Consider the following 72,089-nt stretch of genomic DNA (forward strand, 5'->3'; position numbering starts at 1 on the left):
ATGCTCCTCCTATTTTTCAGACCGTTTCATGCTCCTCATATTTCTGACACTTTTTGAAGCTCCACATATTTTTCACACATTGTGAAGCTCTTCATATATTTCACACCATTTCAGGATCTTCATGTTTTTCAACACCACTTCATGCTCCTCCTATTTTTCAGACCATTTCATGCTCATCTCATTTTGACACCTTTTGAAGCTCTTCATATATTTCACACCCTATGAAGCTCTTCATATTTTTCATACCTTTTCAGACTCTTCATGATTTTCAACACCGCTTCATGCTCCTCGTATTTTTCAGACTTTTTCATGCTCATCTCTTTTTTGACACCTTTTGAAGCTCTTCATATTTTTCACACCTGTTGAACCTCTTCATATTTTTCACATTTTTGAAGCTCTTCATAATTTTCACACGTTTTCAGACTATTCATGTTTTTCAACACCGCTTCATGCTCCTCGTATTTTTCAGAATTTTTCATGCTCATCTCTTTTTTGACACCTTTTGAAGCTCTTCATATTTTTCACACCTGTTGAACCTCTTCATATTTTTCACATTTTTGAAGCTCTTCATAATTTTCACACGTTTTCAGACTCTTCATGTTTTTCAACACCACTTCATGCTCCTGCTATTTTTCCGACCGTTTCATACTCCTCATATTTTTGACACGTATTGAGTCTCTTCATATATTTCACACCTTTTCAGGCTCTTCATGTTTTTGAACACCACTTCATCCTCCTCCTATTTTTCAGATCTTTTCATGCTCCTCTTGTATTTCACACATTTTGAAGCTCTTCATATTTTTCACACCTTTTCAGGCTCTTCTTGTTTTTGAACACTGCTTCATGCTCCTCTTATTTTTCAGACGGTTTCATGCTCCTCATGTATTTAATACCTTTTGAAGCTACACATATTTTCCACACCTTTTCAGGCTGTACATGTTTTTGAACACCGCTTCAATCTCCTCCTATTTTTCAGACCGTATCTTGCTCCTCATATTTTTCACACCTTTTGAAGCGCTTCATATTTTTCACACCTTTTCAGGCTCTTCATGTTTTTCAACACCACTTCATGCTCCTTCTATTTTTCAGACCGTTTCCTGCTCATCGATTTTTGACACCTTTTGAAGCTCTTCATATTTTTCACACCTTTTGAAGCTCTTAATATTTTTCACACCTTTTCAGGCTCTTCATGTTTTTGAACACCGCTTCATGCTCCTCCTATTTTTCAGACCCTTTCATGCTAATCTAATTTTTGACACCTTTTGAAGGCCTCATATTTTTCACACCTTTTGAAGCTCTTCATATTTTTCACACCTTTTCAGGCTCTTCATGTTTTTCCACACCACTTCATGCTCCTCCTATTTTTCAGAGAGTTTCATGCTCGTCATGTTTTTCACACCTTTTGAATCTCTTCATACTTTTCACACCTTTTCAGGCTCTTCATGTTTTTAAACACCGCTTCATTCTACGCCTATGTTTCAGACTGTTTAATCCTCCTCATGTATTCCACACCTTTTGAATCTCTTCATATTTTTCACACCTTTTCAGGCTTTTCATGTTTTTGAACACTGCTTCATGCTCCTCCTATTTTCATACGGTTTCATGCTCCTCATATTTTTGACACCTTTTGAAGCTCTTCATATTTTTCACACCTTTTCAGGCTCTTCATGTTTTTCAAAACCGCTTCATGATCCTCCTATATTTCAGAGCGTTTCATGCTCCTCATATTTTGACAATTTTATAAGCTCTTCATATTTTTCACACTTTTTCAGGCTCTTCATGTTTTTGAACACCGCTTCATGCTCCTCCTATTTTCAGACGGTTTCAGGCTGCTCGTATTTTTCAGACCGTTTCATGCTCCTCATATTTTTGACACCTTTTGAAGCTCTTCACATTTATCACACCTTTTCAGGCTCTTCATGTTTTTCAACACCGCTTCATGATCCTCCTATATTTCAGAGCGTTTCATGCTCCTTATATTTTTGACACCTTTTGAAGTTCTTCATTTTTTTCACACCTTACAGGCTCTTCATGGTTTTCAACACCACTTCATGCTCCTCCTTTTTTTCAGACCGTTTTATGCTCCTCATATATTTGACACCTTTTGAAGCTCTTCATAATTTCCACACCTTTTCAGGCTCTTCATGTTTTTCAACACCATTTCATGCTCCTCCTTTTTTTCAGACCCTTTTATGCTCCTCATATATTTGACACCTTTTGAAGCTCTTCATAATTTCCACACCTTTTCAGGCTCTTCATGTTTTTGAACACCGTTTCATGCTCCTCTTATTTTTTTTTTATTGTTATTTTTTTTAATTTTTTTTATTATTTTTATTTTTTTTCCAGTTGGTTTTGTCATACTGTGATATGAATCAGCCATGGATTTACATGCATTCCCTGTCCCGATTCCCCCTCCCACCTCCCTCTCCACACGATTCCTCTGGGTCTTCCCAGTGCACCAAGCCGGAGCACTTGTCTCGTGCATCCTACCTGGGCTGGTGATCTGTTTCACCATAGATAGCATACATGCTGTTCTTTTGAAATATCCCACCCTCACATTCTCCCACAAAGTTTAAAAGTCTATTCTGTATTTCTGTGTCTCTTTTTCTGTTCTGCATATAGGGTTATCGTTGTCACCTTTCTAAATTCCATATACATGTGTCAGTATTCTGTAATGTTCTTTATCTTTCTGGCTTACTTCACTCTGTAAAATGGGCTCCAGCTTCATCCATCTCATTAGGACTGATTCAAATGAATTCTTTTTAATGGCTGAGTAATATTCCATGGTGTATATGTACCACAGCTTTCTTATCCATTCATCTGCTGACGGGCATCTAGGTTGCTTCCATGTCCTGGCTATTATAAACAGTGCTGCGATGAACATTGGGGTGCACGTGTCTCTTTCAGACGAACCTATGGACACCTTATCTTTGACAAAGGAGGCAAGGATATACAATGGAAAAAAGACAACCTCTTTAACAAGTGGTGCTGGGAAAACTGGTCAACCACTTGTAAAAGAATGAAAATAGAACACTTTCTAACACCATACACAAAAATAAACTCAAAATGGATTAAAGATCTAAATGTAAGACCAGAAACTATAAAACTCCTAGAGGAGAACATAGGCAAAACACTCTCCGACATAAATCAAAGCAAGATCCTCTATGACCCACCTCCCAGAATATTGGAAATAAAAGCAAAACTAAACAAATGGGACCTAATGAAACTTAAAAGCTTTTGCACTACAAAGGAAACTATAAGTAAGGTGAAAAGACAGCCCTCAGATTGGGAGAAAATAATAGCAAATGAAGAAACAGACAAAGGATTAATCTCAAAAATATACAAGCAAATCCTGCAGCTCAATTCCAGAAAAATAAATGACCCAATAAAAAATGAGCCAAAGAACTAAACAGACATTTCTCCAAAGAAGACATACAGATGGATAACAAACACATGAAAAGATGCTCAACATCACTCATTATTAGAGAAATGCAAATGAAAACCACAATGAGGTACCATTACACGCCAGTCAGGATGGCTGCTATCCAAAAGTCTACAAGCAATAAATGCTGGAGAGGGAGTGGAGAAAAGGGAACCCTCTTATACTGTTGGTGGGAATGCACACTAGTACAGCCGCTATGGAAAACGGTGTAGAGATTTCTTAAAAAACTGGAAAGAGAACTGCCATATGACCCAGCAATTCCACTTCTGGGCATACACACTGAGGAAACCAGATCCTCTTATTTTTCAGACCGTTTCAAACTCCTCATATTTTTTACACATTTTGAAGCTCTTCATATATTTCACACCTTTTCAGGCTCTTCATGTTTTTGAACACCGCTTCATGCTCCTCCTATTTTTCAGACCGTTTCATGGTCCTCATATTTTTGACACGTTTTGAAGCTCTTCATATATTTCACACCTTTTCAGGCTGTTCATGTTTTTCTACACCGCTTCCTGCTCCTCCTATTTTTGATATCTTTTGAAGCTCTTCATATATTTCACACCTTTTCAGGGTTTTCTTGATTTTGAACACCGTTTCATGCTCCTCATATTTTTCAGACCGTTTCATGCTCCTCATATTTTTGACACCTTTTGAAGCTCTTCATATTTTTCCACACCTTTTCATGCTCTTCATATTTTTCAACAAGGTTTCAAGCTCCTCCTATTTTTCATACCGTTTAATGCTCCCCATAATTTTGACACCATTTGAAGTGCTTCATAATTATCACACCATTTCAGGCTCTTCATGTTTTTCAAATCCGCTTCTCCTCCTCCTATTTTTCAGACTGTTTCATGCTCCTCATATTTTTGACAACTTTTCAAGCTCTTCATATTTTTCAGACATTTTCAGGCTCTTCATGTTTTTCAACACCGCTTTATTCTCCTCCTATTTTTCACACCGTTTCATGCTCCTCATATTTTTGACACCTTTTGAAGCTCTTCATATTTTTCACACTTTTTCAGGATCTTCATGTTTTTCAACACCGTTTCATGCTCCTCCTATTTTTCAGACCATTTCATGCTCCTCATATTTTGACAATCTTGATGCTCTTCATATTTTTCACAGCTTTTCAGGCTCTTCATGTTTTTGAACACCGATTCATGCTCCTCATATTTTACAGACCGTTTCATGCTCCTCATATTATTGACACCTTTTGAATCTCTTCATATTTTTCACACCTTTTCAGGCTCTTCATGTTTTTGAACACCACCTCATGCTCCTCCTAATTTTCAGACCGTTACATGCTCCTCATATTTTGATATTTTTTGAAGCTCTTCATATTTTTCACACATTTTTATGCACTTCATGTTTTCAACACCACATCATGCTCCTTGTATTTTTCAAACCGTTTCATGCTCCTCATATTTTTTATATCTTTTGAAGCTCGTCATATTTTTCACACCTTTTCTGGCTCTTCAGGTTTTCAACACAGTTTCATGCTCATTCTCTTTTTCAGACCGTTTCATGCCCCTCATATTTTTGACACCTTTTCAAGCTCTTCACATTTTTCAAACCTTTTCAGGCTCTTCATGTTTTTGAACAACGTTTCATGCTCCTCCTATTTTTCAGACAGTTTCATGCTCCTCATATTTTTGACAACTTTTGAAGTTTTTCATATTTTTCACACCTTTTCAGGCTCTTCACGATTTGAACACCGTTTCATGCTCCTCCTATTTTTCAGACCGTTTCATGCCCCTCATATTTTTGACACCTTTTCAAGCTCTTCACATTTTTCAAACCTTTTCAGGCTCTTTAGAATTTTGAACACCGCTTCATGCTCCTCCAAATTTAAGAAGGTTTCATGCTCCTCATATTTTTGACACGTTTAGAAGCTCTTCATATTTTTCACACCTTTTCAGGCTCTTCTTGTTTTTGAACACCGCTTCATGCTCCTTCTATTTTCAGACCGTTTCATGCTCCTCATGTTTTTGAGACATTTTGACGCTCTTCATATTTTTCACACCTTTTCTGGATATTCATGTTTTTGAACACAGTTTATGCTCCTCATATTTTTCACACATTTTCATGCTCTTCATATTTTTCACACCTTTTCACGCTCTTCATGTTTTTCAACACCGCTTCATGCTCCTCCTAATTTTCAGACCGTTTCATGCCCATCTCATTTTTGACACCTTTAGAAGCTTTTCATATTTTTCACACCTTTTGAAGCTCTTCATATTTTTCACACGTTTTCATGCTCTTCATATTTTTCAACACCGCTTCAATGTCCTCTTATTTTTCAGACCGTTTCATGCTCCTCATGATTTGACAACTTCTGAAGTTCTTCATATTTTTCAAACCTTTTCAGGCTTTTCATGTTTATGTTTTTCAACACCGCTTCATGATCCTCCTATATTTCAGAGCGTTTCATGCTCCTCATATTTTGACAATTTTATAAGCTCTTCATATTTTTCACACTTTTTCAGGCTCTTCATGTTTTTGAACACCGCTTCACGCTCCTCCTATTTTTCAGACGGTTTCAGGCTGCTCGTATTTTTCAGACCGTTTCATGCTCCTCATATTTTGACAATTTTATAAGCTCTTCATATTTTTCACACTTTTTCAGGCTCTTCATGTTTTTGAACACCGCTTCATGCTCCTCCTATTTTTCAAACCTTTTATAGCTCTTCATGTTTTTCACACCTTAATACCCTCTTCATGTTTTTGAACATCTCTTCTTGCTCCTCATATTTTTGACAATTTTTTAAGCTCTTCATATTTTTCACACTTTTTCAGGCTCTTCATGTTTTTGAACACCGCTTCATGCTCCTCCTATTTTTCAGACCGTTTCATGCTCCTCATATTTTTGACACCTTTTGAAGCTCTTCACATTTATCACACCTTTTCAGGCTCTTCATGTTTCTCAACACCGCTTCATGATCCTCCTATATTTCAGAGCGTTTCATGCTCCTTATATTTTTGACACCTTTTGAAGTTCTTCATTTTTTTCACACCTTACATGCTCTTCATGGTTTTCAACACCACTTCATGCTCCTCCTTTTTTTCAGACCGTTTTATGCTCCTCATATATTTGACACCTTTTGAAGCTCTTCATAATTTCCACACCTTTTCAGGCTCTTCATGTTTTTCAACACCATTTCATGCTCCTCCTTTTTTTCAGACCCTTTTATGCTCCTCATATATTTGACACCTTTTGAAGCTCTTCATAATTTCCACACCTTTTCAGGCTCTTCATGTTTTTGAACACCGTTTCATGCTCCTCTTATTTTTTTTTTATTGTTATTTTTTTTAATTTTTTTTATTATTTTTATTTTTTTTCCAGTTGGTTTTGTCATACTGTGATATGAATCAGCCATGGATTTACATGCATTCCCTGTCCCGATTCCCCCTCCCACCTCCCTCTCCACACGATTCCTCTGGGTCTTCCCAGTGCACCAAGCCGGAGCACTTGTCTCGTGCATCCTACCTGGGCTGGTGATCTGTTTCACCATAGATAGCATACATGCTGTTCTTTTGAAATATCCCACCCTCACATTCTCCCACAAAGTTTAAAAGTCTATTCTGTATTTCTGTGTCTCTTTTTCTGTTCTGCATATAGGGTTATCGTTGTCACCTTTCTAAATTCCATATACATGTGTCAGTATTCTGTAATGTTCTTTATCTTTCTGGCTTACTTCACTCTGTAAAATGGGCTCCAGCTTCATCCATCTCATTAGGACTGATTCAAATGAATTCTTTTTAATGGCTGAGTAATATTCCATGGTGTATATGTACCACAGCTTTCTTATCCATTCATCTGCTGACGGGCATCTAGGTTGCTTCCATGTCCTGGCTATTATAAACAGTGCTGCGATGAACATTGGGGTGCACGTGTCTCTTTCAGACGAACCTATGGACACCTTATCTTTGACAAAGGAGGCAAGGATATACAATGGAAAAAAGACAACCTCTTTAACAAGTGGTGCTGGGAAAACTGGTCAACCACTTGTAAAAGAATGAAAATAGAACACTTTCTAACACCATACACAAAAATAAACTCAAAATGGATTAAAGATCTAAATGTAAGACCAGAAACTATAAAACTCCTAGAGGAGAACATAGGCAAAACACTCTCCGACATAAATCAAAGCAAGATCCTCTATGACCCACCTCCCAGAATATTGGAAATAAAAGCAAAACTAAACAAATGGGACCTAATGAAACTTAAAAGCTTTTGCACTACAAAGGAAACTATAAGTAAGGTGAAAAGACAGCCCTCAGATTGGGAGAAAATAATAGCAAATGAAGAAACAGACAAAGGATTAATCTCAAAAATATACAAGCAAATCCTGCAGCTCAATTCCAGAAAAATAAATGACCCAATAAAAAATGAGCCAAAGAACTAAACAGACATTTCTCCAAAGAAGACATACAGATGGATAACAAACACATGAAAAGATGCTCAACATCACTCATTATTAGAGAAATGCAAATGAAAACCACAATGAGGTACCATTACACGCCAGTCAGGATGGCTGCTATCCAAAAGTCTACAAGCAATAAATGCTGGAGAGGGAGTGGAGAAAAGGGAACCCTCTTATACTGTTGGTGGGAATGCACACTAGTACAGCCGCTATGGAAAACGGTGTAGAGATTTCTTAAAAAACTGGAAAGAGAACTGCCATATGACCCAGCAATTCCACTTCTGGGCATACACACTGAGGAAACCAGATCCTCTTATTTTTCAGACCGTTTCAAACTCCTCATATTTTTTACACATTTTGAAGCTCTTCATATATTTCACACCTTTTCAGGCTCTTCATGTTTTTGAACACCGCTTCATGCTCCTCCTATTTTTCAGACCGTTTCATGGTCCTCATATTTTTGACACGTTTTGAAGCTCTTCATATATTTCACACCTTTTCAGGCTGTTCATGTTTTTCTACACCGCTTCCTGCTCCTCCTATTTTTGATATCTTTTGAAGCTCTTCATATATTTCACACCTTTTCAGGGTTTTCTTGATTTTGAACACCGTTTCATGCTCCTCATATTTTTCAGACCGTTTCATGCTCCTCATATTTTTGACACCTTTTGAAGCTCTTCATATTTTTCCACACCTTTTCATGCTCTTCATATTTTTCAACAAGGTTTCAAGCTCCTCCTATTTTTCATACCGTTTAATGCTCCCCATAATTTTGACACCATTTGAAGTGCTTCATAATTATCACACCATTTCAGGCTCTTCATGTTTTTCAAATCCGCTTCTCCTCCTCCTATTTTTCAGACTGTTTCATGCTCCTCATATTTTTGACAACTTTTCAAGCTCTTCATATTTTTCAGACCTTTTCAGGCTCTTCATGTTTTTCAACACCGCTTTATTCTCCTCCTATTTTTCACACCGTTTCATGCTCCTCATATTTTTGACACCTTTTGAAGCTCTTCATATTTTTCACACTTTTTCAGGATCTTCATGTTTTTCAACACCGTTTCATGCTCCTCCTATTTTTCAGACCATTTCATGCTCCTCATATTTTGACAATCTTGATGCTCTTCATATTTTTCACAGCTTTTCAGGCTCTTCATGTTTTTGAACACCGATTCATGCTCCTCATATTTTACAGACCGTTTCATGCTCCTCATATTATTGACACCTTTTGAATCTCTTCATATTTTTCACACCTTTTCAGGCTCTTCATGTTTTTGAACACCACCTCATGCTCCTCCTAATTTTCAGACCGTTACATGCTCCTCATATTTTGATATTTTTTGAAGCTCTTCATATTTTTCACACATTTTTATGCACTTCATGTTTTCAACACCACATCATGCTCCTTGTATTTTTCAAACCGTTTCATGCTCCTCATATTTTTTATATCTTTTGAAGCTCGTCATATTTTTCACACCTTTTCTGGCTCTTCAGGTTTTCAACACAGTTTCATGCTCATTCTCTTTTTCAGACCGTTTCATGCCCCTCATATTTTTGACACCTTTTCAAGCTCTTCACATTTTTCAAACCTTTTCAGGCTCTTCATGTTTTTGAACAACGTTTCATGCTCCTCCTATTTTTCAGACAGTTTCATGCTCCTCATATTTTTGACAACTTTTGAAGTTTTTCATATTTTTCACACCTTTTCAGGCTCTTCACGATTTGAACACCGTTTCATGCTCCTCCTATTTTTCAGACCGTTTCATGCCCCTCATATTTTTGACACCTTTTCAAGCTCTTCACATTTTTCAAACCTTTTCAGGCTCTTTAGAATTTTGAACACCGCTTCATGCTCCTCCAAATTTAAGAAGGTTTCATGCTCCTCATATTTTTGACACGTTTAGAAGCTCTTCATATTTTTCACACCTTTTCAGGCTCTTCATGTTTTTGAACACCGCTTCATGCTCCTTCTATTTTCAGACCGTTTCATGCTCCTCATGTTTTTGAGACATTTTGACGCTCTTCATATTTTTCACACCTTTTCTGGATATTCATGTTTTTGAACACAGTTTATGCTCCTCATATTTTTCACACATTTTCATGCTCTTCATATTTTTCACACCTTTTCACGCTCTTCATGTTTTTCAACACCGCTTCATGCTCCTCCTAATTTTCAGACCGTTTCATGCCCATCTCATTTTTGACACCTTTAGAAGCTTTTCATATTTTTCACACCTTTTGAAGCTCTTCATATTTTTCACACGTTTTCATGCTCTTCATATTTTTCAACACCGCTTCAATGTCCTCTTATTTTTCAGACCGTTTCATGCTCCTCATGATTTGACAACTTCTGAAGTTCTTCATATTTTTCAAACCTTTTCAGGCTTTTCATGTTTTTCAACACCGCTTCATGATCCTCCTATATTTCAGAGCGTTTCATGCTCCTCATATTTTGACAATTTTATAAGCTCTTCATATTTTTCACACTTTTTCAGGCTCTTCATGTTTTTGAACACCGCTTCACGCTCCTCCTATTTTTCAGACGGTTTCAGGCTGCTCGTATTTTTCAGACCGTTTCATGCTCCTCATATTTTGACAATTTTATAAGCTCTTCATATTTTTCACACTTTTTCAGGCTCTTCATGTTTTTGAACACCGCTTCATGCTCCTCCTATTTTTCAAACCTTTTATAGCTCTTCATGTTTTTCACACCTTAATACCCTCTTCATGTTTTTGAACATCTCTTCATGCTCCTCATATTTTTGACAATTTTTTAAGCTCTTCATATTTTTCACACTTTTTCAGGCTCTTCATGTTTTTGAACACCGCTTCATGCTCCTCCTATTTTTCAGACCGTTTCATGCTCCTCATATTTTTGACACCTTTTGAAGCTCTTCACATTTATCACACCTTTTCAGGCTCTTCATGTTTCTCAACACCGCTTCATGATCCTCCTATATTTCAGAGCGTTTCATGCTCCTTATATTTTTGACACCTTTTGAAGTTCTTCATTTTTTTCACACCTTACATGCTCTTCATGGTTTTCAACACCACTTCATGCTCCTCCTTTTTTTCAGACCGTTTTATGCTCCTCATATATTTGACACCTTTTGAAGCTCTTCATAATTTCCACACCTTTTCAGGCTCTTCATGTTTTTCAACACCATTTCATGCTCCTCCTTTTTTTCAGACCCTTTTATGCTCCTCATATATTTGACACCTTTTGAAGCTCTTCATAATTTCCACACCTTTTCAGGCTCTTCATGTTTTTGAACACCGTTTCATGCTCCTCTTATTTTTTTTTTATTGTTATTTTTTTTAATTTTTTTTATTATTTTTATTTTTTTTCCAGTTGGTTTTGTCATACTGTGATATGAATCAGCCATGGATTTACATGCATTCCCTGTCCCGATTCCCCCTCCCACCTCCCTCTCCACACGATTCCTCTGGGTCTTCCCAGTGCACCAAGCCGGAGCACTTGTCTCGTGCATCCTACCTGGGCTGGTGATCTGTTTCACCATAGATAGCATACATGCTGTTCTTTTGAAATATCCCACCCTCACATTCTCCCACAAAGTTTAAAAGTCTATTCTGTATTTCTGTGTCTCTTTTTCTGTTCTGCATATAGGGTTATCATTGTCACCTTTCTAAATTCCATATACATGTTGCAGTATTCTGTAATGTTCTTTATCTTTCTGGCTTACTTCACTCTGTAAAATGGGCTCCAGCTTCATCCATCTCATTAGGACTGATTCAAATGAATTCTTTTTAATGGCTGAGTAATATTCCATGGTGTATATGTACCACAGCTTTCTTATCCATTCATCTGCTGACGGGCATCTAGGTTGCTTCCATGTCCTGGCTATTATAAACAGTGCTGCGATGAACATTGGGGTGCACGTGTCTCTTTCAGACGAACCTATGGACACCTTATCTTTGACAAAGGAGGCAAGGATATACAATGGAAAAAAGACAACCTCTTTAACAAGTGGTGCTGGGAAAACTGGTCAACCACTTGTAAAAGAATGAAAATAGAACACTTTCTAACACCATACACAAAAATAAACTCAAAATGGATTAAAGATCTAAATGTAAGACCAGAAACTATAAAACTCCTAGAGGAGAACATAGGCAAAACACTCTCCGACATAAATCAAAGCAAGATCCTCTATGACCCACCTCCCAGAATATTGGAAATAAAAGCAAAACTAAACAAATGGGACCTAATGAAACTTAAAAGCTTTTGCACTACAAAGGAAACTATAAGTAAGGTGAAAAGACAGCCCTCAGATTGGGAGAAAATAATAGCAAATGAAGAAACAGACAAAGGATTAATCTCAAAAATATACAAGCAAATCCTGCAGCTCAATTCCAGAAAAATAAATGACCCAATAAAAAATGAGCCAAAGAACTAAACAGACATTTCTCCAAAGAAGACATACAGATGGATAACAAACACATGAAAAGATGCTCAACATCACTCATTATTAGAGAAATGCAAATGAAAACCACAATGAGGTACCATTACACGCCAGTCAGGATGGCTGCTATCCAAAAGTCTACAAGCAATAAATGCTGGAGAGGGAGTGGAGAAAAGGGAACCCTCTTATACTGTTGGTGGGAATGCACACTAGTACAGCCGCTATGGAAAACGGTGTAGAGATTTCTTAAAAAACTGGAAAGAGAACTGCCATATGACCCAGCAATTCCACTTCTGGGCATACACACTGAGGAAACCAGATCCTCTTATTTTTCAGACCGTTTCAAACTCCTCATATTTTTTACACATTTTGAAGCTCTTCATATATTTCACACCTTTTCAGGCTCTTCATGTTTTTGAACACCGCTTCATGCTCCTCCTATTTTTCAGACCGTTTCATGGTCCTCATATTTTTGACACGTTTTGAAGCTCTTCATATATTTCACACCTTTTCAGGCTGTTCATGTTTTTCTACACCGCTTCCTGCTCCTCCTATTTTTGATATCTTTTGAAGCTCTTCATATATTTCACACCTTTTCAGGGTTTTCTTGATTTTGAACACCGTTTCATGCTCCTCATATTTTTCAGACCGTTTCATGCTCCTCATATTTTTGACACCTTTTGAAGCTCTTCATATTTTTCCACACCTTTTCATGCTCTTCATATTTTTCAACAAGGTTTCAAGCTCCTCCTATTTTTCATACCGTTTAATGCTCCCCATAATTTTGACACCATTTGAAGTGCTTCATAATTATCACACCATTTCAGGCTCTTCATGTTTTTCAAATCCGCTTCTCCTCCTCCTATTTTTCAGACTGTTTCATGCTCCTCATATTTTTGACAACTTTTCAAGCTCTTCATATTTTTCAGACCTTTTCAGGCTCTTCATGTTTTTCAACACCGCTTTATTCTCCTCCTATTTTTCACACCGTTTCATGCTCCTCATATTTTTGACACCTTTTGAAGCTCTTCATATTTTTCACACTTTTTCAGGATCTTCATGTTTTTCAACACCGTTTCATGCTCCTCCTATTTTTCAGACCATTTCATGCTCCTCATATTTTGACAATCTTGATGCTCTTCATATTTTTCACAGCTTTTCAGGCTCTTCATGTTTTTGAACACCGATTCATGCTCCTCATATTTTACAGACCGTTTCATGCTCCTCATATTATTGACACCTTTTGAATCTCTTCATATTTTTCACACCTTTTCAGGCTCTTCATGTTTTTGAACACCACCTCATGCTCCTCCTAATTTTCAGACCGTTACATGCTCCTCATATTTTGATATTTTTTGAAGCTCTTCATATTTTTCACACATTTTTATGCACTTCATGTTTTCAACACCACATCATGCTCCTTGTATTTTTCAAACCGTTTCATGCTCCTCATATTTTTTATATCTTTTGAAGCTCGTCATATTTTTCACACCTTTTCTGGCTCTTCAGGTTTTCAACACAGTTTCATGCTCATTCTCTTTTTCAGACCGTTTCATGCCCCTCATATTTTTGACACCTTTTCAAGCTCTTCACATTTTTCAAACCTTTTCAGGCTCTTCATGTTTTTGAACAACGTTTCATGCTCCTCCTATTTTTCAGACAGTTTCATGCTCCTCATATTTTTGACAACTTTTGAAGTTTTTCATATTTTTCACACCTTTTCAGGCTCTTCACGATTTGAACACCGTTTCATGCTCCTCCTATTTTTCAGACCGTTTCATGCCCCTCATATTTTTGACACCTTTTCAAGCTCTTCACATTTTTCAAACCTTTTCAGGCTCTTTAGAATTTTGAACACCGCTTCATGCTCCTCCAAATTTAAGAAGGTTTCATGCTCCTCATATTTTTGACACGTTTAGAAGCTCTTCATATTTTTCACACCTTTTCAGGCTCTTCATGTTTTTGAACACCGCTTCATGCTCCTTCTATTTTCAGACCGTTTCATGCTCCTCATGTTTTTGAGACATTTTGACGCTCTTCATATTTTTCACACCTTTTCTGGATATTCATGTTTTTGAACACAGTTTATGCTCCTCATATTTTTCACACATTTTCATGCTCTTCATATTTTTCACACCTTTTCACGCTCTTCATGTTTTTCAACACCGCTTCATGCTCCTCCTAATTTTCAGACCGTTTCATGCCCATCTCATTTTTGACACCTTTAGAAGCTTTTCATATTTTTCACACCTTTTGAAGCTCTTCATATTTTTCACACGTTTTCATGCTCTTCATATTTTTCAACACCGCTTCAATGTCCTCTTATTTTTCAGACCGTTTCATGCTCCTCATGATTTGACAACTTCTGAAGTTCTTCATATTTTTCAAACCTTTTCAGGCTTTTCATGTTTTTCAACACCGCTTAATGCTCTCTCCTATTTTTTGAGACCGATTCATGCTCCTCATATTTTTGACAACTTTGGAAGCTCTTCATATTTTTCACACCTTTTGAAGCCATTCATATTTTTCACACGTTTTCAGACTCTTCATGTTTGTCAACACCACTTCATGCTCCTCCTACTTTTCAGACCGTTTCATGCTCATCTCATTTTTGACACCTTTTGAAGCTCTTCATATATTTCACACCTTTTCAGGCTCTTCATGTTTTTGAACACCGCTTCATGCTCCTCCTATTTTTCAGACCGTTTCATTCTCCTCATATTTTTCACACCGTTTGAAGCTCTTCATATTTTTCACACCTTTTCAGGCTCTTCATGTTTTTCATCACGACTTCATGCTCCTCCTATTTTTCAGACCGTTTCATGCTACTCATATTTTTGACACCTTTTCAAGATCTTCCTATTTTTCACACCTTTTCAGGCTCTTCATGTTTTTCAACACCGCTTAATGCTCCTCCTACTTTTCAGACGGTTTCATGCTCCTCATATTTTGACACCTTTTGAAGCTCTTCATATTTTTCACACCTTTTCAGGCTCTTCTTCTTTTTGAACACCGTTTCATTCTCTTCCTATTTTTCAGACCGTTTCATGCTCCTCATATTTTTGACACCTTTTGAAGATCTTCCTATTCTTCACAACTTTTCAGGCTCTTCATATTTTTCAACACCGCTTCATGCTCCTCCTATTTTTCAGACCGGTTCATGCTCCTCATATATTTGACACCTTTTGAAGCTCTTCATATTTTTGACACCTTCTCAGGCTCGTCATTTTTTTCAACACGACTTCATGCTCCTCCTATTTTTCAGACCGTTTCCTGCTCATCTCATTTTTGACACCTTTTCAAGCTCTTCACATTTTTCACACCTTTTGAAGTTCTTCATATTTTTCACACGTTTTCAAGCTCTTCATATTTTTCAACACCGCTTCATGCTCCTCCTATTTTTCAGACCGTTTCATTCTCCTAATATTTTTGAACACCTTTAGAAGCTTTTCACATTTTTCACACATTTTCAGGCTCTTCATGTTTTTCAACACCGCTTCATCCTCCTCCTATTGTGCAGACCGTTTCATGCTCATCTCATTTTGACACCTTTTGAAGCTCTTCATGTTTTTCACATCTTTTGAAGCTCTTCATATTTTTCACACCTTTTCAGGCTCTTCATGATTTTCAACACCGCTTTATGCTCCTCCTATTTTTCAGACAGTTTCATGCTCATCTCATTTTTGACACCTTTTGAAGCTCTTCATATTTTTCACACCTTTTTAAGTTCTTCATATTTTTCACATTTTTGAAGCTCTTCATATTTTTCACTTACTTTCAGGCTCTTCATGTTTTTCAACACCGCTTCATGCTCCTCCTATTTTTCAGACTGTTTCATACTCCTCATATTTTTGATATTTTTTGAGAGTCTTCATATTTTTCACACCTTTCCAGTCTCTTCATGTTTTTGAACACCGTTTCATGGTCCTCCTATTTTTCAGAACGTTTCATGCTCCTCATATTTTTCACACATTTTAAATCTCTTCATATTTTTCACATCTTTTCAGGCTCTTCATGTTTTTGAACATCGCTTCATCCTCCTCCTATTTGTCAGACCATTTCATGCTCCTCATATTATTGACACCTTTTGAAGCTCTTCATATTTCTCACACCTATTCAAGCTCTTCATGTTTTTGAACACCGCTTCATGCTCCTCCTATTTTTTAGACCGTTTCATGCTCCTCATATTTTTGACAGCTTTTGAAGCTCTTCATATTTTTCACACCTTTTCACGCTCTTCATTTGTTTGAACACCGTTTATTGCTCCTCCTATTTTTCAGACCGTTTCATGGTAATCTCATTTTTGACACCTTTTGAAGCTCTTCCTATTTTTCACACCTTTTGAAGCTCTTCATATTTTTCACATTTTTGAAGCTCTTCATATTTTTCACACATTTTCAGGCTCTTCATGTTTTTGAACACAGTTTCATGGTCCTCCTATTTTTCAGACCGTTCAGGCTCATCTCTTTTTGACACCTTTTGAAGCTGTTCATGTTTTTCACACCTTTTGAAACTCTTCATATTTTTCACAACTTTTCAGGCTCTTCATGATTTTCAACACCGCTTCATGCTCCTCCTATTTTTCAGAACGTTTCATGCTCCTCATATTTTGACACCTTTTAAAGCTCTTCATATTTTTCACACCTTTTCAGGCTCTTCATGTTTTTGATCACCGTTTCATGCTACTCGGATTTTCCAGACCGTTTCATGCTCCTCATATTTTTGACACCATTTGAAGCTCTTCATATTTCTCACACCTTTTCAGGCGCTTCATGTTTTTCAACACCGCTTCATGCTCCTCCTATTTTTCAGACCGTTTCATGCTCCTCATGTATTTCACATCTTTTGAAGCTCTTCATATTTTTCACACTTTTTCAGGCTCTTCATCTTTTTCCACACCACTTCATGCTTCTCCTATTTTTCAGACTGTTTCATGCTCCTCATGTATTTCACACCTTTTGAAGCTCTTCATATTTTTCACATTTTTGAAGTTCTTCATATTTCTCACACCTTTTCAGGCTCTTCATGTTTTTGAACACCGCTTCATGCTCCTCCTATTTTTCAGACCGTTTCATGCTCCTCATGTATTTCACATCTTTTGAAGCTCTTCATATTTTTCACACTTTTTCAGGCTCTTCATCTTTTTCCACACCACTTCATGCTTCTCCTATTTTTCAGACTGTTTCATGCTCCTCATGTATTTCACACCTTTTGAAGCTCTTCATATTTTTCACACCTTTTCAGGCTCTTCATGTTTTTCAACACCGCTTCATGCTCCTCCTATTTTTCAGACCATTTCATGCTCTTCATATTTTTGACACCTTTTGAAGCTCCACATATTTTTCACACCTTTTCAGGCTCTTCATGTTTTTGAACACCGCTTCATGCTCCTCCTATTTTTCAGACCGTTTCATGCTTCTCATGTATTTCACACCTTTTGAAGCTCTTCATATTTTTCACACCTTTGGAACCTCTTCATATTTTTCACACATTTTCAGGCTCCTCACGTTTTTCAACACTACTTCATGCTCCTCCTATTTTTCAGTCCGTTTCATGCTCCTCATATTTTTGAGACGTTTTGAAGCTCTTCATATTCTTCACACCTTTTCAGGCTCTTCATGTTTTTGAACACCGCTTCATGCTCCTCCTATTTTTCAGACCGTTTCATGCTCCTCATGTATTTCACACCTTTTGAAGCTCTTAATATTTTTCACATCTTTTCAGGCTCTTCATGTTTTTCAACACTGCTTCAGGCTCCTCACATTTTTCAGACCGTTTCATGCTCCTCATATTTTTGACACCTTTTGAAGCTCTTCATATTTTTATCAGCTTTTCAGGCTCTTCATATTTTTGAACACCGGTTCAAGCTCCTTCTATTTTTCAGACCGTTGCATGCTCCTCATATTTTTCACACCTTTTGAATCTCTTCATATTTTTCACCCCTTTTCAGTCTCTGCATGTTTTTGAACACCGCTTCATGCCCCTCCTCTTTTTCAGACCGTTTCATCTCCTCATGAATTTCACACTTTTGAAGCTCTTCATATTTTGCACACCTTTTCAGGCTCTTGAACTTTTTCACAACCACTTCATGCTCCTCCTACTTTTCAGACCATTTCATGCTCCTCATATTTTTGACACCTTTTGAAGCTCTTCATATTTTTCACACCTTTTCAAGCTCTTCATTTTTTTCAACACCTCTTCATGCTCCTCGTATTTTTCAACACCGCTTCATGCTCCTCCTATTTTTCAGACCGTTTCATGCTCATCTATTTTTGACACCTTTTGAAGCTCTTCATATTTTTCACACCTCTTCAGGTTCTTCATGTTTTTGAACACCGCTTCAAGCTTCTCCTATTTTTCAGACCGTTTCATGCTCCTCATATTTTTCACACTTTTTGAAGCTCTTCATATTTTTCAAAACTTTTCAGGCTTTCATGTTTTTCAGCACCAGTTCATGCTCCTCCTGTTTTTCAGACCGTTTCATGCTCCTCATATTCTTGACACCTTTTGAAGCTCTTCATATTTTGCACACCTTTTCAGGCTCTTCATGTTTTTCAGCTCCACTTCATGCTCCTCCTATTTTTTAGACCGTTTCATGCTGCTCTCATTTTTACACCTTTTGAAGCTCTTCATATTTTGCACACCTTTTCAGGCTCTTCATGTTTTTCAGCACCAGTTCATGCTCCTCCTATTTTTGAGACCGTTTCATGCTCATCTCATTTTTTACACCTTTTGAAGCTCTTCATAATTTGCACACCTTTTCAGGCTCTTCATGTTTTTCAGCTCCACTTCATGCTCCTCCTATTTTTCAGACCGTTTCATGCTCCTCATATTTTTCACAGCTTTTGAAGGTCTTCATATTTTTCAAACCTTTTCAGGCTCTTCATGTTTTTCAGCACCAGTTCATGCTCCTCCTTTTTTTCAGACCGTTACATGCTCATCTCATTTTTTACACCTTTTGAAGCTCTTCATATTTTGCACACCTTTTCAGGCTCTTCATGTTTTTCAGCTCCACTTCATGCTCCTCCTATTTTCAGACCGTTACTTGCTCCTCATATTTTTGACACTGTTTGAATCTCTTCATATTTTTCACCCCTTTTCAGTCTCTGCATGTTTTTGAACACCGCTTCATGCCCCTCCTCTTTTTCAGACCGTTTCATCTCCTCATGAATTTCACACTTTTGAAGCTCTTCATATTTTGCACACCTTTTCAGGCTCTTGAACTTTTTCACAACCACTTCATGCTCCTCCTACTTTTCAGACCATTTCATGCTCCTCATATTTTTGACACCTTTTGAAGCTCTTCATATTTTTCACACCTTTTCAAGCTCTTCATTTTTTTCAACACCTCTTCATGCTCCTCGTATTTTTCAACACCGCTTCATGCTCCTCCTATTTTTCAGACCGTTTCATGCTCATCTATTTTTGACACCTTTTGAAGCTCTTCATATTTTTCACACCTCTTCAGGTTCTTCATGTTTTTGAACACCGCTTCAAGCTTCTCCTATTTTTCAGACCGTTTCATGCTCCTCATATTTTTCCAACTTTTTGAAGCTCTTCATATTTTTCAAACCTTTTCAGGCTTTCATGTTTTTCAGCACCAGTTCATGCTCCTCCTGTTTTTCAGACCGTTTCATGCTCCTCATATTCTTGACACCTTTTGAAGCTCTTCATATTTTGCACACCTTTTCAGGCTCTTCATGTTTTTCAGCACCAGTTCATGCTCCTCCTATTTTTGAGACCGTTTCATGCTCATCTCATTTTTTACACCTTTTGAAGCTCTTCATAATTTGCACACCTTTTCAGGCTCTTCATGTTTTTCAGCTCCACTTCATGCTCCTCCTATTTTTCAGACCGTTTCATGCTCCTCATATTTTTCACAGCTTTTGAAGGTCTTCATATTTTTCAAACCTTTTCAGGCTCTTCATGTTTTTCAGCACCAGTTCATGCTCCTCCTTTTTTTCAGACCGTTACATGCTCATCTCATTTTTTACACCTTTTGAAGCTCTTCATATTTTGCACACCTTTTCAGGCTCTTCATGTTTTTCAGCTCCACTTCATGCTCCTCCTATTTTCAGACCGTTACTTGCTCCTCATATTTTTGACACTGTTTGAAGCTCTTCATATTTTTCACACCTTTTCTGGCTCTTCATATTTTTGAGCACAGCTTCAAGCTCCTCCTATTTTTCAGACCGTTTCATTCTCCTCATGTTTTTGACAACTGTTGAAGCTCTTCACATTTTTCACACCTTTTCAGGCTCTTCACGATTTTCAACACCGCTTCATGATCCTCCTATGTTTCAGACCGTTTCATGCTCTTCCTATTTTTGAGACTGTTTCAGGCTCCTCATATTTTTGACAGGTTTTGAAGCTCTTCATATTTTTCACACCTTTTCAGGCTCTTCATGTTTTTCAACACCGCTTCATGCTCCTCCTATTTTACAGACCGTTTCATGCTCCTCTCATTATTCACACCTTTTGAAGCTCTTCATATTTTTCACACCTTTTCAGGGTCTTCATGTTTTTGAACACCGCTTCATGCTCCTCCTATTTATCAGACCGTTTCATGTTACTCTTATTTTTCAGACCGTTTCAAGCTCCTCATATATTTGACACCTTTTGAAGCTCTTCATATTTTTCACAGCTTTTCAGGCTCTTCATGTTTTTCAACACTGTTTCATGCTCCTCCTATTTATCAGACCGTTTCATGCTCCTCATATTTTGACACCTTTTGAAGCTCTTCATATTTTTCACACGTTTTGAAGCTCTTCATGTTTTTTAACACCTTTTCATGCTCCTCCTATATTTCAGACAGTTTCATGCTCCTCATATTTTGACACCTTTTGAAGTTCTTCATATTTTTCACAACTTTTCAGGGTCTTCATGTTTTTCTACACCACTTCATGCTCCTCCTATTTTTCAGACCGTTTCCTGCTCCTCATATTTTTGACACCATTTGAAGCTCTTTATATGTTTCACACCTTTTGAAGCTCTTGATGTTTTTTAACACCATTTCATGCTCCTCCTATTTATCAGACCGTTTCATGCCCCTCACATTTTTGACACCTTTTGAAGCTCTTCATATATTTCACACCTTTTCAGGCTCTTCATGTTCTTTAACACCGCTTGATGCTCCTACTATTTTTCAGATCGTTTCATGCTCCTCATATTTTTGACACCTTTTAAAGCTCTTCATATTTTACCCACCTTTTCAGCTGTTCATGTTTTTCAACACAGCTTCATGCTCCTCCTATATTTCAGACCGTTTCATGCTCCTCATATATTTCCAACCTTTTGAAGCTCTTCATATTTTTCACACCATTTCAGGCTCTTCATGTTTTTGAACACCGTTTAATGCTCCTCCTATTTTTCAGACCGTTTCATGCTCCTCATATTTTTGACACCTTTTGAAGCTCTTCATATTTTACCCACATTTTCAGGCTCTTCATGTTTTTCAACAACGCTTCATGCTCCTCCTTTTTTTCAGACCGTTTCATGCTCCTCATGTATTTCCAACCTATTGAAGCTCTTCAAATTTTTGACACCTTTTCAGGCTCTTCATGTTTTTGAACACCGCTTCATGCTCCTCCTATTTTTCAGACCGTTTCATGCTCCTCATAATTTTCACACCTCTTGAAGCCCTTCATATTTTTCACACCTTTTCAGGCTCTTCTTGTTTTTGATCACAGTTTCTTGCTCCTCCTAATTTTCAGACCGTTTCATGCTCCTCATATTTTTGACACCTTTTGAAGCTCTTCATATTTTTCACATCTTTTCAGGCTCTTCATGTTTTTCAACACCGCTTCATACTCCTCCCATTTTTCAGATCGTTTCATGCTCCTCCTATTTTTCAGACCGTTTCATGCTCCTCATAATTTTCACACCTCTTGAAGCCCTTCATATTTTTCACACCTTTTCAGGCTCTTCTTGTTTTTGATCACAGTTTCTTGCTCCTCCTAATTTTCAGACCGTTTCATGCTCCTCATATTTTTGACACCTTTTGAAGCTCTTCATATTTTTCACACCTTTTCAGGCTCTTCATGTTTTTCAACACCGCTTCATACTCCTCCCATTTTTCAGATCGTTTCATGCTCCTCCCATTTTTCAGATCGTTTCATGCTCCTCCCATTTTTCAGATCGTTTCATGCTCCTCCTATTTTTCAGACCGTTTCATGCTCCTCATATTTTTGACTTCTTTTGAAGCTCTTCATATTTTTCACACGTTTTCACGCTCTTTATGTTTTTGAACACCGCTTCATGCTCCTCCTATTTTTCAGACCGTTTCATGATCCTCATATATTTGTAACCTTTTGAAGCTCTTCATATTTTTCACATCTTTTCAGGCTCTTCATGTTTTTCAAAACCGCTTCATGCTCCTCGTATTCTTCAGAAATTTTCATGATCCTCATATATTTGACATCTTTTGAAGCTCTGCATATTTTTCACACCTTTTTAGGCTCTTCATGTTTTTGAACACCGTTTCATGCTCCTCCTATTTTTCAGACCGTTTCATGATCCTTATATTTTGACGCATTTTGAGGCCCTTCATATTTTTAACACCTTTTCAGGCTCTTCATGATTTTCAACACCGCTTCACGCTCCTCGTATTTTTCAGATCGTTTCATGCTCATGTCATTTTTGACACATTTTGCATCTCTTCACATTATTCACACCTATTGAAGCTCTTCATATTTTTCATAATTTTGAAGCTTTTCATATTTTTCACACGTTTTCAGGCTCTTCATCTTTTTCAACACCGCTTCATGCTCCTGCTATTTTCCAGACCGTTTCATACTCCTCATATTTTTGACACGTTTTGAGTCTCTTCATATTTTTCACACCTTTTCAAGCTCTTCATGTTTTTGAACAACGTTTCATGATCCTCCTATTTTTCAGAACGTTTCATGCTCCTCATATTTTTGACACCTTTTAAAGCTCTTCATATTTTTCACACCTTTCAAGCTCTTCGTGTTTTTGAACACCGCTTCATGCTCCTCCTATTTTTCAACTGTTTCATGCTCCTCATGTATTTCACACCTTTTGAAGCGCTTCATATATTTCGCATGTTTTCAGGCTCTTCATGTTTTTCAAAACCAACTCATGCTCCTCCTATTTTTCAGATTGTTTCATGCTCCTCAAATTTTTGACACCTTTTGAAGCTCTTCATATATTTTCCACCTTTTCAGGCTCTTCATTTTTGTGAACTCCGCTTCATGCTCCTCCTTTTCTTCAGACCGTTTCATGCTCATCTCATTTTTGACATCTTTTGAAGCTCTTCATATTTTTCACACCTTTTGAATCTCTTCATATTTTTCATATTTTTGAAGCTCTTCATATTTTTCACACGTTTTCAGGCTCCTCATGTTTTTCAACACCGCTTCATGCTTCTCCTGTTTTTCAGACCGTTTCATGCTCCTCATATTTTTGACACATTTTGAAGCTCTTCATATTTTTCACATGTTTTCAGGCTCTTCATGTTTTTCAACACCACTTCATGCTCCTCCTATTTTTCAGGCCTTTTCATGCTCCTCATATTTTTGACACCTTTTGAAGCTCTTCATATTTTTCACACCTTTTGAAGCTCTTTGTATTTTTCACACCTTTTCAGGTTCTTCATGTTTTTCAACACCGCTTCATGCTCCTCCTATTTTTCACAAATTTTGAAGCTCTTCATATTTTTCACACCTTTTCAGGCTCTTCATGTTTTTGAACACTGCTTCATCCTCCTCATATTTTTCATACCGTTTCATGCTCCTCATAATTTTCACACCATATGAAGCTCTTCATATTTTTCACATCTTTTCCGGTTCTTCATGTTTTTGAACACCGTCTCATGCTCCTCCTATTTTTCAGACAGTTTCATGCTCCTAATGTATTTCACATCTTTTGAAGCTCTTCATATTTTTCACATCTTTTCCGGTTCTTCATGTTTTTGAACACCGTCTCATGCTCCTTCTCTTTTTCAGACCGTTTCATGCTCCTCATATTTTTCACACCTTTTGAAGCTCTTCATATTTTTCACACCTTTTAAGGCTCTTCACGTTTTTCAACACCGTCTCATGCTCCTCCTATTTTTCAGACAGTTTCATGCTCCTAATGTATTTCACATCTTTTGAAGCTCTTCATATTTTTCACACCTTTTCAGGCTCTTCATGTTTTTGAACACCGCTTCATGCTCCTCCTATTTTATACACCGTTTCATGCTCCTCATATATTTCACACCTTTTGTAGCTCTTCATATTTTTTACACCTTTTCAGGCTCTTAATTTTTCACACCTTTTGAAGGTCTTCATATTTTTCATATTTTTGAAGCTCTTCATATTTTGCACACCTTTCCAGGCTCTTCATATTTTTCAACACCCCTTCATGCTTCTCCTATTTTTCAGACCGTTTCATGCTCCTCTCATTTCTGAAATCTTTTGAAGCTTGTCATATATTTCACACATTTTCAGGCTCTCAATGTTTTTCAACACCACTTCATGCTCCTCCTATTTTTCAGACGGTTTCATGTTCCTTATATTTTTGACACCTTTTGAAGCTCTTCATAATTTTTACACCCTTCCAGGCTCTTCATGTTTTTCAACACGGCTTCATGCTCCTCCTATTTTTCAGACGGTTTCATGTTCCTTATATTTTTGACACCTTTTGAAGCTCTTCATAATTTTTACACCCTTCCAGGCTCTTCATGTTTTTCAACACGGCTTCATGCTCCTCATATTTTTCAGACTGTTTCATGCTCCTCATATTTTTGACACCTTTTGAAGCTCTTCATATTTTTCACACCTTTTCAAGCTCTTCATGTTTTTCAACACGGCTTCATGATCCTCCTATTTTTCAGACCGTTTCATGCTCCTCATATTTTTGACACCTTTTGTAGCTCTTCATATTTTTCACACCTTTTCAGGCTCTTCATGTTTTTCAACACCGTTTCATGCTCCTCCTATTTTCAGACCGTTTCTTGCTCCTCATAATTTTGACACCTTTGAATGTCTTCATATTTTTCACACCTTTTGAAGCTGTTCATATTTTTCACACCTTTTCAGGCTCTTAATCTTTTTCTACACCGCTTCATGCTCCTCATATTTTTCAGACTGTTTCATGCTCCTCTTATTTTTGACACCTTTTGAAGCTCTTCATATATTTCACACCTTTTCAGGCTCTTCATGTTTTTGAACACCGCTTCATGCTCTTCCTATTTTTCAGACCGTTTCATGCTCCTCATATATTTGACACCTTTTGAAGGTCTTCAGATTTTTGACACCTTTTCAAGCTCTTCATGTTTTTGAACACCGCTTCATGCTCCTCCTGTTTTTCAGAGCATTTCGTGCTCCTCATGTATTTCACATCTTTTGAAGCTCTTCATCTTTTTGCCACTTTTTGAAGCTCTTCATATTTTTCACACCTTTTCAGGTTTTCCATGTTTTTGAACCCCGCTTCATGATCCTCCTATTTTTCAGACCGTTTCATACTCCTCATATTTTTGACACCTTTTGAAGCTCTTCATATTTTTCACACCTTCAGGCTCTTCATGTTTTTCCACACCACTTCATGCTCTTCCCATTTTTCAGACCGTTTCATGCTCCTCATATTTTTCATACCTTTAGAAGCTCTTCATATTTTTCAAACCTTTTCAGGCTCTTCATGTTTTTCAACACAGCTTCATGCTCCTCCTATTTTTGAGACGCTTTCATTCTCCTCATATTTTTGACACTGTTGAAGCTATTCATATATTTCACACCTTTTCAGTGTCTTCTTTTATTTCAACACCACTTCATGCTACTCCTATTTTTCAAACAGTTTCATGCTCCTCATGTATTTCACACCTTTTGAAGCTCTTCATATATTTCACACCTTTTCAAGCTCTACATATTTTCCACACCTTTTCAGGCTCTTCATATTTTTCCACACCACTTCATGCTTCTCCTATTTTTCAGCCCGTTTCAAACTCCTCATGTATTTCACACCTTTTGAAGCTCTTCATATTTTTCACACCTTTTCCGGCTCTTCATGTTTTTGATCACCGTTTCATGCTCCTCCTATTTTTCAGACCGATTCATGATACTCATATTTTTGACACCTTTTGAAGCTCTTCATATGTTTCACACATTTTCAGGCTCTTCATTTTTTTCAACACAACTTCATGCTCCTCCTATTTTTCAGACCGTTTCATGCTCATCTCATTTTTTACACCTTTTGAAGCTCGTATATTTTTCACACCTTTTGATGCTCTTCAAATTTTTCACACGTTTTCAGGCTCTTCAAGTTTTTCAAAACCGCTTCATGCTCCTTCTATTTTTCAGACCGTTTCATGCTGCTCATATTTTTGACACCTTTTGAAGCTCTTCATATTTTTCACACCTTTTCAGGCTCTTCTTGTTTTTCAACACCGCTTCATGCTCCTCCTATTTTTCCGACCGTTTCATGCTCCTGATATTTTTGACACCTTTTGAAGCTCTTCATAATTTTCACATCTTTTCAGGCTCTTCATGTTTTTGAACACCATTTCATGCTTCTCCTATTTTGCAGACCGTTTCATTCTCCTCATGTTTTTGACACCTTTTGAAGCTCTTCATATATTTCACACCTTTTCAGGCTTTTCATTTTTTTCAACACCACTTCATGCAACTCCTATTTTTCAGACCGTTTCATGCTCATCTCATTTTGACACATTTTGAAGCTCTTCAAATTTTTCACATCTTTTGAAGCTCTTCATATTTTTCACAACTTTTCAGGCTCTTTATGATTTTCAACACCGCTTCATGCTCCTCCTATTTTTCAGACCGTTTCATGCTCATCTCATTTTGACACCTTTTGAAGCTCTTCAAATTTTTCACACCTTTTGAAGGTCTTCATATTTTTCATATTTTTGAAGCTCTTCATATTTTGCACACCTTTCCAGGCTCTTCATATTTTTCAACACCGCTTCATGCTCCACCTATTTTTCAGACCGTTTCATGCTCCTCATATTTTTGACACCTTTTGAAGCTTTTCATATTTTTCACACCTTTTCAGGCTCTTAATTTTTTTCAACACTACTTCTTGCTCCTCCAGTTTTTCGACCGTTTCATGCTCATCTAATTTTTGACACCTGTTGAAGCTCTTCATATTTTTCACACTTTCTGAAGCTCTTCATATTTTTCAAACTTTTTCAGTCTCTTCATGTTTTTCAACACCACTTCATGCTTCTCCTATTTTTCAGCCCGTTTCATGCTCCTCATGTTTTTCACACCTTTTGAAGCTCGTCATATTTTTCACAACTTTTCAGGCTCTTCAGGGTTTTGATCACCGTTTCTTGCTCCTCCTATTTTTCAGACCGTTTCATGCTCCTCATATTTTTGACACCTTTTGAAGCTCTTCATATTTTTCACACCTTTTCAGGCTCTTCAGGTTTTTGATCACCGTTTCTTGCTCCTCCTATTTTTCAGACCGTTTCATGCTCCTCATATTTTTGACATCTTTAGAAACTCTTCATATCTTTCACACCTTTTCAGACTCTTCATGTTTTTCAACACCGCTTCATGCTCCTCCTACTTTTCCGACCGTTTCATTCTCCTCATATTTTTGACACCTTTTGAAGCTCTTCATATATTTCACACCTTTTCAGGCTCTTCATGTTTTTGAACACCGATTCTTGCTCCTCCTATTTTTTCACACCGTTCATGCTCCTCATATTTTTGACTCCTTTTGAAGCTCTTCATATTTTTCACACCTTTTCAGACTCTTCATGTTTCTCAACACCACTTCATGCTCCTCCTATTTTTCAGACCGTTTCATGCTCATCTAATATTTGACACCTTTTGAAGCTCTTCATATTTTTCACACATTTTGAAGCTCTTCATATTTTTAACACGTTTTCAGGCTCTTCATGTTTTTCAACACCGCTTCATGCTCCTCCTATTTTTCAAACCGTATCATGCTCCTCATATTTTTGACACCTTTTGAAGCTCTTCATATTTTTCACACATTTTCAGGCTCTTCATGTTTTTCAACACTGTTTCATGCTCCTCCTGTTTTTCAGACAGTTTCATGCTCCTCTCATTTCTGAAATGTTTTCAAGCTCTTCATATATTTCACACATTTTCAGGCTCTTAATGTTTTTCAACACCACTTCATGCTCCTCCTATTTTTCAGACGTTTCATGCTCATCTCATTTTTGACACCTTCTGAAGCTCTTCATAGTTTTCACAAATATTCAGGCTCTTCATATTTTTGAACACCGCTTCATGCTCCTCCTATTTTTCAGACCGTTTCATGCTCCTCATGTATTTCACACCGTTTGAAGCTCTTCATAGTTTTCACACCTTTTCAGGCTCTTCATGTTTTTGAACAGCGTTTCATGCTGCTCCTATTTTTCAGACCGTTTCATACTCCTCAAATTTTTGACACCTTTTGAAGCTCTTCATATTTTACACACCTTTTCAGGCTCTTCATGATTTTCAACACCACTTCTGCTCCTCCTATTTTTCAGACCGTTTCATGCTCCTCATATTTTTCACACCTCTTGAAGCTCTTCATATTTTTCACACCTGTTCAGGCTCTTCATGTTTTTCTACACCGCTTCATGATCCTCCTATTTTTCAGACCGTTTCATGCTCCTCATATTTTTGACACCTTTTGTAGCTCTTCATATTTTTCACAACATTTCAGGCTCTTCATGTTTTTCTACACCGCTTCATGCTCCTCCTATTTTTCAGAACGTTTCATGCTCCTCATATTTTTGACAGCTTTTGAAACTCTTCATATTTTTGACACCATTTCAGGCTCTTCAAGTTTTTGAACAACGCTACAATTCTCCTCCTATTTTTCAGACCGTTTCATGCTCCTCATATTTTTAAAACCTTTTGAAGCTTTTCATATTTTTCACACCTTTTCAGGCTCCTCATGTTTTTGAACACCGTTTTATGCTCCTAATATTTTTCAGACCGTTTCATGCTCCTCATATTTTTGAAACCTTTTGAAGCTCTTCATATTTTTCACACCTTTTCAGGCTCTTCATGTTTTTCAACACCGCTTCATGCTCCTCCTATTTTTCAGACCGTTTCATGCACCTCATATTTTTGACACCTTTTGAAGCTCTTCATATTTTTCACACCTTCTCAGTCTCTTCATGTTTTTCAACACCACTTCATGCTCCTCCTATTTTTCAGACCGTTTCATCCTCCTCATATATTTGACACCTTTTGAAGCTCTTCATATTTTTCACACCTTTTCAGGTTCTTCATGTTTTTCAACACCACTTCATGCTCCTCCTATTTTTCAGACCGTTGCATGCTCCTCATATTTTTGACACCTTTTGAAGCTCTTCATATTTTTCACACCTTTTCAGGCTCTTCATGTTTTTGAACAATGTTACAATGCTCCTCCTATTTTTCAGACCGTTTCATGCTCCTCATATTTTGACACCTTTTGAAGCTCTTCATATATTTCACACCTTTTGAAGCTCTTCATATATTTCACACTTTTTCATGCTCTTCATGTTTTTCAACACCACTTCATGCTTCTCCTATTTCTCAGACCGTTTCATGTTCATCTCATTTTTGACAGCTTTTGAAGCTCTTCATATTTTTCACACCTTTTGAAGCTCTTCATATTTTTCACACCTTTTCAGGCTCTTCACGTTTTTCAACACTGCTTCATGCTCTTCCTGTTTTTCAGACAGTTTCATGCTCCTCTCATTTCTGAAAAGTTTTCAAGCTCTTCATATATTTCACATATTTTCACGCTCTTAATGTTTTTCAACACCACTTCATGCTCCTCCTATTTTTCAGACGTTTCATGCTCATCTCATTTTTGACACCTTCTGAAGCTCTTCATAGTTTTCACAAATTTTCAGGCTCTTCATATTTTTGAACAGCGCTTCATGTTCCTCCTATTTTTCAGACCGTTTCATGCTCCTCATGTATTTCACACCGTTTGAAGCTCTTCATATTTTTCACACCTTTTCAGGCTCTTCATGTTTTTCAACACCGCTTCATGCTCCTGCTTTTTTTCAGACTGTTTCATTCTCCTCCTATTTTTGACACCTTTTGAAGCTCTTCATATATTTCACACTTTTTCAAACTCTTCATGTTTTTGAAGACTGCTTCATGCTCCTCCTATTTTTCAGACCGTTTCATGCTCCTCATATTTTGGACACCTTTTGAAGCTCTTCATATTTTTCACACCTTTTTTAGGCTCTTCATGTTTTTCAACACCGCTTCATGCTCCTCCTATTTTTCAGACCGTTTCATGCTCCTCATATTTTTGACACCTTTTGAAGCTCCTACTATTTTTGACACCTTTTCAAGCTCATCATGTTTTTCAACACCTCTTCATGCTCCTCCTATTTTTCAGACCGTTTCATGCTCATACTATTTTTGACACCATTCGAACCTCTTCATATTTTTGTCACCTTTTGAAGCTCTTCATGGTTTTCAACACCGCTTCATGCTCCTCATATTTTTGAGACCGTTTCATGCTCCTCATATTTTTGACACCTTTTGAAGCTCTTCATATATTTCACACCTTTTCAGGCTCTTCATGTTTTTCAACACCGCTTCATGCTCTTCCTATTTTTCAGACCGTTACATGGTCCTCATGCATTTCAATCCTTTTGAAGTTCTTCATATTTTTCCCACCATTTCAGGCTCTTCATGTTTTTGAACACCGCTTCCTGCTCCTCCTTTTTTTCAGACCGTTAAATGGTCCTCATGCATTTCAATCCTTTTGAAGTTCTTCATATTTTTCACACCTTTTAAGGCTCTTCATGTTTTTGAACACCGCTTCATGCTCCTACTATTTTTCAGACCGTTTCATGCTCCTCCTTTTTTTGACACCTTTTGAAGCTCTTCATATATTTCAACCTGTTCAGGCTCTTCATGTTTTTCAATACCACTTCATGCTCCTCCTATTTTTCAGACCGTTTCATGCTCATCTCATTTTTGACACCTTTTGAAGCTCTTCATATTTTTCACACCTTTTGAGGCTCTTCATTTTTTTCACACGTTTTCAGTCTCTTCATGTTTTTGAACACCGCTTCATGCTCCTCCTATTTTTCAGACCGTATCATACTCCTCATATTTTGACACGTTTTGAGGCTCTTCATATTTTTCAGACCTTTTCAGGATCTTCATGGTTTTGAATACCATTTCATGCTCCTCCTATTTTTCAGACCGTTTCATGCTCCTCATATTTTTGACACCTTTTGAAGCTCTTCATATTTTTCACACCTTTTCAGTCTCTTCATATTTTTGAACACCGCTTCATGCTCCTGCTATTTTTCAGACTGTTTCATGCTCCTCATTTATTTCACTCCTTTTGAAGCTCTTCATATTTTTCACACCTTTCCAGGCTCTTCATATTTTTAAAGACCGTTTCATACTCCTCCTATTTTTCACACCGTTTCATGCTCCTCATATTTTTGAAAACTTTGAAGCTTTTCATATATTTCACACCTTTTCAGGCTCTTCATGTTTTTGAACACTGCTTCATGCTCCTCCTATTTTTCAGACCGTTTCATGCTCCTGATATTTTTGACAATTTTAGAAGCTCTTCATATTTTTCAACACCACTTCATGCTCCTCTTATTTTTCAGACCGTTTCGTGCTCCACATATTTTTGACACCTTTTGAAGCTCTTCATATATTTCACACCTTTTCAGGCTCTTCATGTTTTTGAACACCACTTCATGCTCCTCCTATTTTTCAGACCGTTTCATGCTCCTCCTATTTTTCAGACCGTTTCATTCTCCTCATAATTTTCACACCTTTTTCAGGCTCTTCATTTTTTTCAACACCACTTCATGCTCCTCCTATTTTTCAGACCGTTTCATGCTCCTCATATTTTTGACACCTTTTGAAGCTCTTCATATTTTTCACACCTTTCCAGGCTCTTCATGTTTTTTAACACCGTTTAATGCTCCTCTTATTTTTCAGACCGTTTCTTGCTCCTCATATTTTTGAAAACCTTTTAATGCCACTCTTATTTTTCAGACCGTTTCTTGCTCCTCATATTTTTGACACCTTTTGAAGATCTTCATATTTTTCACACCTTTCCATGCTCTTCATGATTTTGAACACCATTTCATGCTCCTGCTATTTTGCAGACCATTTCATTCTCCTAATATTTTTGACACCTTTTGAAGCTCTTCATATTTTTCACACCTTTTGAAGCTCTACATATTTTTCATATTTTTGAAGCTCTTCATACTTTCACACGTTTTCAGACTCTTCATGTTTTTCAACACCGCTTCATGCTTCTGCTATTTTTCAGACCGTTTCATGCTCCTCATATTTTTGACAGGTTTTGAAGCTTTTTATAATTTTCCTACCTTTTCAGGATGTTTATGTTTTTCAATCCCGCTTCATGCTCCTCCTATCTTTCAGACCGTTTCATGCTCATCTCATTTTTGACACCTTTTGAAGCTCTTCATATTTTTCACAGGATTTCAGGCTCTTCATGTTTTTCAATACCGCTTCATGCTCCTCCTATTTTTCAGACCTTTTCATGCTCATCATATTTTTGACACCTTTTGAAGCTCTTCATATTTTTCACACCTTTTCAGGCTCTTCATGTTTTTGAACACCACTTCATGCTCCTCCTATTTTTCAGGCCGTTTCATGCTCCTCATATTTTTCACACCTTTTGAAGCTCTTCATATTTTTCACACATTTTCAGGCTCTTCATGTTTTTGAACACAGCTTCATGCTCTTCCTATTTTTCAGACCGATTCATGCTCCTCATATTTTTGACACCTTTTGAAGCTCTTCATATTTTTCACACATTTTCAGGCTATTCATGTTTTTTAACATCACATCATGCTCCTCGTATTTTTAAGACCGTTACATTGCTCCTCATATTTTGACACCTTTAGAAGCTCTTCATATTTTTCACTACTTTTCAGGCTCTTCATGTTTTTCAACACCGCTTCATGCTCCTCCTCTTTTTCAGAGAGTTTCATGCTCCTCATATTTTTGACACCTGTTGAAGCTCTTCATATTTCTCACAACTTTTCAGGTTCTTCATGTTTTTCAACACCGCTTCATGCTCATCCTATTTTTCAGACTGTTTCATGCACCTCTTATTATTGACACCTTTTGAAGCTCTTCATATTTTTCACACTTTTTCAGGCTCTTCATGTATTTGAGCACAGCTTCATGCTGCTCCTATTTTTCAGATCGTTTTATGCTCCTCATATTTTTGAAACCTTTTGAAGCTCTTCATATTTTTCACACCTTTTCAGGCTCTACATGTTTCTGAACACCATTTCATGCTGCTCCTATTTTTCAGACCGTTTCATGCTCCTCATATTTTTGACACCTTTTGAAGCTCTTCATATTTTTCTTACCTTTCAGGCTCTCCGTATTTTTGAACACCGCTTCATGCTCCTCCAATTTTTCAGACCGTTTCATGCTCCTCATATTTTTGACAACTTTTGGAGCTCTTCATATTTTTCACACCTTTTCAGGCTCTTCATATTATTGAACACCGCTTCATGCTCCTATTTTTCAGACCTTTTCATGCTCCTCATATTTTTGACAACTTTGGAAGCTCGTCATATTTTTCACACCTTTTCAGGCTCTTCATATTATTGAACACCACTTCATGTTCCTCCTATTTTTCAGACCGTTTCATGCTCCTCATATTTTTCACACCTTTTGAAGCTCTTCATATTTTTAACGCCTTCTCAGGCTCTTCATGATTTTGAGTACAGCTTCAAGCTCCTCCTATTGTTCAGACCGTTTCATGCTCATCTGTTTTTTGACACCTTTTGTAGCTATTCATATTTTTCACACCTTTTGAAGCTCTTCTTATTTTTCACACGTTTTCAGGCTCTTCATGTTTTTCAACACCGCTTCATGATCCTCCTCTTTTTCAGACCGTTTCATGCTCCTCATTTTATGACACCTTTTCAGGCTCTTCATATTTTTCACACATTTTCAGGCTCTTCATGTTTTTGAACAATGCTTCCTTTCCTCCTATTTTTCACACCTTTTGAAGCTCTTCATATTTTTCACACCTTTTCAGGCTCTTCATGTTATTGAACATCGCTTTATACTCCTCCTATTTTTCAGACCGTTTCATGCTCCTCCTATATTTCGCACCTTTTGAAGCTCTTCATATATTTCACACCTTTTCAGGCTCTGCATGTTTTTCAACACCACTTCATGCTCCTCCCATTTTTCAGACCGTTTCCAGCTCCTCATATTTTTGACACCTTTTGAAGCTCTTCATATTTTTCACACATTATCAGGCTCTTCATGTTTTTCAACACCACTTCATGCTCCTCCTATTTTTTAGACCGTTTGATGCTCCTCATATATTTGACAGCTTTTGAAGCTCTTCATATTTTTCACATTGTAGTGGCTCTTCATGTTTTTGAACACCGTTCCATGCTACTCCTATTTTTCAGACCCTTTCATGCTCATCTCATTTTTGACACCTTTTGAAGCTCTTCATATTTTTCACACGTTTTCAGGCTTTTCATGTTTTCAACACCACTTCATGCTCCTCATATTTTTCAGACCGTTTCATGCTCATCTCATTTTTGACAGCTTTTGAAGTTCTTCATATTTTTCACACCTTTTGAAGCCCTTCATATTTTTCACACCTTTTCAGACTCTTCATGTTTGAACACCGTTTCATGCTCCTCCTATTTTTCAGACCATTTCATGCTCGTCATAATTTTGACACCTTTTGAAGCTCTTCATATTTTTCACACTTTTTCAGGCTCTTCATGTTTTTCAACACCGCTTCATGTTCCTCCTCTTTTTCAGACCGTATCATGCTCCTCATATTTTTGACAACTATTGAAGCTCTTCATATATTTAACACATTTTCAGACTCTTCATTTTTTTCTACAACGCTTCATGCTCCTCCTCTCTTTCAGACCGTTTCATGCTCATCTCATTTTTGACACCTTTTGAAGCTCTTCATATTTTTCACACTTTTTGAATCTCTTCTTATATTTCACAACTTTTCAGGCTCTTCATGTTTTGAAAACCGTTTCATGCTCCTCCTATTTTTCAGATCATTTCATGTTCCTCATATTTTTCACACCTTTTGAAGCTCCTCATATTTTTCATATTTTTGAAGCTCTTCATATTTTTCACACCTTTTCAGGCTCTTCATGTTTTTCAACACCGCTTCATGTTCCTCCTATTTTTCAGACCGTGTCATTCTCCTCATATTTTTAACACCTTTTGAAGCTCTTCATATTTTTCACAACTTTTCAGGCTCTTCATGTTTTGCAACACTGCTTCATGCTCGTCCTATTTTTCAGACCGTTTCATGCTCATCTCATTTTTGACACCTTTTGAAGCTCTTCATAATTTTCACACTTTTTGAAGCTCTTCATATTTTTCACATCTTCTCAGGCTCTTCATATTTTGAACACCAATTCATGCTCCTCCTATTTTTCAGAGAGTTTCATGCTCCTCATGTATTTCACACCTTTTGAAGCTCTTCATATATTTCACAACTTTTCAGGCTCTTCATGTTTTTGAACACCGCTTCTTGCTCCTCCTATTTTTCAGACCGTTTCATGCTCATCTCATTTTTGACACCTTTTGAAGCTCTTCATATTTTTGACACCTTTTGAAGCTCTTCATATTTTCACACGTTTTCAGGCTCTTCATCTTTTTCAAAACAGCTTCTTGCTCCTCCTATTTTTCAGACCGATTCATACTCCTCATATTTTTGACACCTTTTGAAGCTCTTCATATTTTTCACAACTTTTCAGGCTCTTCATGTTTTTGATCATCGTTTCATGCTTCTCCTATTTTTCAGCCCGTTTCATGCTCCTCATATTTTTGACACCTTTTGAAGCTCTTAACTTTTTTCACACCTTTTCAGGTTCTTCTTTTTTTTCAACACCGCTTCATGAACCTCCTATTTTTAAGACCATTTCATGCTCCTCATATTTTTGACACCTTTGGAAGCTCTTCATATTTTTCACAATTTTCCGGATCTTCATGTTTTTCAACACCACTTCATGCTCCTCCTATTTTTCAGACCGTTTCAAGCTCCTCATATTTTTGACACATTTAGAAGCTCTTGATATTTTTCACACCTTTTCAGGCTCTTCATGTTTTTGAACACCGTTTCATGCTCCTCCTATTTTTCAGACTGTTAATGCTCCTCATATTTTTGACACCTTTTGAAGCTCTTCATATTTTTCACAACTTTTGAAGCTCTTCATATTTTTCACACCTATTGAAGCTCTTCATATTTTCCACACCTTTTCAGGCTATTCATGTTTTTGAACACAGCTTTATTCTCCTCGTATTTTTCAGACCGTTTCATGCTCCTCATGAATTTAACACCTTTTGAAGCTCTTCATATTTTTCACACCTTTTCATGCTCTTCATCTTTTTCAAAAAAGTTTCATGCTCATCCTATTTTTCAGACCGTTTCATGCTCTTCATATTTCTGACACTTTTTGAAGCTCCTCATATTTTTCACACATTGTGAAGCTCTTCATATATTTCACACCATTTCAGGATCTTCATGTTTTTCAACACCACTTCATGCTTCTTCTATTTTTCAGACCGTTTTATAGTCCTCGTAATTTTCACACCTTTTGAAGCTCTTCATATTTTTCACACCTTTTCAGACTCTTCATGTTTTTGAACACCGCTTCATGCTCCTCCTATTTTTCAGACCCTTTGATGCTCTTCATATTTTTGACACCTTTTGAAGCTGTTCATATATTTCACATCTTTTCAGGCTCTTAATGTTTTTCAACACCGCTTCATGCTTCTCCTATTTTTCAGACCGATTCATGCTCCTCATATTTATGACCGTTTTGAAGCTCTTCATATTTTTCACACCTTTTCAAGCTGTTCATGTTTTTCAACACCGTTTCATGCTCCTCCTATTTTTCAGACTGTTTCATGCTCCTCATATTTTTCACACCTTTTGAAGCTCTTCATATTTTTCACACCTTTTCATGCCCTTCATGTTCTTCATCAGCGTTTCATTCTCCTCCTATTTTTCAGACCGTTTCATGCTCCTCTCATTTCTGACACCTTTTGAAGCTCTTCATATATTTCACACATTTTCAGGCTCTTCATGTTTTTCAACACCGCTTCTTGCTCCTCCTATTTTTCAGATCGTTTCATGCTCCTCATATTTTTGACACATTTTGAAGCTCTTCATATTTTTCACACCATTTCAGGCTCTTCATGTCTTTGAACACTGTTTCTTGCTGCTCCTATTTTTCAGATCGTTTCATGCTCCTCATATTTTTGACAGATTTTGAAGCTCTTCTTTTTTTTCACACCTTTTGAAGCTCTTCATATTTTTCACACCTTTTAAGGCTCTTCATGATTTTGAACACCACTTTATGCTCCTCCTATTATTCAGACCGCTTCACTCTCCTCATTATTTTTGACACCTTTTGAAGCTCTTCATATTTTTCACACTTTTTCAGGCTCTTCATGTTTTTCCACACCTCTTCATGCTCCTCCTATTTTTCAGACAGTTTCATGTGCCTCCTCTTTTTGACACCTTTTGAAGGTCTTCATATTTTTCACACCTTTCAGGCTCTTCATGTTTCTCAACACTGTTTCATGCTCCTCCTATTTTAAAGATAGTTTCATGCTCCTCATATATTTGAAAACTTTTGAAGCTATTCATATTTTTCACACCTTTTCAGCCTCTACATGTTTCTCAACAGCACTTCATGCTCCTCCTGTTTTTCACACCATTTCATGATCCTCATATTTTTGACACCGTTAGAAGCTCTTCATATTTTTCACACCTTTTCAGTCTCTTCATGTTTTTCTACACCACTTCATGCTCCTCCTATTTTTCAGACCGTTTCATGCTACTCATATTTTTGACACCTTTTGAAGCTCTTCATATTTTTCACACCTTTTCAGGCTCTTCATATTTTTCAACACCGCTTCGTGCTCCTCATATTTTTCAGACAGTTTCATGCTCCTCATATTTTTGACACCTTTTGAAGCTCTTCATATTTTTCACACATTTTCAGGCTCTTAATCTTTTTCAAAACCGCTTCTTGCTCCTCCTATATTTCAGACCGTTTCATGCTCCTCATATTTTTGACACGTTTTGAAGCTCTTCATATTTTTCACACCTTTTGAGGCTCTTCATGTTTTTGAACACCGTTTCATGCTCCTCCTATTTTTCAGACCGTTTCATGCTCCTCATATTTTTGAAACCTTTTGAAGCTCTTCATATTTTTCACATCTTTTCAGGCTTTTCATGTTTTTCAAAGCCACTTCATGCTTCTCCTATTTTTCATACCGTTTCATGCTCCTCTCATTTCTGACACCTTTTGAAGCTCTTCATATATTTCACACATTTTCAGGCTCTTCATGTTTTTCAACACCACTTCATGCTCCTCCTATTTTTCAGACCCTTTGATGCTCTTCATATTTTTGACACCTTTTGAAGCTGTTCATATATTTCACATTTTTTCCTGCTCTTAATGTTTTTCAACACCGCTTCATGCTTCTCCTATTTTTCAGACCGATTCATGCTCCTCATATTTATGACCGTTTTGAAGCTCTTCATATTTTTCACACCTTTTCAAGCTGTTCATGTTTTTCAACACCGTTTCATGCTCCTCCTATTTTTCAGACTGTTTCATGCTCCTCATATTTTTGACACCTTTTGAAGCTCTTCATATTTTTCACACCTTTTCATGCCCTTCATGTTCTTCATCAGCGTTTCATTCTCCTCCTATTTTTCAGACCGTTTCATGCTCCTCTCATTTCTGACACCTTTTGAAGCTCTTCATATATTTCACACATTTTCAGGCTCTTCATGTTTTTCAACACCGCTTCTTGCTCCTCCTATTTTTCAGATCGTTTCATGCTCCTCATATTTTTGACACGTTTTGAAGCTCTTCATATTTTTCACACCTTTTCAGGCTCTTCATGTCTTTGAACACTGTTTCTTGCTGCTCCTATTTTTCAGATCGTTTCATGCTCCTCATATTTTTGACAGATTTTGAAGCTCTTCTTTTTTTTCACACCTTTTGAAGCTCTTCATATTTTTCACACCTTTTAAGGCTCTTCATGATTTTGAACACCACTTTATGCTCCTCCTATTATTCAGACCGCTTCATTCTCCTCATTATTTTTGACACCTTTTGAAGCTCTTCATATTTTTCACACTTTTTCAGGCTCTTCATGTTTTTCCACACCTCTTCATGCTCCTCCTATTTTTCAGACAGTTTCATGTGCCTCCTCTTTTTGACACCTTTTGAAGGTCTTCATATTTTTCACACCTTTCAGGCTCTTCATGTTTCTCAACACTGTTTCATGCTCCTCCTATTTTAAAGATAGTTTCATGCTCCTCATATATTTGAAAACTTTTGAAGCTATTCATATTTTTCACACCTTTTCAGCCTCTACATGTTTCTCAACAGCACTTAATGCTCCTCCTGTTTTTCACACCATTTCATGATCCTCATATTTTTGACACCGTTAGAAGCTCTTCATATTTTTCACACCTTTTCAGTCTCTTCATGTTTTTCTACACCACTTCATGCTCCTGCTATTTTTCAGACCGTTTCATGCTACTCATATTTTTGACAATTTTGAAGCTCTTCATATTTTTCACACCTTTTCAGGCTCTTCATATTTTTCAACACCGCTTCGTGCTCCTCATATTTTTCAGACAGTTTCATGCTCCTCATATTTTTGACACCTTTTGAAGCTCTTCATATTTTTCACACCTTTTCAGGCTCTTAATCTTTTTCAAAACCGCTTCTTGCTCCTCCTATATTTCAGACCGTTTCATGCTCCTCATATTTTTGACACGTTTTGAAGCTCTTCATATTTTTCACACCTTTTCAGGCTCTTCATGTTTTTGAACACCGTTTCATGCTCCTCCTATTTTTCAGACCGTTTCATGCTCCTCATATTTTTGAAACCTTTTGAAGCTCTTCATATTTTTCACATCTTTTCAGGCTCTTCATGTTTTTCAAAGCCACTTCATGCTTCTCCTATTTTTCATACCGTTTCATGCTCCTCTCATTTCTGACACCTTTTGAAGCTCTTCATATATTTCACACATTTTCAGGCTCTTCATGTTTTTCAACACCACTTCATGCTCCTCCTATTTTTCAGACCCTTTGATGCTCTTCATATTTTTGACACCTTTTGAAGCTGTTCATATATTTCACATCTTTTCAGGCTCTTAATGTTTTTCAACACCGCTTCATGCTTCTCCTATTTTTCAGACCGATTCATGCTCCTCATATTTATGACCGTTTTGAAGCTCTTCATATTTTTCACACCTTTTCAAGCTGTTCATGTTTTTCAACACCGTTTCATGCTCCTCCTATTTTTCAGACTGTTTCATGCTCCTCATATTTTTCACACCTTTTGAAGCTCTTCATATTTTTCACACCTTTTCATGCCCTTCATGTTCTTCATCAGCGTTTCATTCTCCTCCTATTTTTCAGACCGTTTCATGCTCCTCTCATTTCTGACATCTTTTGAAGCTCTTCATATATTTCACACATTTTCAGGCTCTTCATGTTTTTCAACACCGCTTCTTGCTCCTCCTATTTTTCAGATCGTTTCATGCTCCTCATATTTTTGACACGTTTTGAAGCTCTTCATATTTTTCACACCATTTCAGGCTCTTCATGTCTTTGAACACTGTTTCTTGCTGCTCCTATTTTTCAGATCGTTTCATGCTCCTCATATTTTTGACAGATTTTGAAGCTCTTCTTTTTTTTCACACCTTTTGAAGCTCTTCATATTTTTCACACCTTTTAAGGCTCTTCATGATTTTGAACACCACTTTATGCTCCTCCTATTATACAGACCGCTTCATTCTCCTCATTATATTTGACACGTTTTGAAGCTCTTCATATTTTTCACACTTTTTCAGGCTCTTCATGTTTTTCCACACCGCTTCATGCTCCTCCTATTTTTCAGACAGTTTCATGTGCCTCCTCTTTTTGACACCTTTTGAAGGTCTTCATATTTTTCACACCTTTCAGGCTCTTCATGTTTCTCAACACTGTTTCATGCTCCTCCTATTTTAAAGATAGTTTCATGCTCCTCATATATTTGAAAACTTTTGAAGCTATTCATATTTTTCACACCTTTTCAGCCTCTACATGTTTCTCAACAGCACTTAATGCTCCTCCTGTTTTTCACACCATTTCATGATCCTCATATTTTTGACACCGTTAGAAGCTCTTCATATTTTTCACACCTTTTCAGTCTCTTCATGTTTTTCTACACCACTTCATGCTCCTGCTATTTTTCAGACCGTTTCATGCTACTCATATTTTTGACAATTTTGAAGCTCTTCATATTTTTCACACCTTTTCAGGCTCTTCATATTTTTCAACACCGCTTCGTGCTCCTCATATTTTTCAGACAGTTTCATGCTCCTCATATTTTTGACACCTTTTGAAGCTCTTCATATTTTTCACACCTTTTCAGGCTCTTAATCTTTTTCAAAACCGCTTCTTGCTCCTCCTATATTTCAGACCGTTTCATGCTCCTCATATTTTTGACACGTTTTGAAGCTCTTCATATTTTTCACACCTTTTCAGGCTCTTCATGTTTTTGAACACCGTTTCATGCTCCTCCTATTTTTCAGACCGTTTCATGCTCCTCATATTTTTGAAACCTTTTGAAGCTCTTCATATTTTTCACATCTTTTCAGGCTCTTCATGTTTTTCAAAGCCACTTCATGCTTCTCCTATTTTTCATACCGTTTCATGCTCCTCTCATTTCTGACACCTTTTGAAGCTCTTCATATATTTCACACATTTTCAGGCTCTTCATGTTTTTCAACACCACTTCATGCTCCTCCTATTTTTCAGACCCTTTGATGCTCTTCATATTTTTGACACCTTTTGAAGCTGTTCATATATTTCACATCTTTTCAGGCTCTTAATGTTTTTCAACACCGCTTCATGCTTCTCCTATTTTTCAGACCGATTCATGCTCCTCATATTTATGACCGTTTTGAAGCTCTTCATATTTTTCACACCTTTTCAAGCTGTTCATGTTTTTCAACACCGTTTCATGCTCCTCCTATTTTTCAGACTGTTTCATGCTCCTCATATTTTTCACACCTTTTGAAGCTCTTCATATTTTTCACACCTTTTCATGCCCTTCATGTTCTTCATCAGCGTTTCATTCTCCTCCTATTTTTCAGACCGTTTCATGCTCCTCTCATTTCTGACATCTTTTGAAGCTCTTCATATATTTCACACATTTTCAGGCTCTTCATGTTTTTCAACACCGCTTCTTGCTCCTCCTATTTTTCAGATCGTTTCATGCTCCTCATATTTTTGACACGTTTTGAAGCTCTTCATATTTTTCACACCATTTCAGGCTCTTCATGTCTTTGAACACTGTTTCTTGCTGCTCCTATTTTTCAGATCGTTTCATGCTCCTCATATTTTTGACAGATTTTGAAGCTCTTCTTTTTTTTCACACCTTTTGAAGCTCTTCATATTTTTCACACCTTTTAAGGCTCTTCATGATTTTGAACACCACTTTATGCTCCTCCTATTATACAGACCGCTTCATTCTCCTCATTATATTTGACACGTTTTGAAGCTCTTCATATTTTTCACACTTTTTCAGGCTCTTCATGTTTTTCCACACCGCTTCATGCTCCTCCTATTTTTCAGACAGTTTCATGTGCCTCCTCTTTTTGACACCATTTGAAGGTCTTCATATTTTTCACACCTTTCAGGCTCTTCATGTTTCTCAACACTGTTTCATGCTCCTCCTATTTTAAAAATAGTTTCATGCTCCTCATATATTTGAAAACTTTTGAAGCTATTCATATTTTTCACACCTTTTCAGCCTCTACATGTTTCTCAACAGCACTTCATGCTCCTCCTGTTTTTCACACCGTTTCATGATCCTCATATTTTTGACACCATTAGAAGCTCTTCATGTTTTTCACACCTTTTCATTCTCTTCATGTTTTTCTACACCACTTCATGCTCCTCCTATTTTTCAGACCGTTTCATGCTACTCATATTTTTGACACCTTTTGAAGCTCTTCATATTTTTCACACCTTTTCAGGCTCTTCATGTTTTTCAACACCGCTTTGTGCTCCTCATATTTTTCAGACCGTTTCATGCTCCTCATATTTTTGACACCTTTTGAAGCTCTTCATATTTTTCACACCTTTTCAGGCTCTTCATGTTTTTCAACACCGCTTCTTGCTCCTCCTATTTTTCAGACCGTTTCATGCTCCTCATATTTTTGACACCTTTTGAAGCTCTTCATATTTTTCACACCTTTTCATGCTCTTCATGTTTTTGAACACCGCTTCATGCTCCTCCTATTTTTCAGACCGGTTCATGCTCCTCATATTTTTGACACCTTTTGAAGCTCTTCATATTTTTCACACCTTTTCATGTTCTTCATGTTTTTCAACACCGCTTCATGCTTCTCCTATTTTTCAGACCGTTTCATGCTCCTCATATTTTTGACACCTTTTGAGGCTCTTCATATTTTTCACACATTTTCAGGCTCTTCATATTTTTCAACAACGATTCATGCTCCTCATAGTTTTGACACCTTTTGAATCTCTTCATATATTTCACACATTTTCAGGTTCTTCATGTTTTTCAACACAACTTGTGGTCCTCCTATTTTTCAGCCCGTTTCATACTCATCTCACTTTTGACACATTTTGAAGCTCTTCATATTTTCCACACCTTTTGAAGCTCTTCATATTTTTCAAATGTTTTCAGGCTCTTAATCTTTTTCAACACCGCTTCTTGCTCCTCCTATTTTTCAGACCGTTTCATGCTCCTCATATTTTTGACACGTTTTGAAGCTCTTCATATTTTTCACAGCTTTTCAGGCTCTTCATGTTTTTGAACACCGTTTCATGCTCCTCCTATTTTTCAGACCGTTTCATGCTCCTCATATTTTTGACAACTTTTGAAGCTCTTCATATTTTTCACATCTTTTCAGGCTCTTCATGTTTTTCAAAGCCACTTCATGCTTCTCCTATTTTTCATACCGTTTCATGCTCCTCTCATTTCTGACACCTTTTGAAGCTCTTCATATATTTCACACATTTTCAGGCTCTTCATGTTTTTCAACACCACTTCATGCTCCTCCTATTTTTCAGACCGTTTCATGCTCCTCATGTATTTCACACCTTTTGAAGCTCTTTATATTTTTCACACATTTTTAGGCTCTTCATGTTTTTGAACACGATTTGAGGCTCCTCCTATTTTCGGACTGTTTCATGCTCATCTCATTTTTGACACCTTTTGAAGCTCTTCATATTTTTCATAACTTTTCAGGCTCTTCATGGTTTTGAACACCATTTCATGCTACTCCTATTTTCCAGACCATTTCATGCTCCTCATATTTTTGACACCATTTGAATCTTTTCATATATCACACCTTTTCAGGCTCTTCATGTTTTTGAACAGCATTTCATGCTCCTCCTATTTTCCAAACCATTTCATGCTCCTCATATTTTGACACCTTTTGAAGCTCTTCATATTTTTCTCACCTTTTCAGGCTCTTCATGTTTTTCAACACCGCTTCATGCTCCTCCTATATTTCATACCCTTTCATGCTCCTCGTATTTTTGACACTTTTTGAAGCTCTTCATATTTTTCACACCTTTTCATGCTCTTCATGTTTTTCAACACCGTTTCAGGTTCCTCCTATTTTTGACATCTTTTGAATCTCTTCGTATTTTTCACATCTTTTCAGGCTCTTCACGTTTTTGAACACCGTTTCTCTCTCCTGATATTTTTGACACCTTTTGAAGCTCTTCATATATTTCACAACTTTTCAGGCTCTTCATGTTTTTCAACACTGCTTCATGCTCCTCCTACTTTTCAGACCATTTCATGCTCCTCATACTTTTGACAGGTTTTGAAGCTCTTCATATTTTTCACACCTTTTCAAGCTCTTCATGTTTTGAATACCGTTTCATGCTCCTCCTGTTTTTCAAAACGTTTCATGCTCTTCATATTTTTGACACATGTTGAAGCTCTTCATATTTTTCACACGTTTTCAGCCTCTTCATGTTTTACAACACCAGTTAATGTTCCTCCTATTTTTCAGACCGTTTCATGCTCCTCATATTTTTGAAAACTTGTGAAGCTCCTCATAATTTTCACACCTTTTGAAGCTCTTCATATTTTTCACACCTTTTTAGGCTCTTCATGTTTTTGAACAACGTTTCATGCCCCTCCTTTTTTTCAGACCGTTTCATGCTCCTCATATTATTGGCAGCTTTTGAAGTTCTTCATATTTTTCACACCATTTCAGGTTCTTCATGTTTTTCACCACCACTTCATGATCCTCCTATTTTTCAGACAGTTTCAGGCTCCTCTTGTATTTCACAACTTTTGAAGCTCTTCACATTTCTCACACCTTTTCAGGCTCTTCATGTTTTTGAACACCGTTTCATGCTCCTCATATTTTTGACACCTTTGAAGCTCTTCATATTTTTCAGACCTTTTCAGGCTCTTCATGTTTTTCAACACCGCTTCATTATGCTCCTATTTTTCAGAGCGTTTCATGCTCCTCATATTTTTAACACCTCTTGAATCTCTTCATATATTTCACACCTTTTCAGGCTCTTCATGTTTTTCAACACCGCTTCATTATGCTCCTATTTTTCAGAGCGTTTCATGCTCCTCATATTTTTGACACCTTTTGAATCTCTTCATATATTTCACACCTTTTCAGGCTCTTCATGTTTTTCAACACCGTTTCATGCTCCTCCTATTTTTCAGACCGTTTCATGCTCCTCCTTTATTTCAGACCGTTTCATGCTCCTCATATTTTTGGCACCTTTTGAAGTTCTTCATATTTTTCACACCTTTTCAGGCTCTTCATGTTTTTCAACACCGCTTCATGCTCCTCCTACTTTTCAGACCGTTTCATGCTCCTCATATTTTTGACACCTTTTGAAGCTCTTCATATTTTTCACACCTTTTCAGGCTTTTCATGTTTTTCAACACCGCTTCATGATCCTCCTACTTTTCTGAGCGTTTCATGCTCCTCATATTTTTGAAACCTTTTGAATCTCTTCATATTTCACACCTTTTCAGGCTCTTCATGTTTTTGAACACCGCTTCACGCTCCTCCTAATTTTCAGACCGTTTCATGCTCCTCATGTATTCCACACATTTTGAGCTCTTAATATTTTTCACACCTTTTGAAGCTCTTCATGTTTTTCGAAGCTTTTCAGGCTCTTCATGTTCTTGAACACCGTTTCATGCTCCTCATATTTTCAGACCGTTTCATCCTCCTCATATATTTGACACCTTTCAAAGCTCCTCATATTTTTCTCACCTTTTCAGTCTTTTCATGTTTTTCAACACGGCTTCATGCTCCTCCTATTTTTCAGACCGTTTCATGCTCCTCATATTTTTGACTCTTTGAAGCTCTTCATATTTTTCACACCTTTTCATTCTCTTCATGTTTTTCAGCACCGCTTCCTGCTCTTCCTATTTTTCAGACGGTTTCATGCTCCTCATATATTTGACACCTTTTGATGCTCTTCATATTTTTTACCTCTCTTCAGGCTCTTCATGTTTTTGAACACGGCTTCATGCTCCTCCTATTTTTCAGACCGTTTCATGCTCCTCATATTTTTCACACCTATTGAAGCTCTTCATATTTTTCACACCTTTTACAGCTCTTCATGTTTTTGAACACCGTTTCATGCTCCTCCTATTTTTCACACCGTTTCATGCTCCTCATATTTTTGACACCTTTGAATCTCTTCATATTTTTCACACCTTTTGAAACTCTTCTTATTTTTCACACGTTTTCAGTCTCTAAATGTTTTTCAACACCGCTTCATGCTCCTCCTATTTTTCAGACCTTTTCATGCTCCTCATATATTTGACACGTTTTGAAGCTCTTCATATTTTTCACACCTTTTCAGGCTTTTCATGTTTTTCAACACCGCTTCATGCTCCTCCTATTTTTCAGACCTTTTCATACTCCTCATATTTTTGACACCTTTTGAAGCTCTTCATATTTTTCACACATTTTCAAACTCTTCATGTTTTTCAACACCGCGTCATGCGTCTCCTATATTTCAGATCGTTTCATGCTCCTCATATTTTTGACACCTTTTGAAGCTCTTCATATTTTTCACACCTTTTCTTGCTCTTCATGTTTTTCAACACCGTTTCAGGCTCCTCCTATTTTTGACATCTTTTGAATCTCTTCGCATTTTTCACACCTTTTAAGGCTCTTCACGTTTTTGAACACCGTTTCTCTCTCCTGATATTTTTGACACCTTTTGAAGCTCTTCATATATTTCACAACTTTTCAGGCTCTTCATGTTCTTCAACACTGATTCATGCTCCTCCTACTTTTCAGACCATTTCATGCTCCTCATTCTTTTGACAGGTTTTGAAGCTCTTCATATTTTTCACACCTTTTCAAGCTCTTCATGTTTTGAATACCGTTTCATGCTCCTCCTGTTTTTCAGAACGTTTCATGCTCCTCATATTTTTGACACCTGTTGAAGCTCTTCATATTTTTCACACCATTTCAGGCTCTTCCTGTTTCTCAACACCACTTAATGTTCCTCCTATTTTTCAGACCGTTTCATGCTCCTCATATTTTTGACAACTTGTGAAGCTCCTCATATTTTTCACACCTTTTGAAGCTCTTCATATTTTTCACACCTTTTCAAGTTATTCATGATTTTCAACACCGCATCATGATCCTCCTATGTTTGAGACCGTTTCATGCTCCTCATATTTTTGACACCTTTTGAAGCTCCACATATTTTTTACACCTTTTTAGGCACTTCATATTTTTCTAAACCACTTCATGCTCCTCCTATTTTTCAGACCGTTTCATGCTCCTCATATTTTGACAACTTTTGAAGCTCTTCATATTTTTCATAACTTTTCAGGCTCTTCATGGTTTTGAACACCATTTCATGCTACTCCTATTTTCCAGACCATTTCATGCTCCTCATATTTTGACACCATTTGAATCTCTTCATATATCACACCTTTTCAGGCTCTTCATGTTTTTGAACAGCATTTCATGCTCCTCCTATTTTCCAGACCATTTCATGCTCCTCATATTTTGACACCTTTTGAAGCTCTTCATATTTTTCTCACCTTTTCAGGCTCTTCATGTTTTTCAACACCGCTTCATGCTCCTCCTATATTTCAGACCGTATCATGCTCCTCATATTTTGACACTTTTTGAAGCTCTTCATATTTTTCACACCTTTTCATGCTCTTCATGTTTTTCAACACCTTTTCAGGTTCTTCCTATTTTTGACATCTTTTGAATCTCTTCGTATTTTTCACATCTTTTCAGGCTCTTCACGTTTTTGAACACCGCTTCATGCTCCTCCTATTTTCAGACCGTTTCATGCTCATCTCATTTTTGACACCTTTTGAAGCTCTTCATATTTTTCACACCTTTTGAAGCTCTTCATATTTTTCACACCTTTTCAGGCTCTTCGTGTTTTTGAACACCGCTTCATGCTCCTCCTATTTTTCAGACCGTTTCATGCTCTTCATTTTTTTGTCACCTTTTGAAGCTCCTCATATTTTTCACACCTTTTGAAGCTCGTCATATTTTTCACACCTTTTGAAGCTCTTCATATTTTTCACACCTTTCCAGGCTCTTCATGTTTTTGCACACCGTTTAATGCTCCTCTTATTTTTCAGACCGTTTCTTGCTCCTCATATTTTTGAAAACCTTTTAATGCCACTCTTATTTTTCAGACCGTTTCTTGCTCCTCATATTTTTGACACCTTTTGAAGATCTTCATATTTTTCACACCTTTCCATGCTCTTCATGATTTTGAACACCATTTCATGCTCCTCCTATTTTGCAGACCATTTCATTCTCCTAATATTTTTGACACCTTTTGAAGCTCTTCCTATTTTTCACACCTTTTGAAGCTCTACATATTTTTCATATTTTTGAAGCTCTTCATACTTTCACACGTTTTCAGACTCTTCATGTTTTTCAACACCGCTTCATGCTTCTGCTATTTTTCAGACCGTTTCATGCTCCTCATATTTTTGACAGGTTTTGAAGCTTTTTATAATTTTCCTACCTTTTCAGGATGTTTATGTTTTTCAATCCCGCTTCATGCTCCTCCTATCTTTCAGACCGTTTCATGCTCATCTCATTTTTGACACCTTTTGAAGCTCTTCATATTTTTCACAGGATTTCAGGCTCTTCATGTTTTTCAATACCGCTTCATGCTCCTCCTATTTTTCAGACCTTTTCATGCTCATCATATTTTTGACACCTTTTGAAGCTCTTCATATTTTTCACACCTTTTCAGGCTCTTCATGTTTTTGAACACCACTTCATGCTCCTCCTATTTTTCAGGCCGTTTCATGCTCCTCATATTTTTCACACCTTTTGAAGCTCTTCATATTTTTCACACATTTTCAGGCTCTTCATGTTTTTGAACACAGCTTCATGCTCCTCCTATTTTTCAGACCGATTCATGCTCCTCATATTTTTGACACCTTTTGAAGCTCTTCATATTTTTCACACATTTTCAGGCTATTCATGTTTTTTAACATCACATCATGCTCCTCGTATTTTTAAGACCGTTACATTGCTCCTCATATTTTGACACCTTTAGAAGCTCTTCATATTTTTCACTACTTTTCAGGCTCTTCATGTTTTTCAACACCGCTTCATGCTCCTCCTCTTTTTCAGAGAGTTTCATGCTCCTCATATTTTTGACACCTGTTGAAGCTCTTCATATTTCTCACAACTTTTCAGGTTCTTCATGTCTTTCAACACCGCTTCATGCTCATCCTATTTTTCAGACTGTTTCATGCACCTCTTATTATTGACACCTTTTGAAGCTCTTCATATTTTTCACACTTTTTCAGGCTCTTCATGTATTTGAGCACAGCTTCATGCTGCTCCTATTTTTCAGATCGTTTTATGCTCCTCATATTTTTGAAACCTTTTGAAGCTCTTCATATTTTTAACACCTTTTCAGGCTCTACATGTTTCTGAACACCATTTCATGCTGCTCCTATTTTTCAGACCGTTTCATGCTCCTCATATTTTTGACACCTTTTGAAGCTCTTCATATTTTTCTTACCTTTCAGGCTCTCCGTATTTTTGAACACCGCTTCATGCTCCTCCAATTTTTCAGACCGTTTCATGCTCCTCATATTTTTGACAACTTTTGGAGCTCTTCATATTTTTCACACCTCTTCAGGCTCTTCATATTATTGAACACCGCTTCATGCTCCTATTTTTCAGACCTTTTCATGCTCCTCATATTTTTGACAACTTTGGAAGCTCGTCATATTTTTCACACCTTTTCAGGCTCTTCATATTATTGAACACCACTTCATGTTCCTCCTATTTTTCAGACCGTTTCATGCTCCTCATATTTTTCACACCTTTTGAAGCTCTTCATATTTTTCACGCCTTCTCAGGCTCTTCATGATTTTGAGTACAGCTTCAAGCTCCTCCTATTGTTCAGACCGTTTCATGCTCATCTGTTTTTTGACACCTTTTGTAGCTATTCATATTTTTCACACCTTTTGAAGCTCTTCTTATTTTTCACACGTTTTCAGGCTCTTCATGTTTTTCAACACCGCTTCATGATCCTCCTCTTTTTCAGACCGTTTCATGCTCCCCATTTTATGACACCTTTTCAGGCTCTTCATATTTTTCACACATTTTCAGGCTCTTCATGTTTTTGAACAATGCTTCCTTTCCTCCTATTTTTCACACCTTTTGAAGCTCTTCATATTTTTCACACCTTTTCAGGCTCTTCATGTTATTGAACATCGCTTTATACTCCTCCTATTTTTCAGACCGTTTCATGCTCCTCCTATATTTCGCACCTTTTGAAGCTCTTCATATATTTCACACCTTTTCAGGCTCTGCATGTTTTTCAACACCACTTCATGCTCCTCCCATTTTTCAGACCGTTTCCAGCTCCTCATATTTTGACACCTTTTGAAGCTCTTCATATTTTTCACACATTATCAGGCTCTTCATGTTTTTCAACACCACTTCATGCTCCTCCTATTTTTTAGACCATTTGATGCTCCTCATATATTTGACAGCTTTTGAAGCTCTTCATATTTTTCACATTGTAGTGGCTCTTCATGTTTTTGAACACCGTTCCATGCTACTCCTATTTTTCAGACCCTTTCATGCTCATCTCATTTTTGACAGCTTTTGAAGCTCTTCATATTTTTCACACGTTTTCAGGCTTTTCATGTTTTTCAACACCACTTCATGCTCCTCATATTTTTCAGACCGTTTCATGCTCATCTCATTTTTGACAGCTTTTGAAGTTCTTCATATTTTTCACACCTTTTGAAGCTCTTCATATTTTTCACGCCTTCTCAGGCTCTTCATGATTTTGAGTACAGCTTCAAGCTCCTCCTATTGTTCAGACCGTTTCATGCTCATCTGTTTTTTGACACCTTTTGTAGCTATTCATATTTTTCACACCTTTTGAAGCTCTTCTTATTTTTCACACGTTTTCAGGCTCTTCATGTTTTTCAACACCGCTTCATGATCCTCCTCTTTTTCAGACCGTTTCATGCTCCTCATTTTATGACACCTTTTCAGGCTCTTCATATTTTTCACACATTTTCAGGCTCTTCATGTTTTTGAACAATGCTTCCTTTCCTCCTATTTTTCACACCTTTTGAAGCTCTTCATATTTTTCACACCTTTTCAGGCTCTTCATGTTATTGAACATCGCTTTATACTCCTCCTATTTTTCAGACCGTTTCATGCTCCTCCTATATTTCGCACCTTTTGAAGCTCTTCATATATTTCACACCTTTTCAGGCTCTGCATGTTTTTCAACACCACTTCATGCTCCTCCCATTTTTCAGACCGTTTCCAGCTCCTCATATTTTGACACCTTTTGAAGCTCTTCATATTTTTCACACATTATAAGGCTCTTCATGTTTTTCAACACCACTTCATGCTCCTCCTATTTTTTAGACCATTTGATGCTCCTCATATATTTGACAGCTTTTGAAGCTCTTCATATTTTTCACATTGTAGTGGCTCTTCATGTTTTTGAACACCGTTCCATGCTACTCCTATTTTTCAGACCCTTTCATGCTCATCTCATTTTTGACACCTTTTGAAGCTCTTCATATTTTTCACACGTTTTCAGGCTTTTCATGTTTTTCAACACCACTTCATGCTCCTCCTATTTTTCAGACCATTTCATGCTCGTCATAATTTTGACACCTTTTGAAGCTCTTCATATTTTTCACACTTTTTCAGGCTCTTCATGTTTTTCAACACCGCTTCATGTTCCTCCTCTTTTTCAGACCGTATCATGCTCCTCATATTTTTGACAACTTTTGAAGCTCTTCATATATTTAACACCTTTTCAGACTCTTCATTTTTTTCTACAACGCTTCATGCTCCTCCTCTCTTTCAGACCGTTTCATGCTCATCTCATTTTTGACACCTTTTGAAGCTCTTCATATTTTTCACACTTTTTGAATCTCTTCTTATATTTCACAACTTTTCAGGCTCTTCATGTTTTGAAAACCGTTTCATGCTCCTCCTATTTTTCAGATCATTTCATGTTCCTCATATTTTTCACACCTTTTGAAGCTCCTCATATTTTTCATATTTTTGAAGCTCTTCATATTTTTCACACCTTTTCAGGCTCTTCATGTTTTTCAACACCGCTTCATGTTCCTCCTATTTTTCAGTCCGTGTCATTCTCCTCATATTTTTCACACCTTTTGAAGCTCTTCATATTTTTCACAACTTTTCAGGCTCTTCATGTTTTGCAACACTGCTTCATGCTCGTCCTATTTTTCAGAACGTTTCATGCTCATCTCATTTTTGACACCTTTTGAAGCTCTTCATAATTTTCACACTTTTTGAAGCTCTTCATATATTTCACATCTTCTCAGGCTCTTCATGTTTTGAACACCAATTCATGCTCCTCCTATTTTTCAGAGAGTTTCATGCTCCTCATGTATTTCACACCTTTTGAAGCTCTTCATATATTTCACAACTTTTCAGGCTCTTCATGTTTTTGAACACCGCTTCTTGCTCCTCCTATTTTTCAGACCGTTTCATGCTCATCTCATTTTTGACACCTTTTGAAGCTCTTCATATTTTTGACACCTTTTGAAGCTCTTCATATTTTCACACGTTTTCAGGCTCTTCATCTTTTTCAAAACAGCTTCTTGCTCCTCCTATTTTTCAGACCGATTCATACTCCTCATATTTTTGACACCTTTTGAAGCTCTTCATATTTTTCACAACTTTTCAGGCTCTTCATGTTTTTGATCATCGTTTCATGCTTCTCCTATTTTTCAGCCCGTTTCATGCTCCTCATATTTTTGACACCTTTTGAAGCTCTTAACTTTTTTCACACCTTTTCAGGTTCTTCATGTTTTTCAACACCGCTTCATGAACCTCCTATTTTTAAGACCGTTTCATGCTCCTCATATTTTTGACACCTTTGGAAGCTCTTCATATTTTTCACAATTTTCCGGATCTTCATGTTTTTCAACACCACTTCATGCTCCTCCTATTTTTCAGACCGTTTCAAGCTCCTCATATTTTTGACACATTTAGAAGCTCTTGATATTTTTCACACCTTTTCAGGCTCTTCATGTTTTTGAACACCGTTTCATGCTCCTCCTATTTTTCAGACTGTTAATGCTCCTCATATTTTTGACACCTTTTGAAGCTCTTCATATTTTTCACACCTTTTGAAGCTCTTCATATTTTTCACACCTTTTGAAGCTCTTCATATTTTCCACACCTTTTCAGGCTATTCATGTTTTTGAACACAGCTTTATTCTCCTCGTATTTTTCAGACCGTTTCATGCTCCTCATCAATTTAACATCTTTTGAAGCTCTTCATATTTTTCACACCTTTTCATGCTCTTCATCTTTTTCAAAAGAGTTTCATGCTCATCCTATTTTTCAGACCGTTTCATGCTCTTCATATTTCTGACACTTTTTGAAGCTCCTCATATTTTTCACACATTGTGAAGCTCTTCATATATTTCACACCATTTCAGGCTCTTCATGTTTTTCAACACCACTTCATGCTCCTCCTATTTTTTAGACCATTTGATGCTCCTCATATATTTGACAGCTTTTGAAGCTCTTCATATTTTTCACACTGTAGTGGCTCTTCATGTTTTTGAACACCGTTCCATGCTACTCCTATTTTTCAGACCCTTTCATGCTCATCTCATTTTTGATACCTTTTGAAGCTCTTCATATTTTTCACACGTTTTCAGGCTTTTCATGTTTTTCAACACCACTTCATGCTCCTCATATTTTTCAGACCGTTTCATGCTCATCTCATTTTTGACAGCTTTTGAAGTTCTTCATATTTTTCACACCTTTTGAAGCCCTTCATATTTTTCACACCTTTTCAGGCTCTTCATGTTTGAACACCGTTTCATGCTCCTCCTATTTTTCAGACCATTTCATGCTCGTCATAATTTTGACACCTTTTGAAGCTCTTCATATTTTTCACACTTTTTCAGGCTCTTCATGTTTTTCAACACCGCTTCATGTTCCTCCTCTTTTTCAGACCGTATCATGCTCCTCATATTTTTGACAACTTTTGAAGCTCTTCATATATTTAACACCTTTTCAGACTCTTCATTTTTTTCTACAACGCTTCATGCTCCTCCTCTCTTTCAGACCGTTTCATGCTCATCTCATTTTTGACACCTTTTGAAGCTCTTCATATTTTTCACACTTTTTGAATCTCTTCTTATATTTCACAACTTTTCAGGCTCTTCATGTTTTGAAAACCGTTTCATGCTCCTCCTATTTTTCAGATCATTTCATGTTCCTCATATTTTTCACACCTTTTGAAGCTCCTCATATTTTTCATATTTTTGAAGCTCTTCATATTTTTCACACCTTTTCAGGCTCTTCATGTTTTTCAACACCGCTTCATGTTCCTCCTATTTTTCAGTCCGTGTCATTCTCCTCATATTTTTCACACCTTTTGAAGCTCTTCATATTTTTCACACCTTTTCAGACTCTTCATGTTTTTGAACACCGCTTCATGCTCCTCCTATTTTTCAGACCCTTTGATGCTCTTCATATTTCTGACACTTTTTGAAGCTCCTCATATTTTTCACACATTGTGAAGCTCTTCATATATTTCACACCATTTCAGGATCTTCATGTTTTTCAACACCACTTCATGCTTCTTCTATTTTTCAGACCGTTTTATAGTCCTCGTATTTTTCACACCTTTTGAAGCTCTTCATATTTTTCACACCTTTTCAGACTCTTCATGTTTTTGAACACCGCTTCATGCTCCTCCTATTTTTCAGACCCTTTGATGCTCTTCATATTTTTGACACCTTTTGAAGCTGTTCATATATTTCACATCTTTTCAGGCTCTTAATGTTTTTCAACACCGCTTCATGCTTCTCCTATTTTTCAGACCGATTCATGCTCCTCATATTTATGACCGTTTTGAAGCTCTTCATATTTTTCACACCTTTTCAAGCTGTTCATGTTTTTCAACACCGTTTCATGCTCCTCCTATTTTTCAGACTGTTTCATGCTCCTCATATTTTTGACACCTTTTGAAGCTCTTCATATTTTTCACACCTTTTCATGCCCTTCATGTTCTTCATCAGCGTTTCATTCTCCTCCTATTTTTCAGACCGTTTCATGCTCCTCTCATTTCTGACACCTTTTGAAGCTCTTCATATATTTCACACATTTTCAGGCTCTTCATGTTTTTCAACACCGCTTCTTGCTCCTCCTATTTTTCAGATCGTTTCATGCTCCTCATATTTTTGACACGTTTTGAAGCTCTTCATATTTTTCACACCTTTTCAGGCTCTTCATGTCTTTGAACACTGTTTCTTGCTGCTCCTATTATTCAGATCATTTCATGCTCCTCATATTTTTGACAGATTTTGAAGCTCTTCTTTTTTTTCACACCTTTTGAAGCTCTTCATATTTTTCACACCTTTTAAGGCTCTTCATGATTTTGAACACCACTTTATGCTCCTCCTATTATTCAGACCGCTTCAATCTCCTCATTATTTTTGACACCTTTTGAAGCTCTTCATATTTTTCACACTTTTTCAGGCTCTTCATGTTTTTCCACACCTCTTCATGCTCCTCCTATTTTTCGGACAGTTTCATGTGCCTCCTCTTTTTGACACCTTTTGAAGGTCTTCATATTTTTCACACCTTTCAGGCTCTTCATGTTTCTCAACACTGTTTCATGCTCCTCCTATTTTAAAGATAGTTTCATGCTCCTCATATATTTGAAAACTTTTGAAGATATTCATATTTTTCACACCTTTTCAGCCTCTACATGTTTCTCAACAGCACTTCATGCTCCTCCTGTTTTTCACACCATTTCATGATCCTCATATTTTTGACACCGTTAGAAGCTCTTCATATTTTTCACACCTTTTCAGTCTCTTCATGTTTTTCTACACCACTTCATGCTCCTCCTATTTTTCAGACCGTTTCATGCTACTCATATTTTTGACACCTTTTGAAGCTCTTCATATTTTTCACACCTTTTCAGGCTCTTCATGTTTTTCAACACCGCTTTGTGCTCCTCATATTTTTCAGACCGTTTCATGCTCCTCATATTTTTGACACCTTTTGAAGCTCTTCATATTTTTCACACCTTTTCAGGCTCTTAATCTTTTTCAAAACCGCTTCTTGCTCCTCCTATATTTCAGACCGTTTCATGCTCCTCATATTTTTGACACGTTTTGAAGCTCTTCATATTTTTCACACCTTTTCAGGCTCTTCATGTTTTTGAACACCGTTTCATGCTCCTCCTATTTTTCAGACCGGTTCATGCTCCTCATATTTTTGAAACTTTTTGAAGCTCTTCATATTTTTCACATCTTTTCAGGCTCTTCATGTTTTTCAAAGCCACTTCATGCTTCTCCTATTTTTCATACCGTTTCATGCTCCTCTCATTTCTGACACCTTTTGAAGCTCTTCATATATTTCACACATTTTCAGGCTCTTCATGTTTTTCAACACCACTTCATGCTCCTCCTATTTTTCAGACCCTTTGATGCTCTTCATATTTTTGACACCTTTTGAAGCTGATCATATATTTCACATCTTTTCAGGCTCTTAAGGTTTTTCAACACCGCTTCATGCTTCTCCTATTTTTCAGACCGATTCATGCTCCTCATATTTATGACCGTTTTGAAGCTCTTCATATTTTTCACACCTTTTCAAGCTGTTCATGTTTTTCAACACCGTTTCATGCTCCTCCTATTTTTCAGACTGTTTCATGCTCCTCATATTTTTGACACCTTTTGAAGCTCTTCATATTTTTCACACTTTTTCAGGCTCTTCATGTTTTTCCACACCTCTTCATGCTCCTCCTATTTTTCGGACAGTTTCATGTGCCTCCTCTTTTTGACACCTTTTGAAGGTCTTCATATTTTTCACACCTTTCAGGCTCTTCATGTTTCTCAACACTGTTTCATGCTCCTCCTATTTTAAAGATAGTTTCATGCTCCTCATATATTTGAAAACTTTTGAAGCTATTCATATTTTTCACACCTTTTCAGCCTCTACATGTTTCTCAACAGCACTTCATGCTCCTCCTGTTTTTCACACCGTTTCATGATCCTCATATTTTTGACACCATTAGAAGCTCTTCATGTTTTTCACACGTTTTCAGTCTCTTCATGTTTTTCTACACCACTTCATGCTCCTCCTATTTTTCAGACCGTTTCATGCTACTCATATTTTTGACACCTTTTGAAGCTCTTCATATTTTTCACACCTTTTCAGGCTCTTCATGTTTTTCAACACCGCTTTGTGCTCCTCATATTTTTCAGACCGTTTCATGCTCCTCATATTTTTGACACCTTTTGAAGCTCTTCATATTTTTCACACCTTTTCAGGCTCTTCATGTTTTTCAACACCGCTTCTTGCTCCTCCTATTTTTCAGACCGTTTCATGCTCCTCATATTTTTGACACCTTTTGAAGCTCTTCATATTTTTCACACCTTTTCATGCTCTTCATGTTTTTGAACACCGCTTCATGCTCCTCCTATTTTTCACACCGGTTCATGCTCCTCATATTTTTGACACCTTTTGAAGCTCTTCATATTTTTCACACCTTTTCATGTTCTTCATGTTTTTCAACACCGCTTCATGCTTCTCCTATTTTTCAGACCGTTTCATGCTCCTCATATTTTTGACACCTTTTGAGGCTCTTCATATTTTTCACACATTTTCAGGCTCTTCATGTTTTTCAACAACGATTCATGCTCCTCATATTTTTGACACCTTTTGAATCTCTTCATATATTTCACACATTTTCAGGTTCTTCATGTTTTTCAACACAACTTCTGGTCCTCCTATTTTTCAGCCCGTTTCATACTCATCTCACTTTTGACACATTTTGAAGCTCTTCATATTTTCCACACCTTTTGAAGCTCTTCATATTTTTCAAATGTTTTCAGGCTCTTAATCTTTTTCAACACCGCTTATTGCTCCTCCTATTTTTCAAACCGTTTCATGCTCCTCATATTTTTGACACGTTTTGAAGCTCTTCATATTTTTCACAGCTTTTCAGGCTCTTCATGTTTTTGAACACCGTTTCATGCTCCTCCTATTTTTCAGACCGTTTCATGCTCCTCATATTTTTGACAACTTTTGAAGCTCTTCATATTTTTCACATCTTTTCAGGCTCTTCATGTTTTTGAACACCGCTTCACGCTCCTCCTAATTTTCAGACCGTTTCATGCTCCTCATGTATTCCACACATTTTGAGCTCTTAATATTTTTCACACCTTTTGAAGCTCTTCATGTTTTTCGAAGCTTTTCAGGCTCTTCATGTTCTTGAACACCGTTTCATGCTCCTCATATTTTCAGACCGTTTCATCCTCCTCATATATTTGACACCTTTCAAAGCTCCTCATATTTTTCTCACCTTTTCAGTCTTTTCATGTTTTTCAACACGGCTTCATGCTCCTCCTATTTTTCAGACCGTTTCATGCTCCTCATATTTTTGACTCTTTGAAGCTCTTCATATTTTTCACACCTTTTCATTCTCTTCATGTTTTTCAGCACCGCTTCCTGCTCTTCCTATTTTTCAGACGGTTTCATGCTCCTCATATATTTGACACCTTTTGATGCTCTTCATATTTTTTACCTCTCTTCAGGCTCTTCATGTTTTTGAACACGGCTTCATGCTCCTCCTATTTTTCAGACCGTTTCATGCTCCTCATATTTTTCACACCTATTGAAGCTCTTCATATTTTTCACACCTTTTACAGCTCTTCATGTTTTTGAACACCGTTTCATGCTCCTCCTATTTTTCACACCGTTTCATGCTCCTCATATTTTTGACACCTTTGAATCTCTTCATATTTTTCACACCTTTTGAAACTCTTCTTATTTTTCACACGTTTTCAGTCTCTAAATGTTTTTCAACACCGCTTCATGCTCCTCCTATTTTTCAGACCTTTTCATGCTCCTCATTCTTTTGACAGGTTTTGAAGCTCTTCATATTTTTCACACGTTTTCTTGCTCTTCATGTTTTTCAACACCGTTTCAGGCTCCTCCTATTTTTGACATCTTTTGAATCTCTTCGTATTTTTCACACCTTTTCAGGCTTTTCATGTTTTTCAACACCGCTTCATGCTCCTCCTATTTTTCAGACCTTTTCATACTCCTCATATTTTTGACACCTTTTGAAGCTCTTCATATTTTTCACACGTTTTCAAACTCTTCATGTTTTTCAACACCGCGTCATGCGTCTCCTATATTTCAGATCGTTTCATGCTCCTCATATTTTTGACACCTTTTGAAGCTCTTCATATTTTTCACACCTTTTCTTGCTCTTCATGTTTTTCAACACCGTTTCAGGCTCCTCCTATTTTTGACATCTTTTGAATCTCTTCGTATTTTTCACACCTTTTAAGGCTCTTCACGTTTTTGAACACCGTTTCTCTCTCCTGATATTTTTGACACCTTTTGAAGCTCTTCATATATTTCACAACTTTTCAGGCTCTTCATGTTCTTCAACACTGCTTCATGCTCCTCCTATTTTCAGACCATTTCATGCTCCTCATTCTTTTGACAGGTTTTGAAGCTCTTCATATTTTTCACACCTTTTCAAGCACTTCATGTTTTGAATACCGTTTCATGCTCCTCCTGTTTTTCAGAACGTTTCATGCTCCTCATATTTTTGACACCTGTTGAAGCTCTTCATATTTTTCACACCATTTCAGGCTCTTCATGTTTCTCAACACCACTTAATGTTCCTCCTATTTTTCAGACCTTTTCATGCTCCTCATATTTTTGACAACTTGTGAAGCTCCTCATATTTTTCACACCTTTTGAAGCTCTTCATATTTTTCACACCTTTTCAAGTTATTCATGATTTTCAACACCGCATCATGATCCTCCTATGTTTGAGACCGTTTCATGCTCCTCATATTTTTGACACCTTTTGAAGCTCCACATATTTTTCACACCTTTTTAGGCACTTCATGTTTTTCTAAACCACTTCATGCTCCTCCTATTTTTCAGACCGTTTCATGCTCCTCATATTTTTGACACCTTTTGAAGCTCTTCATATTTTTCATAACTTTTCAGGCTCTTCATGGTTTTGAACACCATTTCATGCTACTCCTATTTTCCAGACCATTTCATGCTCCTCATATTTTTGACACCATTTGAATCTCTTCATATATCACACCCTTTCAGGCTCTTCATGTTTTTGAACAACATATCATGCTCCTCCTATTTTCCAGACCATTTCATGCTCCTCATATTTTGACACCTTTGGAAGCTCTTCATATTTTTCTCACCTTTTCAGGCTCTTCATGTTTTCAAAACCGCTTCATGCTCCTCCTATATTTCAGACCGTTTCATGCTCCTCATATTTTGACACTTTTTGAAGCTCTTCATATTTTTCACACCTTTTCATGCTCTTCATGTTTTTCAACACCGTTTCAGGTTCTTCCTATTTTTGACATCTTTTGAATCTCTTCGTAATTTTCACATCTTTTCAGGCTCTTCACGTTTTTGAACACCGTTTCTCTCTTCTGATATTCTTGACACCTTTTGAAGCTCTTCATATATTTCACAACTTTTCAGGCTCTTCATGTTTTTCAACAATGCTTCATGCTCCTCCTACTTTTCAGACCATTTCATGCTCCTCATACTTTTGACAGGTTTTGAAGCTCTTCATATTTTTCACACCTTTTCAAGCTCTTCATGTTTTGAATACCGTTTCATGCTCCTCCTGTTTTTCAGAACGTTTCATGCTCCTCATATTTTTGACACCTGTTGAAGCTCTTCATATTTTTCACACCTTTTCAGCCTCTTCATGTTTTTCAACACCAGTTAATGTTCCTCCTATTTTTCAGACCGTTTCTTGCTCCTCATATTTTTGACAACTTGTGAAGCTCCTCATATTTTTCACATCTTTTGAAGCTCTTCATATTTTTCACACCTTTTTAGGCTCTTCATGTTTTTGAACAACGTTTCATGCCCCTCCTATTTTTCAGACCGTTTTATGCTCCTCCTTTATTTCAGACCGTTTCATGCTCCTCATGTATTTCACACATTTTGAAGATCTTTATATTTTTCACACGTTTTCAGGCTCCTCATGTTTTTGAACACGATTTCTTGCTCCTCCTATTTTTCAGACCGTTTCATGCTCCTCATATTTTTGACACCTTTTGAAGCTCTTCATATTTTTCACACCTTTTAAGGCTTTTCATGTTTTTCAACACCGCTTCATGATCCTCCTACTTTTCTGAGCGTTTCATGCTCCTCATATTTTTGAAACCTATGAATCTCTTCGTATATTTCATACCTTTTCCGGTTCTTCATGTTTTTGAACACCGCTTCACGCTCCTCCTATTTTTCAGACCGTTTCATGCTCCTCATGTATTCCACACATTATGAAGCTCTTAATATTTTTCACACCTTTTGAAGCTCTTCATATTTTTCACACCTTTTCTTGCTCTTCATGTTTTTCAACACCGTTTCAGGCTCCTCCTATTTTTGACATCTTTTGAATCTCTTCGTATTTTTCACACCTTTTAAGGCTCTTCACGTTTTTGAACACCGTTTCTCTCTCCTGATATTTTTGACACCTTTTGAAGCTCTTCATATATTTCACAACTTTTCAGGCTCTTCATGTTCTTCAACACTGCTTCATGCTCCTCCTACTTTTCAGACCATTTCATGCTCCTCATTCTTTTGACAGGTTTTGAAGCTCTTCAATTTTTCACACCTTTTCAAGCTCTTCATGTTTTGAATACCGTTTCATGCTTCTCCTGTTTTTCAGAACGTTTCATGCTCCTCATATTTTTGACACCTGTTGAAGCTCTTCATATTTTTCACACCATTTCAGGCTCTTCATGTTTCTCAACACCACTTAATGTTCCTCCTATTTTTCAGACCGTTTCATGCTCCTCATATTTTTGACAACTTGTGAAGCTCCTCATATTTTTCACACCTTTTGAAGCTCTTCATATTTTTCACACCTTTTCAAGTTATTCATGATTTTCAACACCGCATCATGATCCTCCTATGTTTGAGACCGTTTCATGCTCCTCATATTTTTGACACCTTTTGAAGCTCCACATATTTTTCACACCTTTTTAGGCACTTCATATTTTTCTAAACCACTTCATGCTCCTCCTATTTTTCAGACCGTTTCATGCTCCTCATATTTTGACACCTTTTGAAGCTCTTCATATTTTTCATAACTTTTCAGGCGCTTCATGGTTTTGAACACCATTTCATGCTACTCCTATTTTCCAGACCATTTCATGCTCCTCATATTTTGATACCATTTGAATCTCTTCATATATCACACCTTTTCAGGCTCTTCATGTTTTTGAACAGCATTTCATGCTCCTCCTATTTTCCAGACCATTTCATGCTCCTCATATTTTGACACCTTTTGAAGCTCTTCATATTTTTCTCACCTTTTCAGGCTCTTCATGTTTTTCAACACCGCTTCATGCTCCTCCTATATTTCAGACCGTTTCATGCTCCTCATATTTTGACACTTTTTGAAGCTCTTCATATTTTTCACACCTTTTCATGCTCTTCATGTTTTTCAACACCGTTTCAGGTTCTTCCTATTTTTGACATCTTTTGAATCTCTTCGTATTTTTCACATCTTTTCAGGCTCTTCACGTTTTTGAACACCGTTTCTCTCTCCTGATATTTTTGACACCTTTTGAAGCTCTTCATATATTTCACAACTTTTCAGGCTCTTCATGTTTTTCAACACTGCTTCATGCTCCTCCTAATTTTCAGAACATTTCATGCTCCTCATACTTTTGACAGGTTTTGAAGCTCTTCATATTTTTCACACCTTTTCAAGCTCTTCATGTTTTGAATACCGTTTCATGCTCCTCCTGTTTTTCAGAACGTTTCATGCTCCTCATATTTTTGACACCTGTTGAAGCTCTTCATATTTTTCACACCTTTTCAGCCTCTTCATGTTTTTCAACACCAGTTAATGTTCCTCCTATTTTTCAGACCGTTTCTTGCTCCTCATATTTTTGACAACTTGTGAAGCTCCTCATATTTTTCACACCTTTTCAGGCTTTTCATGTTTTTCCACACCACTTCACGCTCCTCCTATTTTTCAGACCGTTTCATGCTCCTCATGTATTCCACACATTTTGAAGCTCTTAATATTTTTCACACCTTTTGAAGCTCTTCATATTTTTCACACCTTTTCAGGCTCTTCATGTTCTTCAATACCCCTTCATGCTCCTCCTATTTTTCAGACCGTTTCATGCTCCTCATATTTTTGACACCTTTTGAAGCGCTTCATATTTTTCTCACCATTTCAGGCTCTTCATGTTTTTCAACACCGCTTCATGTTCCTCCAATTCATCAGAACTTTTCATGATCCTCATATTTTTGAAATCTTTTGAAGCTCTTCATAATTTTCACACCTTTTCAGACTCTTCATGTTTTTCAACACCGCTTCATGCTCCTCCTATTTTTCAGACCGTTTCATGCTCTCCATGTATTTCCAACCCTTTGAAGCTCTTCATATTTTTCACACCTTTTCAGGCTCTTCATGTTTTTGAACACAGTTTCATGCTCCTCCTATTATTCAGACCGTTTCATGCTCCTCATAATTTTCACACCTTTTGAAGCTCTTCATATTTTTCACACCTTTTCCGGTTCTTCATGTTTTTGGACACTGCTTCATGCTCCTCCTATTTTTCAACTGTTTCATGCTCCTCATGTATTTCACACCTTTTGAAGCGCTTCATATATTTCGCATGTTTTCAGTCTCTTCATGTTTTTCAAAACCAATTCATGCTCCTCCTATTTTTCAGACCATTTCATGCTTCTCATATTTTTGACACGTTTTGAAGCGCTTCCTATTTTTCACACATTTTCTGGCTCTTCATGTATTTCAACACCACTTCATGCTCCTCCTATTTTTCAGACCATTTCATGCTCCTCATATTTTTGACACCTTTGAATCTCTTCATATTTTTCACACCTTTTGAAATTCTTCTTATTTTTCACACGTTTTCAGTCTCTAAATGTTTTTCAACACCGCTTCATGCTCCTCCTATTTTTCAGACCTTTTCATGCTCCTCATATATTTGATACGTTTTGAAGCTCTTCATATTTTTCACACCTTTTGAGGCTTTTCATGTTTTTCAACACCGCTTCATGCTCCTCCTATTTTTCAGACCTTTTCATACTCCTCATATTTTTGACACCTTTTGAAGCTCTTCATATTTTTCACACGTTCTCAAACTCTTCATGTTTTTCAACACCGCTTCATGCGTCTCCTATATTTCAGACCGTTTCATGCTCCTCATATTTTTGACGCCTTTTGAATCTCTTCGTATTTTTCACACATTTTAAGGCTCTTCACGTTTTTGAACACCGTTTCTCTCTCATGATATTTTTGACACCTTTTGAAGCTCTTCATATATTTCACAACTTTTCAGGCTCTTCATGTTCTTCAACACTGCTTCATGCTCCTCCTACTTTTCAGACCATTTCATGCTCCTCATTCTTTTGACAGGTTTTGAAGCTCTTCATATTTTTCACACCTTTTCAAGCTCTTCATGTTTTGAATACCGTTTCATGCTCCTCCTGTTTTTCAGAACGTTTCATGCTCCTCATATTTTTGACACCTGTTGAAGCTCTTCATATTTTTCACACCATTTCAGGCTCTTCATGTTTCTCAACACCACTTAATGTTCCTCCTATTTTTCAGACCGTTTCATGCTCCTCATATTTTTGACAACTTGTGAAGCTCCTCATATTTTTCACACCTTTTGAAGCTCTTCATATTTTTCACACCTTTTAAAGTTATTCATGATTTTCAACACCGCTTCATGATCCTCCTATGTTTCAGACCGTTTCATGCTCCTCATATTTTTGACACCTTTTGAAGCTCCACATATTTTTCACACCTTTTTAGGCACTTCATGTTTTTCTAAACCACTTCATGCTCCTCCTATTTTTCAGACCGTTTCATGCTCCTCATATTTTTGAAAGTTTTGAAGCTCTTCATATTTTTCATAACTTTCCAGGCTCTTCATGGTTTTGAACACCATTTCATGCTACTCCTATTTTCCAGACCATTTCGTGCTCCTCATATTTTTGACACCATTTAAATCTCTTCATATATCACACCTTTTCAGGCTCTTCATGTTTTTGAACACCGCTACAATCCTCCTCCTATTCTTCAGACCGTTTCATGCTCCTCATATTTTTCACACCTTTTGAAGCTCTTCATATATTTAACACCTTTTCAGGCTCTTCATGTTTTTCAACACCGCTTCATGCTCCTCCTATTTTTCAGACCGTTTCATGCTCCTATTGTATTTCACACCTTTTGAAGCTCTTCATATTTTTCACACCTTTTCAGGTGCTTCATGTTTTTGATCACCATTTCAATCTCCTCCTATTTTTCAGACCGTTTCAGGCTCCTCATATTTTTCAGACCGTTTCATGCTCCTATTGTATTTCACACCTTTTCAAGCTCTTCATATTTTTCACACCTTTACAGGCTCTTCATGTTTTTAAACAATGCTTCATGATCCTCCTATTTTTCAGACCGTTTCATTCTCCTCATATTGTTGTCACCTTTTGAAGCTCTTCATATTTTTCACAACTTTTGAATCTCTTCATTATTTCACACTTATTCAGGCTCTTCATGTTTTTCAACACCACTTCATGCTCCTCCTATTTTTCAGACCGTTTCATGCTCATCTCATTTTTGACAGCTTTTGAAGCTCTTCATATTTTTCACACCTTTGAAGCTCTTCATATTTTTCAAAGGTTTTCAGGCTCTTCATGTTTTTGAACCCCGCTTCATGATCCTTCAATATTTCAGACCGTTTCATGCTCTTCATATTTGTGACATCTTTTGAAGCTTTTCATATTTTACACACCTTTTAGGCTCTTCATGTTTTTCACACCATTTCAGGCTCTTCATGTTTTTGAACACGGCTTCATGCTCCTCCTATTTTTCAGACCGTTTCATGCTCCTCATATTTTTGACACATTTTGAAGCTCTTCATTGTTTACACACATTTTCAGGCTCTTCATGTTTTTGAACACCGCTTCATGCTCCTCCTATTTTTAATACCTTTTGAAGCTCTTCATGTTTTTCACACCTTTTCAGGCTCTTCATGTTTTTGAACACGGTTTCCTGCTCCTCCTTTTTTTCAGACCGTTTCATGCTCCTAATATTTTTGACACCTTTTGAATCTCTTCATATTTTTCACACCTTTTCAGGCTCTTCAATTTTTTCAACAATGTTACAATGCTCCTCCTATTTTTCAGACCATTTCATGCTCCTCATATTTTTGACACCTTTTGAAGCTACTTCATATTTTTCACACCTTTTGAAGCTCTTCATATATTTCACAATGTTTCAAGCTCTTCATGTTTTTCAACACCACTTCATGCTTGTCCTATTTCTCAGACCGTTTCATGCTCATCTCATTTTTGACAGCTTTTGAAGTTCTTCATATTTTTCACATCTTTTGAAACTATTCATATTTTTCACACCTTTTCAGGCTCTTCATGTTTTTCAACACCGCTTTATGCTCCTCCTATTTTTCAGACCGTTTCATGCTCCTCTCATTTCTGAAATCTTTTGAAGCTCTTCAGATATTTCACACATTTTCAGGCTCTTAATGTTTTTCAACACCACTTCATGCTCCTCCTACTTTTCAGACCGTTTCATGCTCATCTCATTTTTGACACCTTCTGAAGCGCTTCATAGTTTTCACAAATTTTCAGGCTCTTCATATTTTTGAACACCGCTTCATGCTCCTCCTATTTTTCAGACCGTTTCATGCTCCTCAAATTTTTCGCACCTTTTGAAGCTCTTCATATTTTTCACACCTTTTCAGGCTCTTCATATTTATGAACACCGTTTCATGCTCCTCCTATTTTTCAGACCGTTTCATGCTGCTCATATTGTTGACACTTTTTGAAGCTCTTCATATTTTTCACACCTTTTCAGGCTCTTCATGTTATTTAACACTGCTTCATGCTCCTCCTATTTTTCAGACCTTTTCATGCTCCTCATATTTTTGACACCTTTTGAAGCTCTTCATATTTTTCACACCTTTTCAGGCTCTTCAATTTTTTCAACAATGTTACAATGCTCCTCCTATTTTTCAGACCGTTTCATGCTCCTCATATTTTTCACACCTTTTGAAGCTCTTCATATTTTTCACACCTTATCAGGCTCTTCATGTTTTTCAACATCGCTTCCAGCTCCTCCTATTTTTCAGACCTTTTCATGCTCATCTAATTTTTGACACTTTTTGAAGCTCTTCATATTTTTCACACCTTTTCAGGCTCTTCAATTTTTTCGACAATGTTACAATGCTCCTCCTATTTTTCAGACCGTTTCATGCTCCTCATATTTTTGACACCTTTTGAAGCTCTTCATATTTTTCACACCTTTTGAAGCTCTTCATATATTTCACACTTTTTCAAGCTCTTCATGTTTTTCAACACCACTTCATGCTTCTCCTATTTCTCAGACCGTTTCATGCTCATCTCATTTTTGACAGCTTTTGAAGTTCTTCATATTTTTCACTTCTTTTGAAACTCTTCATATTTTTCACACCTTTTCAGGCTCTTCATGTTTTTCAACACCGCTTCATGCTTCTCCTATTTTTCAGACCGTTTCCTGTCCAAATGTATTTCACACTTTTTGAAGCTCTTTATATTTTCCAAAACTTTTCAGGCCCTTCATGTGTTTGATCAGCATTTCATGCTCCTCCTATTTTTCAGACCGTTTCACGCTCCTCATATTTTTGACACCTTTTGTAGCACTTCATATTTTACACGTATTCAGGCTCTTCATGTTTTTCAACACCGTTTCTTGATCCTCCTATATTTCAGACCGTTTGAAGCTCTTCATATTTTTCACAACTTTTGAAGCTCTTCAGATTTTTCACACCTTTTCAGGCTCTTCATGATTTTCAACACCGTTTCATGCTCCTCCTATTTTCAGACCGTTTCTTGCTCCTCATAATTTTGACACCTTTGAATGTCTTCATATTTTTCACACCTTTTGAACCTCTTCATATTTTACACGTATTCAGGCTCTTCATGTTTTTGAACACCGTTTCATGCTCTTCCTATTTTTCAAACCGTTTTATGGTCCTCATATTTGTTACACCTTTTGAAGCAATTCATATATTTCACACCTTTTCAGGCTCTTCATGTTTTTCAACACAACTTCATGCCTCTCCTATTTTTCAGACCGTTTCATGCTCCTCATATTTTTGACACCTTTTGAAGCTCTTTATATTTTTCAAAACTTTTCAGGCCCTTCATGTGTTTGATCAGCATTTCATGCTCCTCCTATTTTTCAGACCGTTTCATGCTCCTCATATTTTTGACACCTTTTGTAGCTCTTCATATTTTACACGTATTCAGGCTCTTCATGTTTTTCAACACCGTTTCTTGATCCTCCTATTTTTCAGACCTTTTCAAGATCTTTATATTTTTCACAACTTTTGAAGCTCTTCATATTTTTCACAACTTTTCAAGCTCTTCATGTTTTTGAGCACATCTTCATGCTCCTCCTATTTTTCAGAGAGTTTCATGCTCCTCATGGATTTTACACTTTTTGAAGCTCTTCCTGTTTTTCACACCTTTTCAGGCTCTTCATGTTTTTGAACACCGTTTCATGCTCTTCCTATTTTTCAAAACGTTTCATGGTCGTCATATTTGTTACACCTTTTGAAGCTATTCATATATTTCACACCTTTTCAGGCTCTTCATGTTTTCAACACAAATTCATGCCTCTCCTATTTTTCAGACCGTTTAATGCTCCTCATATTTTTGACACCTTTTGAAGCTCTTCATATTTTTCACAACTTTTGAAGCTCTTCATATTTTTCACACCTGTTCAGACTCTTCATGTTTTTCTACACCGCTTCATGCTCGTCCTATTTTTCAGACCGTTTCATGCTCCTCATATTTTTGACACCTTTTGAAGCTCTACATATTTTTCACACTTTTCAGGCTCTTCATGTATTTGAAAACCGCCTCATGCTCCTCCTATTTTTCAGACCGTTTCATGTCCAAATGTATTTCACACCTTTTGAAGCTCTTTATATTTTTCAAAACTTTTCAGGCCCTTCATGTGTTTGATCAGCATTTCATGCTCCTCCTATTTTTCAGACCGTTTCATGCTCCTCATATTTTTGACACCTTTTGAAGCTCTTCATATTTTTCACACTTTTCCGGCTCTTCATGTTTTTCAACACCACTTCATGCTCTTCCTATTTTTCAGACCTTCATGCTCCTCATATTTTTGACACCTTTAGAAGCTCCTCATATTTTTCACACCTTTTCAGGCTCTTCATTTTCTTCCACACCTCTTCATGCTCCTCGTATTTTTCAGACCGTTTCTTGCTCCTCATATTTTTGACACTTTTTGAAGCTCCTCATATTTTTCACACATTTTGAAGCTCTTCATATATTTCACACCTTTTCAGGCTCTTCATGTTTTTGAACATCGTTTCATGCTATTCCTATTTTTCAAACTGTTTCATGGTCCTCATATTTGTTACACCTTTTGAAGCTATTCATATATTTTACACCTTTTCAGGCTCTTCTTGTTTTTCAACACAGCTTCATGCTCCTCCTATTTTTCAGACCGTTTCATGCTCCTCATATTTTTGACACCTTTTGAAGCTCTTCATATTTTTCACACTTTTCAGGCTCTTCGTGTATTTGAAAACCGCCTCATGCTCCTCCTATTTTTCAGACCGTTTCATGTCCAAATGTATTTCACACCTTTTGAAGCTCTTTATATTTTTCAAAACTTTTCAGGCCCTTCATGTGTTTGATCAGCATTTCATGCTCCTCCTATTTTTCAGACCATTTCATATCCAAATGTATTTCACACCTTTTGAAGCTCTTTATATTTTTCAAAACTTTTCAGGCGCTTCATGTGTTTGATCAGCATTTCATGCTCCTCCTATTTTTCAGACCGTTTCATGCTCCTCATATTTTTGACACCTTTTGTAGCTCTTCATATTTTACACGTATTCAGGCTCTTCATGTTTTTCAACACCGTTTCTTGATCCTCCTATTTTTCAGACCGTTTAAAGATCTTTATATTTTTCACAATTTTTGAAGCTCTTCATATTTTTCACACCTGTTCAGGCTTTTCATGTTTTTCAACGCCGCTTCATGCTCCTCCTATTTTTCAGACCGTTTCATGCTCTTCATATTTTTGACACCTTTGAAACTCTTCATATATTTCACACCTTTTCAGGCTCTTCATGTTTTTGAACACAGTTTCATGCTCCTCCTATTTTTCTGACCTTTTCATGCTCTTCATATTTTTGACACCTTTTGAAGCTCTTCATATTTTTCACACCTTTTCTGGCTCTTCATGTTTTTGAACACCGCTTCATGCTCCTCCTATTTTTCAGACCGTTTCATGCTCCTCATATTTTTGACACCTTTTGAAGCTCTTCATATTTTTCACACCTCTTCAGACTCTTCATGTTTTTGAACACCGCTTCATGCTCCTCTTATTTTTCAGACCGTTTCATGCTCCTCATATTTTTGAAACATTTTTAAGCTCTTCACATTTTTCACACCTTTTCAGACTCTTCATGTTTTTCAACACCACTTCATCCTCCTCCTGTTTTTAAGACCTTTAATGTCCCTCATATTTTTGACACCTTTTGAAGCTCTTCCTATTTTTCACACCTTTTCAGGCTCTTCATGTTTTTGAACAACGTTTCATTCTCCTCATGCATTTCACAACTTTTGAAGCTCTTCATATTTTTCAGAACTTTTCAGGATCTTCATGTTTTTCAACACCGCTTCATGCTCCTCCTACTTTTCAGACCGTTTAATGCTCCTCATATTTTTCACACTTTTTCAACCTCTTCATATTTTTCACACCTTTTCAGGCTCCTCATGTTTTTCAACACCGCTTCATGCACCTCCTATTTTTCAGATCGTTTCATGCTCCTCTCATTTCTGAAATCTTTTGAAGCTGTTCATATATTTCACATATTTTCAGGCTCTTCATGATTTTCAACACCGCTTCATGCTCCTCCTATTTTTCAGACCGTTTCAAGCTCCTCATGTATTTCACACATTTTGAAGCTCTTCATATTTTACACACCTTTTCAGGCTCTTCATGATTTTCAACACCACTTTATGCTCCTCCTATTTTTCAGACCGTTACATGTTCCTTATACTTTGACACCATTTGAAGCTCTTCATATTTTTTACACCCTTTCAGGCTCTTCATGTTTTTCAAGACGGCTTCATGCTCCTCCTATTTTTCAGACAGTTTCATGCTCC

The sequence above is a fragment of the Dama dama genome, unplaced genomic scaffold (assembly GCF_033118175.1).
Source record: "Dama dama isolate Ldn47 unplaced genomic scaffold, ASM3311817v1 ptg000109l, whole genome shotgun sequence".
NCBI classification, from domain to species: Eukaryota; Metazoa; Chordata; class Mammalia; order Artiodactyla; family Cervidae; genus Dama; species Dama dama.